Consider the following 72,089-nt stretch of genomic DNA (forward strand, 5'->3'; position numbering starts at 1 on the left):
TAGGTACTTGTGCGTGTTTGTAGGTACTTGTGCGTGTTTGTAGGTACTTGTGGGTGTTTGTAGGTACTTGTGGGTGTTTGTAGGTACTTGTGGGTACTTGAGGGTACTTGAGGGTGCTTGTAGGTACTTGAGGGTGCTTGTAGGTACTTGAGGGTGTTGGTAGGTACTTGAGGGTGTTTGTAGGTACTTGTGGGTGTTTGTAGGTACTTGTGGGTGTTTGTAGGTACTTGTGGGTACTTGAGGGTGCTTGTGGGTACTTGAGGGTGCTTGTAGGTACTTGAGGGTGCTTGTAGGTACTTGAGGGTGTTTGTAGGTGCTTGTGGGTGTTTGTAGGTACTTGTGGGTGTTTGTAGGTACTTGTGGGTGTTTGTAGGTACTTGTGGGTGTTTGTAGGTACTTGTGGGTGTTTGTAGATACTTGAGGGTGTTTGTGATACTTGTGGGTGTTTGCAGGTACTTGTGCGTGTTTGCAGGTACTTGTGCGTGTTTGTAGGTACTTGTGGGTGCTTGTAGGTACTTGTAGGTGCTTGTAGGTACTTGTAGGTATTTGTGGGTGTTTGTAGGTACTTTTGGGTGTTTGTAGGTACTTGTGCGTGTTTGTAGGTACTTGTGCGTGTTTGTAGGTACTTGTGCGTGTTTGTAGGTACTTGTAGGTACTTGTGGGTGCTTGTAGGTACTTGTGGGTGCTTGTAGGTACTTGTGGGTGATTGTAGGTACTTGTAGGTGTTTGTAGGTACTTGTGGGTACTTGAGGGTACTTGTGGGTACTTGAGGGTGCTTGAAGTTACTTGAGGGTGTTGGTAGGTACTTGTGGGTGTTTGTAGGTACTTGTGGGTGTTTGTAGGTACTTGTGGGTGTTTGTAGGTACTTGTGGGTACTTGAGGGTGCTTGTGGGTACTTGAGGGTGCTTGTAGGTACTTGAGGGTGCTTGTAGGTACTTGAGGGTGTTTGTAGGTACTTGTGGGTGTTTGTAGGTACTTGTGGGTGTTCGTAGGTACTTGTGGGTGTTTGTAGGTACTTGTGGGTGTTTGTAGGTACTTGTGCGTGTTTGCAGGTACTTGTGCGTGTTTGCAGGTACTTGTGCGTGTTTGTAGGTACTTGTGCGTGTTTGTAGGTACTTGTGCGTGTTTGTAGGTACTTGTGGGTGTTTGTAGGTACTTGTGGGTGTTTGTAGGTACTTGTGGGTACTTGAGGGTACTTGAGGGTGCTTGTAGGTACTTGAGGGTGCTTGTAGGTACTTGAGGGTGTTGGTAGGTACTTGAGGGTGTTTGTAGGTACTTGTGGGTGTTTGTAGGTACTTGTGGGTGTTTGTAGGTACTTGTGGGTACTTGAGGGTGCTTGTGGGTACTTGAGGGTGCTTGTAGGTACTTGAGGGTGCTTGTAGGTACTTGAGGGTGTTTGTAGGTGCTTGTGGGTGTTTGTAGGTACTTGTGGGTGTTTGTAGGTACTTGTGGGTGTTTGTAGGTACTTGTGGGTGTTTGTAGGTACTTGTGGGTGTTTGTAGATACTTGAGGGTGTTTGTGATACTTGTGGGTGTTTGCAGGTACTTGTGCGTGTTTGCAGGTACTTGTGCGTGTTTGTAGGTACTTGTGCCTGTTTGTAGGTACTTGTGCGTGTTTGTAGGTACTTGTGGGTGTTTGTAGGTACTTGTGGGTGTTTGTAGGTACTTGTGCGTGTTTGTAGGTACTTGTGGGTGTTTGTAGGTACTTGTGGGTGCTTGTAGGTACTTGTAGGTGCTTGTAGGTACTTGTAGGTATTTGTGGGTGTTTGTAGGTACTTTTGGGTGTTTGTAGGTACTTGTGCGTGTTTGTAGGTACTTGTGCGTGTTTGTAGGTACTTGTGCGTGTTTGTAGGTACTTGTGCGTGTTTGTAGGTACTTGTAGGTACTTGTGGGTGCTTGTAGGTACTTGTGGGTGCTTGTAGGTATTTGTGGGTGATTGTAGGTACTTGTGGGTGTTTGTAGGTACTTGTGCGTGTTTGTAGGTACTTGTAGGTACTTGTGGGTGCTTGTAGGTACTTGTGGGTGCTTGTAGGTACTTGTGGGTGATTGTAGGTACTTGTGGGTGTTTGTAGGTACTTGTGGGTACTTGAGGGTACTTGTGGGTACTTGAGGGTGCTTGAAGTTACTTGAGGGTGTTGGTAGGTACTTGAGGGTGTTTGTAGGTACTTGTGGGTGTTTGTAGGTACTTGTGGGTGTTTGTAGGTACTTGTGGGTGTTTGTAGGTACTTGTGGGTACTTGAGGGTGCTTGTGGGTACTTGAGGGTGCTTGTAGGTACTTGAGGGTGCTTGTAGGTACTTGAGGGTGTTTGTAGGTACTTGTGGGTGTTTGTAGGTACTTGTGGGTGTTCGTAGGTACTTGTGGGTGTTTGTAGGTACTTGTGGGTGTTTGTAGGTACTTGTGCGTGTTTGCAGGTACTTGTGCGTGTTTGCAGGTACTTGTGCGTGTTTGTAGGTACTTGTGCGTGTTTGTAGGTACTTGTGCGTGTTTGTAGGTACTTGTGGGTGTTTGTAGGTACTTGTGGGTGTTTGTAGGTACTTGTGGGTACTTGAGGGTACTTGAGGGTGCTTGTAGGTACTTGAGGGTGCTTGTAGGTACTTGAGGGTGTTGGTAGGTACTTGAGGGTGTTTGTAGGTACTTGTGGGTGTTTGTAGGTACTTGTGGGTGTTTGTAGGTACTTGTGGGTACTTGAGGGTGCTTGTGGGTACTTGAGGGTGCTTGTAGGTACTTGAGGGTGCTTGTAGGTACTTGAGGGTGTTTGTAGGTGCTTGTGGGTGTTTGTAGGTACTTGTGCGTGTTTGTAGGTACTTGTGCGTGTTTGTAGGTACTTGTAGGTACTTGTGGGTGCTTGTAGGTACTTGTGGGTGCTTGTAGGTACTTGTAGGTATTTGTGGGTGTTTGTAGGTACTTTTGGGTGTTTGTAGGTACTTGTGCGTGTTTGTAGGTACTTGTGCGTGTTTGTAGGTACTTGTGCGTGTTTGTAGGTACTTGTGCGTGTTTGTAGGTACTTGTAGGTACTTGTGGGTGCTTGTAGGTACTTGTGGGTGCTTGTAGGTACTTGTGGGTGATTGTAGGTACTTGTGGGTGTTTGTAGGTACTTGTGGGTACTTGAGGGTACTTGTGGGTACTTGAGGGTGCTTGAAGTTACTTGAGGGTGTTGGTAGGTACTTGAGGGTGTTTGTAGGTACTTGTGGGTGTTTGTAGGTACTTGTGGGTGTTTGTAGGTACTTGTGGGTGTTTGTAGGTACTTGTGGGTACTTGAGGGTGCTTGTGGGTACTTGAGGGTGCTTGTAGGTACTTGAGGGTGCTTGTAGGTACTTGAGGGTGTTTGTAGGTACTTGTGGCTGTTTGTAGGTACTTGTGGGTGTTCGTAGGTACTTGTGGGTGTTTGTAGGTACTTGTGGGTGTTTGTAGGTACTTGTGCGTGTTTGCAGGTACTTGTGCGTGTTTGCAGGTACTTGTGCGTGTTTGTAGGTACTTGTGCGTGTTTGTAGGTACTTGTGCGTGTTTGTAGGTACTTGTGGGTGTTTGTAGGTACTTGTGGGTGTTTGTAGGTACTTGTGGGTATTTGAGGGTACTTGAGGGTGCTTGTAGGTACTTGAGGGTGCTTGTAGGTACTTGAGGGTGTTGGTAGGTACTTGAGGGTGTTTGTAGGTACTTGTGGGTGTTTGTAGGTACTTGTGGGTGTTTGTAGGTACTTGTGGGTACTTGAGGGTGCTTGTGGGTACTTGAGGGTGCTTGTAGGTACTTGAGGGTGCTTGTAGGTACTTGAGGGTGTTTGTAGGTGCTTGTGGGTGTTTGTAGGTACTTGTGGGTGTTTGTAGGTACTTGTGGGTGTTTGTAGGTACTTGTGGGTGTTTGTAGGTACTTGTGGGTGTTTGTAGATACTTGAGGGTGTTTGTGATACTTGTGGGTGTTTGCAGGTACTTGTGCGTGTTTGCAGGTACTTGTGCGTGTTTGTAGGTACTTGTGCCTGTTTGTAGGTACTTGTGCGTGTTTGTAGGTACTTGTGGGTGTTTGTAGGTACTTGTGGGTGTTTGTAGGTACTTGTGCGTGTTTGTAGGTACTTGTGGGTGTTTGTAGGTACTTGTGGGTGCTTGTAGGTACTTGTGGGTGATTGTAGGTACTTGTGGGTGTTTGTAGGTACTTGTGGGTACTTGAGGGTACTTGTGGGTACTTGAGGGTGCTTGAAGTTACTTGAGGGTGTTGGTAGGTACTTGAGGGTGTTTGTAGGTACTTGTGGGTGTTTGTAGGTACTTGTGGGTGTTTGTAGGTACTTGTGGGTGTTTGTAGGTACTTGTGGGTACTTGAGGGTGCTTGTGGGTACTTGAGGGTGCTTGTAGGTACTTGAGGGTGCTTGTAGGTACTTGAGGGTGTTTGTAGGTACTTGTGGCTGTTTGTAGGTACTTGTGGGTGTTCGTAGGTACTTGTGGGTGTTTGTAGGTACTTGTGGGTGTTTGTAGGTACTTGTGCGTGTTTGCAGGTACTTGTGCGTGTTTGCAGGTACTTGTGCGTGTTTGTAGGTACTTGTGCGTGTTTGTAGGTACTTGTGCGTGTTTGTAGGTACTTGTGGGTGTTTGTAGGTACTTGTGGGTGTTTGTAGGTACTTGTGGGTATTTGAGGGTACTTGAGGGTGCTTGTAGGTACTTGAGGGTGCTTGTAGGTACTTGAGGGTGTTGGTAGGTACTTGAGGGTGTTTGTAGGTACTTGTGGGTGTTTGTAGGTACTTGTGGGTGTTTGTAGGTACTTGTGGGTACTTGAGGGTGCTTGTGGGTACTTGAGGGTGCTTGTAGGTACTTGAGGGTGCTTGTAGGTACTTGAGGGTGTTTGTAGGTGCTTGTGGGTGTTTGTAGGTACTTGTGGGTGTTTGTAGGTACTTGTGGGTGTTTGTAGGTACTTGTGGGTGTTTGTAGGTACTTGTGGGTGTTTGTAGATACTTGAGGGTGTTTGTGATACTTGTGGGTGTTTGCAGGTACTTGTGCGTGTTTGCAGGTACTTGTGCGTGTTTGTAGGTACTTGTGCCTGTTTGTAGGTACTTGTGCGTGTTTGTAGGTACTTGTGGGTGTTTGTAGGTACTTGTGGGTGTTTGTAGGTACTTGTGCGTGTTTGTAGGTACTTGTGGGTGTTTGTAGGTACTTGTGGGTGCTTGTAGGTACTTGTAGGTGCTTGTAGGTACTTGTAGGTATTTGTGGGTGTTTGTAGGTACTTTTGGGTGTTTGTAGGTACTTGTGCGTGTTTGTAGGTACTTGTGCGTGTTTGTAGGTACTTGTGCGTGTTTGTAGGTACTTGTAGGTACTTGTGGGTGCTTGTAGGTACTTGTGCGTGTTTGTAGGTACTTGTGCGTGTTTGTAGGTACTTGTGGGTGTTTGTAGGTACTTGTGGGTACTTGAGGGTACTTGTGGGTACTTGAGGGTGCTTGAAGTTACTTGAGGGTGTTGGTAGGTACTTGAGGGTGTTTGTAGGTACTTGTGGGTGTTTGTAGGTACTTGTGGGTGTTTGTAGGTACTTGTGGGTGTTTGTAGGTACTTGTGGGTACTTGAGGGTGCTTGTGGGTACTTGAGGGTGCTTGTAGGTACTTGAGGGTGCTTGTAGGTACTTGAGGGTGTTTGTAGGTACTTGTGGGTGTTTGTAGGTACTTGTGGGTGTTCGTAGGTACTTGTGGGTGTTTGTAGGTACTTGTGGGTGTTTGTAGGTACTTGTGCGTGTTTGCAGGTACTTGTGCGTGTTTGCAGGTACTTGTGCGTGTTTGTAGGTACTTGTGCGTGTTTGTAGGTACTTGTGCGTGTTTGTAGGTACTTGTGGGTGTTTGTAGGTACTTGTGGGTGTTTGTAGGTACTTGTGGGTACTTGAGGGTACTTGAGGGTGCTTGTAGGTACTTGAGGGTGCTTGTAGGTACTTGAGGGTGTTGGTAGGTACTTGAGGGTGTTTGTAGGTACTTGTGGGTGTTTGTAGGTACTTGTGGGTGTTTGTAGGTACTTGTGGGTACTTGAGGGTGCTTGTGGGTACTTGAGGGTGCTTGTAGGTACTTGAGGGTGCTTGTAGGTACTTGAGGGTGTTTGTAGGTGCTTGTGGGTGTTTGTAGGTACTTGTGGGTGTTTGTAGGTACTTGTGGGTGTTTGTAGGTACTTGTGGGTGTTTGTAGGTACTTGTGGGTGTTTGTAGATACTTGAGGGTGTTTGTGATACTTGTGGGTGTTTGCAGGTACTTGTGCGTGTTTGCAGGTACTTGTGCGTGTTTGTAGGTACTTGTGCCTGTTTGTAGGTACTTGTGCGTGTTTGTAGGTACTTGTGGGTGTTTGTAGGTACTTGTGGGTGTTTGTAGGTACTTGTGCGTGTTTGTAGGTACTTGTGGGTGTTTGTAGGTACTTGTGGGTGCTTGTAGGTACTTGTAGGTGCTTGTAGGTACTTGTAGGTATTTGTGGGTGTTTGTAGGTACTTTTGGGTGTTTGTAGGTACTTGTGCGTGTTTGTAGGTACTTGTGCGTGTTTGTAGGTACTTGTGCGTGTTTGTAGGTACTTGTGCGTGTTTGTAGGTACTTGTAGGTACTTGTGGGTGCTTGTAGGTACTTGTGGGTGCTTGTAGGTATTTGTGGGTGATTGTAGGTACTTGTGGGTGTTTGTAGGTACTTGTGCGTGTTTGTAGGTACTTGTAGGTACTTGTGGGTGCTTGTAGGTACTTGTGGGTGCTTGTAGGTACTTGTGGGTGATTGTAGGTACTTGTGGGTGTTTGTAGGTACTTGTGGGTACTTGAGGGTACTTGTGGGTACTTGAGGGTGCTTGAAGTTACTTGAGGGTGTTGGTAGGTACTTGAGGGTGTTTGTAGGTACTTGAGGGTGCTTGTAGGTACTTGAGGGTGCTTGTAGGTACTTGAGGGTGTTTGTAGGTACTTGTGGGTGTTTGTAGGTACTTGTGGGTGTTCGTAGGTACTTGTGGGTGTTTGTAGGTACTTGTGGGTGTTTGTAGGTACTTGTGCGTGTTTGCAGGTACTTGTGCGTGTTTGCAGGTACTTGTGCGTGTTTGTAGGTACTTGTGCGTGTTTGTAGGTACTTGTGCGTGTTTGTAGGTACTTGTGGGTGTTTGTAGGTACTTGTGGGTGTTTGTAGGTACTTGTGGGTACTTGAGGGTACTTGAGGGTGCTTGTAGGTACTTGAGGGTGCTTGTAGGTACTTGAGGGTGTTGGTAGGTACTTGAGGGTGTTTGTAGGTACTTGTGGGTGTTTGTAGGTACTTGTGGGTGTTTGTAGGTACTTGTGGGTACTTGAGGGTGCTTGTGGGTACTTGAGGGTGCTTGTAGGTACTTGAGGGTGCTTGTAGGTACTTGAGGGTGTTTGTAGGTGCTTGTGGGTGTTTGTAGGTACTTGTGGGTGTTTGTAGGTACTTGTGGGTGTTTGTAGGTACTTGTGGGTGTTTGTAGGTACTTGTGGGTGTTTGTAGATACTTGAGGGTGTTTGTGATACTTGTGGGTGTTTGCAGGTACTTGTGCGTGTTTGCAGGTACTTGTGCGTGTTTGTAGGTACTTGTGCCTGTTTGTAGGTACTTGTGCGTGTTTGTAGGTACTTGTGGGTGTTTGTAGGTACTTGTGGGTGTTTGTAGGTACTTGTGCGTGTTTGTAGGTACTTGTGGGTGTTTGTAGGTACTTGTGGGTGCTTGTAGGTACTTGTGCGTGTTTGTAGGTACTTGTAGGTACTTGTGGGTGCTTGTAGGTACTTGTGGGTGCTTGTAGGTACTTGTAGGTAGTTGTGGGTGTTTGTAGGTACTTTTGGGTGTTTGTAGGTACTTGTGCGTGTTTGTAGGTACTTGTGCGTGTTTGTAGGTACTTGTGCGTGTTTGTAGGTACTTGTGCGTGTTTGTAGGTACTTGTGCGTGTTTGTAGGTACTTGTAGGGACTTGTGGGTGCTTGAAGTTACTTGTGGGTGCTTGTAGGTACTTGTGGGTGATTGTAGGTACTTGTGGGTGTTTGTAGGTATTTGTGGGTACTTGAGGGTACTTGTGGGTACTTGAGGGTGCTTGTAGGTACTTGAGGGTGTTGGTAGGTACTTGAGGGTGTTTGTAGGTACTTGTGGGTGTTTGTAGGTACTTGTGGGTGTTTGTAGGTACTTGTGGGTGTTTGTAGGTACTTGTGGGTACTTGAGGGTGCTTGTAGGTACTTGAGGGTGCTTGTAGGTACTTGAGGGTGTTTGTAGGTACTTGAGGGTGTTTGTAGGTACTTGTGGGTGTTTGTAGGTACTTGTGGGTGTTTGTAGGTACTTGTGGGTGTTTGTAGGTACTTGTGCGTGTTTGCAGGTACTTGTGCGTGTTTGCAGGTACTTGTGCGTGTTTGTAGGTACTTGTGCGTGTTTGTAGGTACTTGTGCGTGTTTGTAGGTACTTGTGGGTGTTTGTAGGTACTTGTGGGTGTTTGTAGGTACTTGAGGGTGTTTGTGATACTTGTGGGTGTTTGCAGGTACTTGTGCGTGTTTGCAGGTACTTGTGCGTGTTTGTAGGTACTTGTGCCTGTTTGTAGGTACTTGTGCGTGTTTGTAGGTACTTGTGTGTGTTTGTAGGTACTTGTGCGTGTTTGTAGGTACTTGTGCGTGTTTGTAGGTACTTGTGCGTGTTTGTAGGTACTTTTGCGTGTTTGTAGGTACTTGTAGGTACTTGTGGGTGCTTGTAGGTACTTGTGGGTGCTTGTAGGTACTTGTGGGTGATTGTAGGTACTTGTGGGTGTTTGTAGGTACTTGTGGGTACTTGAGGGTACTTGAGGGTGCTTGTAGGTACTTGAGGGTGCTTGTAGGTACTTGAGGGTGTTGGTAGGTAATTGAGGGTGTTTGTAGGTACTTGTGGGTGTTTGTAGGTACTTGTGGGTGTTTGTAGGTACTTGTGGGTACTTGAGGGTGCTCTTGGGTACTTGAGGGTGCTTGTAGGTACTTGAGGGTGCTTGTAGGTACTTGAGGGTGTTTGTAGGTACTTGTAGGGACTTGTGGGTGCTTGTAGGTACTTGTGGGTGCTTGTAGGTACTTGTGGGTGATTGTAGGTACTTGTGGGTGTTTGTAGGTACTTGTGGGTGTTTGTAGGTACTTGTGGGTACTTGAGGGTACTTGTGGGTACTTGAGGGTGCTTGTAGGTACTTGAGGGTGTTGGTAGGTACTTGAGGGTGTTTGTAGGTACTTGTGGGTGTTTGTAGGTACTTGTGGGTGTTTGTAGGTACTTGTGGGTACTTGAGGGTGCTTGTGGGTACTTGAGGGTGCTTGTAGGTACTTGAAAGTGCTTGTAGGTACTTGAGGGTGTTTGTAGGTACTTGTGGGTGTTTGTAGGTACTTGTGGGTGTTTGTAGGTACTTGTGGGTGTTTGTAGGTACTTGTGGGTGTTTGTAGGTACTTGTGCGTGTTTGTAGGTACTTGTGCGTGTTTGTAGGTACTTGAGGGTGCTTGTAGGTACTTGAGGGTGCTTGTAGGTACTTGAGGGTGTTTGTAGGTACTTGTGGGTGTTTGTAGGTACTTGTGGGTGTTTGTAGGTACTTGAGGGTGTTTGTAGGTACTTGTGGGTGTTTGTAGGTACTTGAGGGTGTTTGTGATACTTGTGGGTGTTTGCAGGTACTTGTGCGTGTTTGCAGGTACTTGTGCGTGTTTGTAGGTACTTGTGCCTGTTTGTAGGTACTTGTGCGTGTTTGTAGGTACTTGTGGGTGTTTGTAGGTACATGTGGGTGTTTGTAGGTACTTGTGCGTGTTTGTAGGTACTTGTGCGTGTTTGTAGGTACTTGTAGGTACTTGTGGGTGCTTGTAGGTACTTGTGGGTGCTTGTAGGTACTTGTAGGTAGTTGTGGGTGTTTGTAGGTACTTTTGGGTGTTTGTAGGTACTTGTGCGTGTTTGTAGGTACTTGTGCGTGTTTGTAGGTACTTGTGCGTGTTTGTAGGTACTTGTGCGTGTTTGTAGGTACTTGTGCGTGTTTGTAGGTACTTGTAGGGACTTGTGGGTGCTTGTAGGTACTTGTGGGTGCTTGTAGGTACTTGTGGGTGATTGTAGGTACTTGTGGGTGTTTGTAGGTATTTGTGGGTACTTGAGGGTACTTGTGGGTACTTGAGGGTGCTTGTAGGTACTTGAGGGTGTTGGTAGGTACTTGAGGGTGTTTGTAGGTACTTGTGGGTGTTTGTAGGTACTTGTGGGTGTTTGTAGGTACTTGTGGGTGTTTGTGATACTTGTGGGTGTTTGCAGGTACTTGTGCGTGTTTGCAGGTACTTGAGGGTGCTTGTAGGTACTTGAGGGTGTTTGTAGGTACTTGAGGGTGTTTGTAGGTACTTGTGGGTGTTTGTAGGTACTTGTGGGTGTTTGAAGGTACTTGTGGGTGTTTGTAGGTACTTGTGCGTGTTTGCAGGTACTTGTGCGTGTTTGCAGGTACTTGTGCGTGTTTGTAGGTACTTGTGCGTGTTTGTAGGTACTTGTGCGTGTTTGTAGGTACTTGTGGGTGTTTGTAGGTACTTGTGGGTGTTTGTAGGTACTTGAGGGTGTTTGTGATACTTGTGGGTGTTTGCAGGTACTTGTGCGTGTTTGCAGGTACTTGTGCGTGTTTGTAGGTACTTGTGCCTGTTTGTAGGTACTTGTGCGTGTTTGTAGGTACTTGTGTGTGTTTGTAGGTACTTGTGCGTGTTTGTAGGTACTTGTGCGTGTTTGTAGGTACTTGTGCGTGTTTGTAGGTACTTTTGCGTGTTTGTAGGTACTTGTAGGTACTTGTGGGTGCTTGTAGGTACTTGTGGGTGCTTGTAGGTACTTGTGGGTGATTGTAGGTACTTGTGGGTGTTTGTAGGTACTTGTGGGTACTTGAGGGTACTTGAGGGTGCTTGTAGGTACTTGAGGGTGCTTGTAGGTACTTGAGGGTGTTGGTAGGTAATTGAGGGTGTTTGTAGGTACTTGTGGGTGTTTGTAGGTACTTGTGGGTGTTTGTAGGTACTTGTGGGTACTTGAGGGTGCTCTTGGGTACTTGAGGGTGCTTGTAGGTACTTGAGGGTGCTTGTAGGTACTTGAGGGTGTTTGTAGGTACTTGTAGGGACTTGTGGGTGCTTGTAGGTACTTGTGGGTGATTGTAGGTACTTGTGGGTGTTTGTAGGTACTTGTGGGTGTTTGTAGGTACTTGTGGGTACTTGAGGGTACTTGTGGGTACTTGAGGGTGCTTGTAGGTACTTGAGGGTGTTGGTAGGTACTTGAGGGTGTTTGTAGGTACTTGTGGGTGTTTGTAGGTACTTGTGGGTGTTTGTAGGTACTTGTGGGTACTTGAGGGTGCTTGTGGGTACTTGAGGGTGCTTGTAGGTACTTGAAAGTGCTTGTAGGTACTTGAGGGTGTTTGTAGGTACTTGTGGGTGTTTGTAGGTACTTGTGGGTGATTGTAGGTACTTGTGGGTGTTTGTAGGTACTTGTGGGTGTTTGTAGGTACTTGAGGGTGTTTGTGATACTTGTGGGTGTTTGCAGGTACTTGTGCGTGTTTGCAGGTACTTGTGCGTGTTTGTAGGTACTTGAGGGTGCTTGTAGGTACTTGAGGGTGTTTGTAGGTACTTGTGGGTGTTTGTAGGTACTTGTGGGTGTTTGTAGGTACTTGTGCGTGTTTGTAGGTACTTGTGCCTGTTTGTAGGTACTTGTGCGTGTTTGTAGGTACTTGTGCGTGTTTGTAGGTACTTGTGGGTGTTTGTAGGTACTTGTGCGTGTTTGTAGGTACTTGTGCGTGTTTGTAGGTACTTGTAGGTACTTGTGGGTGCTTGTAGGTACTTGTGGGTGCTTGTAGGTACTTGTGGGTGATTGTAGGTACTTGTGGGTGTTTGTAGGTACTTGTGGGTGTTTGTAGGTACTTGTGGGTACTTGAGGGTACTTGTGGGTACTTGAGGGTGCTTGTAGGTACTTGAGGGTGTTGGTAGGTACTTGAGGGTGTTTGTAGGTACTTGTGGGTGTTTGTAGGTACTTGTGGGTGTTTGTAGGTACTTGTGGGTACTTGAGGGTGCTTGTGGGTACTTGAGGGTGCTTGTAGGTACTTGAAAGTGCTTGTAGGTACTTGAGGGTGTTTGTAGGTACTTGTGGGTGTTTGTAGGTACTTGTGGGTGCTTGTAGGTACTTGTGGGTGCATATAGGTACTTGTGGGTGTTTGTAGGTACTTGTGGGTGCTTGCCCCGGGTGCTTGTGGGTACTTGCCCCGGGTGCTTGTGGGTACTTGCCCCGGGTGCTTGTGGGCACTTGCCCCGGTTGCTTGTGGGCACTTGCCCCGGGTGCTTGTGGGCACTTGCCCCGGGTGCTTGTGGGTACTTGCCCCGGGTGTTTGTGGGCACTTGCCCTGGGTGCTTGTGGGTACTTGCCCCGGGTGCTTGTGGGTACTTGCCCCGGGTGCTTGTGGGCACTTGCCCCGGGTGCTTGTGGGCACTTGCCCCGGGTGCTTGTGGGCACTTGCCCCGGGTGCTTGTGGGCACTTGCCCCGGGTGCTTGTGGGTACTTGCCCCGGGTGTTTGTGGGTACTTGCCCCGGGTGTTTGTGGGTTCTAGCCCCGGGTGTTTGTGGGTTCTTGCCCCGGGTGTTTGTGGATTCTTGCCCCGGGTGTTTGTGGGTTCTTGCCCCGGGTGTGTGTGGGTTCTTGCCCCGGGTGTTTGTGGGTTCTTGCCCAAACTTTTAATGATTTACGTTTTTTTTTGAAGTATCATTATAAATAAATGTCTGATTGAGCTAAAGTTATGGTTCCCTTTATAATTATATATGTTTCTGCTTAGTGCAGATTTTGAAAATGTAAAACTGTTTCTTAACATCCTTAATTAAAATGAAGACTGAAGGAACAGATATTAATCAAAAATGTCTTGATTAGAATCAAGTCCTAAAAAGTATCGATAAGACTGAGCTTATCACTTGACTGAAGGATCAGATATTAGTTTTTCTTTTTAATTGAAACTTAAAGGCATGCTTAAGAAAAAACAACGTTCCATTACCGTTTTCCGTTGAAATAACTTATTTTCCAAGTAATCAATTTCAAAAATTTACTTATCTCGGGTTTTCAGGCACAATTCCATTCCCCCAAAACATTTTATCATTACATTAATTACTTTTTAGAGATAACGTGTCAAAATAAGCTTTAAAACAATAAAAACCTGAATGAGCGGTCTGTTTAGCCATGACCAAAACGTTCAAATCAGCGTTGCTAATGTTAGAAAGTGGATTTTCCAACTTCCATTTTAAAAATTTGCCGCATTTCCCACACCCCCTCTTTTACAGTCATATTTATCTGGACTATTTTATCATACTAAGTTTAATATGGAATATCACTCCGCATGGTTTTGACAATATGTACAAATGCTCTAGAGCTTTAAAATTCTCAAAATATGCTTTCTTTTTTTTCAGTGCCAAACTTAAAATCACCGAACTTATTTCAAAATGTCGCTTGAAATTATTAAACCGGATAAAATTTTCGAAAATGCACTAATTTTAACTGTGCAGTTAAAATTAGTGCATTTTCGAAAATTTTGCACTGTTAACCCTTGAACAGGAAAATTCCGACATTTGATTGATCTCGGAAAAATATTACTTTTTCCCCACAGAGCCTAAAACCAAACCTAAATTTCCCACGATGTGGGAACTTACCCACACATTGGCAACACTGCTTTAAAAACTTACAACAAGCACCCTTTCGAGACATGTTCTGAACAAATTAGTGCTTAACACGCTAATAGTACGACCACGGAGAATTTATGTAAACTGTAGTTGAAATATATTCATGTGCGACCTGCGGCACTGAATGGTCTCTAACCATTGTTTGAAACTAGAGAGAAAAATAGTGAGCAGCATTAATCATGTCCTGAGCTATGAGAATGAACAGTATGACTGTTGACTGAAGTACACTAGACATTACATCATTTTGCATAACCACGAGTGAAAATCTAACTGTCCCCACTTAATTTTCCGCCATTGTTTTAAAACTTATCCACTGCGAAGCGTGCCGGGCACAAATGGGGGAACCTTTTAAAACTCAATGTCATACACGTACTCTCTCAAAAGTAATTAATGTAATGATAAAATGTTTTGGGGGAATGGAATTGTGCCCGAAAACTCGAAATAAGTAAATTTTTGAAATTGATTACTTGTAAAATAAGTTATTTCAACGGAAAACGGTAATGGAACGTTGTTTTTTCTTAAGCATGCCTTTAAGTTTCAATTAAAAAGAAAAATTAATATCTGATCCTTCAGTAAAGTGATAAGCTCAGTCTTATCGATACTTTTTAGGACTTGATTCTAATCAAGACATTTTCGATTAATATTATCATGATACTATAGTTTATGATAACTTTACAAACAATGATGTAGTTTAGTTAAGTTTAAAACTAACCAATTGAGGAAGTTACTATAGGGTTGGTACTGGTAATTGTGAACACTTTTTGCAAATCTTTGAATAACTTCCGTGGAGCTAACGTTAGACACCAGAAACTTTCAGGACATGAAATATGATTCTTTAGACAAAATTCTCTATGTTTTCAGCTTTTTAACTCTCTTAAATTTGGCACAATATCCTATTTCCCAATCCCCGTAGAGGACCCCAAATGTGAACAATCGCTGGTAAATGTAAACACCCTGACACTAAATACTGAAGGAGGTAGTGACTGAACACTGGACCCAAATGTGAACAACAATGATAATCAAATGGGAGGAATAAAAAAGGCCCTAGGAAAGGACAGGGTTGCCACAGTACCTGGAAATCCTGGAAAATCTGGAAAAGTCAGGGAATTTAAAAATGGGCCGAAAAGGTCAGGGAAAAGTCAGGGAATTTGATTTTAGTGGGTAAAACTTCTGGGAATAAGTCTTTATTGAAAGAGTAATGAAAGTTTCTCCTCATGCTCTCTCAACACAGAAAACTCTAGATTAATCCTTTAAAATGTCTAGAATAGCTGGTTAAATATATCTCTCTCTCCTTGCTTTGCCCCCCGTCTTCTGAATGAGAGTAAAGTATGAATACTTTCTTTTCGATCGGCTTAACGGTCACGCATGCGCGTTATCATTAAGTTGGCGACAAAGCGGGGTAGCGTCTGCTTGCAGTGCTGCTGGGATAGAAGTCCTGCCTATGGTGCCACAGTTCAAATGGCACCATAGTAACCTATGTTTATGTAGTTTTATTGTAATTATTGTGTACTTAATGTATTTATAATAGACAACACGTTTTCCCCTAATCCATTTAGCTTTTTTATTCACTTTATTAGTCACCATGATTGCAATAGGCGATTTTAAAAATGACGTTTCACAGGTGCGCGCGCAGAAATTAGGGAGGGGAAAAATGCCTTCCATCTCTGCTTTTTCCCCCGGCTACATATTTTGTATAGGGGACTTTTTGAAAAGGCCTATTTGCAAGAAGACAGCAACACACAGAAAGCAGAGCAGACTACGTTATTTAAAAAGGCAAGGACTAAATTAGATAGCCAGTAGTTTATCCAATATGCAAAGCTAGATTCTTACTCCTAGTCGAGAGTATGAAGAGATTTTTATTTAACCAGCTATTGTTTTTGTAAAGTAAATGCTCTCTTAGACTGTTATTTATAGTTAAAATGTTTCTTATTTGTTTTGGTGCAAAAAATACATGGGAAAACTTAATGTAGAGAGTTTATTTAATTATAAGCACTTAAAACGTGCTGTAAACATTCGCACTTTCGGCCTAAAAGGTCAGGGAAAACCTGGAAAAGTCAGGGAATTTGGTTCTGAAAATTCCGTGGCAACCCTGAAGGAGCTACCATTACGTAGGGCCTAAATTCATGCACCTAGATTAAAGTTTACGCAGATGTGATATGTGATAATAGGATAATAGGATAATATAGTTAAAACAATACCCGAGTCAAAATGTTCAATAATTTGTTGAGAAGTCCTATTTATTTCGATACCTCGCATAACAGCTGTCTCGTTTTCTCGCTTTCCCGCCCAATAAGTAGTGGTAGCTACCGCCCTCTTACCGCTAAATTGATAAACTTACTAATGGCGCGAAATTTGAGTCTTTTTGGGTCAATGATGTATTTTAAAGTTAATATTATCGGAACGTAGATTCCTTACACCACTTTTACTTTTTATTTTTTAGTAAAATAGCTTAAAAAGGATTCAAATTAACCTTGAAACATTTGCAATTTTTACTTGGTTTTTTCCAGCTCTATTTATAAAATCGAATTCCGAATCGAAACCACAGATATTAATATCAATTTTATAGTGAAAAACGTGATCTATCTAACGATTAAAGGTTTGTTATCGTGGGATTATTTTAACTCTTGCTAAAGCTTATATCTACAAATAGAGCCCTTTTAAAAGGAATTTAAGCCGCCCAAAAATTAGCTACACAATTTTAAAGAAAAAATAGAATCGTTCACATTTACCAGTACCAACCCTAGTTTAATAAATATTATTCTGTAATTTAATTAAGATAAAGTTCTGTAGGTTAAGTTTAAAATGAACCTAATGAGTAAGTTACTGTAGTTTATTACTAGACTGATTTTATTCATAATAGGAATGCTATTTTATATACAATGAAAAAACCCCGAAATTCTAAATTAGCTGGGGTCATCTTATAATGTATATAGTAATACTAATTCTTGTCACTAGAAGGCGGTAAAAAGTAATATGACTGGGTCATCTTGTTCTAGTATATATCGTGCCAAGTGCTCATCGTAGAACATAATGTCTAGATAGATGCAAACCGCGTAGGTCTTTCCACGTATGCACAGCATTTTATCGATTATCAGGAATATCCTCTTGAGAAAAACGTTTAAGCAGTATTGTGTTTTTCCTGTAGTTTTGTCCTAGCACTCTGACTTCCGGGCTTACAAGAACTTTCATTTGAGGCAAAACCAGAATTTCTATGGCGGCAAAGAGGAGTGAGAGAGAGAGAGATAAACGCGCTTTATAAAATCCGCCGAAAAATGGGACAATAGGGGGGCAGTAAAAACAATTTTCGGTACGTTTAGTTTTAGGATGCACATCCTTTGCGCATGGGGTGATTGACCTCCTCGCCTTATCTCTGTCATCCCCTATGCCAACTGTCCGCGCGAAAACTGCGCTCAGGTGCCGTGGTGTACCGTAGATTTACCCCCGTTTTCACCACGCATGGATCCCGCCTGCCTATACTGATCCTCTCTCCCTCTTTCTCTCCTCTTTGATGGCGCCAGTTGCACTCGAAATCGTGAACCCTTATTGGGTAATTGTACAACCAATAGTGATTGAGGGCAAACTTTAAAATTAAAGGAGTGTCATGTGACCGGAAATTTCCCAGGTTAGTTTTAGCGTCGCAGCGTACTTGTTTGAGCTACATTGTATTTAGCACTGTCAAGGACAAGAGATTTCACTCCCCATTATAAATTCTCTCTGATAGCCTGTTTCGAAAATCCCAGGCGTAGCTTACCATGGGATTTTTTTGGCTCTCTGGTGTCAACAGGCGAAAGCATGAAGAATTACAGTAATCAAAGACGAAGTTGAACTTCTAGGGCTCATTTAAAATTATTTGAAAGTTTCTTCAAATAAAACTCCACAAACTAAGCCGAATGGGTTGCAATAAGAACTTAAACTTCTTTGGCTAGAAGAAGACCCATATTTCCAAAGTGTCCTTGGAGCTGACAGAGGAACAACTTCTCGGAGAGTTTCATAGGCTGATGGTGATTTCGCTCTCAGATATAGACACCATTTGATAACGGCAGGATGTCACATTTTGGGCTTTCGCTGTTTTTTCTTCATTTGTTGTTCTTAAGTTCTCTTTTGAGCAAAATTAATCATCGTCAATTGACTCACTGAACAAAATATTTGGTTTGTCTGAAAGGGAATGCTTCAGAGTTTTTATAACTCTCTTCAACTGTTGTATTTGCTGGTTTTGCATTCTATTCTAACGGTTTTTACCTCTCCGAGTGACGTATGTCACGGAGAGGTTCTAATTTCGACGTGTCTGTGTGTCTGTCTGTCTGTGTGTCTGTCTGTCCGTTGTTACACCCACGTGACCGCGTTCGCAGTTTCCAAATCGGAGCAAACGTGTATTCAATTTCCAGACCGCATTTACAGTCCCGGAAATTGTATTCCACTTACAGGCTATTACTCCATTGCCTGTCTAACAACTCTGTTCATTTGTCCACCCCACATGTACACCAGTCTGAACTTACTGACTTCTAAACACCACCATCTTCTAGTCTTTCGCCCATTCCACTTGGACACCAGTCTGTACTTGCTGGCTTCTAAACACCACCATCTTCTACTCTTTGTCCATTCCACATGGACACCAGTCTGTACACCTGGCTTCTAACACCACCATCTTCTGGTCTTTGTTTTTGTCCATCCACATGGACACCAGTCTGTACACCTGGCTTCTAACACCACCATCTTCTGGTCTTTGTTTTTGTCCATCCCACATGGACAGTAGTCTATACACCTGGCTTCTAACACCACCATCTTCTGGTCTTTGTTTTTGTCCATCCCACATGGACACCAGTCTGTACACCTGGCTTCTACTCCATCATCATCCTTAATGTTAAGACATACGCGGCGATCGGCTAGGGTTACGAGAAACGTCTAGCCTTCCAATGGAGGGGTCTTCCTCCAAGGTTCACGCAATTGCGATGTTCTTATCTACAGCTGCGATTCGAATCCTTTATATACTACCTATTTGAGCAAGGCGAAGCAACAGGAGGATGCTTCATTTCAAACGTCAATAATAGTCAAGTCTCTCAAGGTTGTTTAATTATTCTTTTTTAAAACGATGTAACGCTCAATAAGGCGAACAACTAACGAAGAAAATACTAAATATTAATTATATTTATTTTAATATTTAAGATAATCTTGTTTCTCAATTCAAAATTAATACGGAAAAGTTAAAAAGCAGTCTATTTTTTTGTCTTTGTGTGTCTGTCCGTTTTCACACTAGTGCGCCGCGTTAACAGTTCGCTTTGTTTTGATGTGTTAATATTCACTTTTTCCATAATATAAAGTGAATATGTGGAAATCTTTTTCGTAATTACGATGCATTTAGTACTTTTGTAGCTTTAATCCTCTGTTTCATTTTGATATCCCAAGAATATTTTTTTATATTACTATTTGAAATGGATGTTTATATATTACTTAAGCTATACTACATCTGTTTATATCATAATTCTTTCGTTATTGATAACGAGAAGAACGCTACTATGTCGGCCTAATGGACTTTTATTTGTCAATAGGCCTAGTGAACTAAAAAGTAAACGCTTGGGTTTGGTTTTCGTTTCTGTAATGCAGAGAAATTAACGGTTCAGAGTGAGCCGAAAGTTAAATACACTTTTAAATAATCAGGCTTAGATTTTATAATTGAATAGAGCATCATGGTGAAAATCTAGGCCGCGTTCAGCAGAGCTCAGCGCTGTTAGAAGTGTCATGTTTACACTGCAACCCTGTTGTGAATCTGGTTTTGAACATAGAGGGTATACAGTTGAGGAGCAGAAAATTTGGGCCTCTACAAACACGTAAAAGTAATATCCCTCCAAAGTTTTATCTCTTTATTTCCCGTTTTTCCCCATCGGATGATTTTAATGTGTACAAGTATATCCTTATTGGATGTAAAATGTCGTCTGATTTACAGTACATTCGCTATGCTTTGTATACCTCTTTAATATTTCATAAAATGAACTTCAGTATTTGTTCTTAAAAAAAGAAAAATTTCCATATCTGATTAAATAAGTTTGTAAGTAGGCCTCCTCTTGACTCGGAGAGGTAATATTTTGGTTTTCCCAACTTGTTTACTTTCAAAGCGGCTACTTAATCATTCCTAGGCATACTCTGAAAATGCCTGGTACTTTTTAAAACTTTTAACTTCAATCTTTTTTCCTTTGCAAGTTGACATTTTGCAAAAGTTTTGCAATTTATACATCTGGAATCCATATTATTCTTAATGAAACCGTTACATTTCTTACATTAGCTCTGATTATCGTTATCTTATCAATATGACGAAACGCGGTACGGATCTCCTCGGAGTGCGTATTGCGTTAATGTTTATTTTACCGTTTTTTTCCCTCAAAGGCTCAGTTAATTCTCTTGCGTGTGAACGTGCTATTCCGGCGTTTCGCATTTCAGCTACATCGTTGATGTCGTTACTTTCAATGGCCATCACTTTGTTAAAAGTAAACCTTTGACTATTAAGCCTCTATGCAGAAGTTAACTTTTGTCTCCATTATTTTGATTTTATCGGGTGATATTGAGGTGAATCCGGGACCTAATCTTAAGAGTCGTTGAAAAGTCTGCCTCAAGTCTTTTCGTAAGCCTCAGAAACGTTTTCGCTGCAGTGTGTGTGATCTCGACTTTCACGTCAAGTGTGTTTATTCGAATGTTTTAAAAATTTCTTCATCTTGAGGACTCTGGCTTCGTGTGTTTAAATTGTGGTTTACCTAATTTGAATGACTCTTTTTTCACTGAATTTACCTCTAGCGATAAAGATAAGAGGTCTCTCAATATTAACGCTGACAGAAGTACAAAGAGTTCAAGATTGCTGATATCTTTCCATGTGGCGAATGTATGAAGTTTAAAAAATAAATTTCTTGACTTATCGGTTTTTGTGGAACGGAACTTACCCGATGTTATTGGACTTACTGAGACATAGCTTAGTGCAGATATTTCTAGTACTGAGTTCTTTACTGAAGATTATGTGGTGTTTCGTAATGATCGTGAAACTAGGGGTGGTGGAGTTCTTTTGGCTATTAGCCAAAATCACTCGCCTGTCGAGACTGTCATTGATAATGAACTATATAAGACTGCCACTGTCAAACGTCTCGAAGTCGTTTTTTCGTCCGCTAAATGCGACTCAAGATCAATTCTCTTTGGTTGCGTTTATGTCCCCCATCCGGTTACCCAAGACAACATATTGAGTTTATGTTCTGTACTCAGTGAGATAACAGATATTATTAACAGTCATGATATCTTTGTCTTGTTCGGTGACTTCAACATGGCATGCCTTGGTGTTAATAGACCTGTCCCTGATAGTCTTCCCTCGTTGGAGTTTTATGAATGCGTATCCAATCTCGGTTTAACCCAAGTAGTCTCTGATAGCACTAGACTTGGTAATACTCTTGACTTGGTTTATATTAACGATCGTCGCTTCATTAAGGAAGTTAAAACAATCGATAATCTTCCTGGTTGTGATCATGATGCGGTGACTGGTCTAATCGCTTGTGAACGTGCAACGCCAAGAAGCTCTTCTACGGAAGTTCTAAAGTTGAGTCGCACTGATGTGATGGGCTTGAATGGCCCCGTGGCATTTAGCGTTTAGCGGGGACATTAATGAAACATGGGACTATTGGTTACAACTGTTTTGGTCTTGTTTTAAGGACAGTGTTCCTTCAAGGACGGTATATTCAAAGAGATTTCGGCAGCCATGGATTTCCGGTGATATGGTTCACCTTGCTAATGTGAAAAGAAATTTATACAAACCTTTTAAATCTAAGCCAACTGAGGCTAACAGAGCTAAATACAGACGGTCCTGTAATTTGATAAAAGCTATTCCAGATTCCCGTCATGCTCTCACGAAAGTCGAAAGCATCTATGCTATGGCCATAAAATGTAATTAAAATACTTGAGAAACAATTAAACGTATCAGAAAATAAAATCTTAAAGGTTCTTACTTTAATGGCGGCAACTGTCAGCGTCTGATTTTCACACATTTTCGCCTTAACAATTGTACAGGCTAGTGATATATTTTTACTATGAAGCGCAATAAGAAAGAGCGCAGGATTTATTTAAAACTCCAACATTTTTCATTTCAGTTATTTACAATAATATATTGAGCTTTTGACGTTTAGCAACACAGGATGCTATAATTTTTTTTGCATTTCTGACACTAAAAATTGAGTGTCACATGATGGATTTGGATGGAGAGGGAGTTCAATACGTACACGTGTCAGGTTTGTTGTAACCCTAAATGGATTTATCCGTAACATTTGTTAATTTAATGCCACATATATGACATAAATCTATTTTTTTTTTAATTTTGGAGCACTTATGCCGCGTTGTTATAAAAGCGAAGCCATTTTTCCATTGGTGGTCACAAAATAGCAACGTCATTCGCGTCTGCGCACAACACGTCTTACATTTTCCGATCAGAATATTCAGTAAATGAACCGTCAATAGCGGACTTAACTTCATCAGAGTGTATGCAGAGAAATCTTAAGCAGGCGCCACCTTACAATCCTTTGGAGAAGTAAGGCGCTTGAGCAGATCCATCCCGCTGCTAAAATGTAAAATAATAATTTGAGATCGTCCATTTTGATGTAATTTGTTTCGTCACTCCTTTTAATTTCCGTTTCATTTTTATTCGTCGATAAAAATCCTGAATCGTCGGATTCCCATTTTTGTATCAATCCTGAACACGATAAAATACTTAACCTAAAAAAAAGGTTAGTTCAAGTAAAGGCAAAGAAAGTGAAAGTGCAATAAGATCACACCATTTATCGATTTCATCTTTGCACGGTAACGATTTATGAAAAGCGGCGGCAATTTGATCGACGAATAGATTCTCATTGGCAAAGTGAAAGGCTTCGGGTGGCAATCCCATGTCCAAGATGGTGGATTCCAGAGTGTCTTTCGGCATAATAAAACCGTACGATTTTTGTAAAACTAAATTTAACCCTTCCTTTGGCGTTTTTGGTAACTTGAAATCGCCTTTTTCAGACGAATTAGCGAATAAGTTAAAATAGTCGATGTCGGAAGTCTAAATTTAAAGGGTGATTTGAATTGATAACATACAAATTTTCCTGCACTCTGCTATATCATACCATAATACTGTAATGGAGAGCGCTGCCTTCTACCGAACTGACAACGTAACCTTGTGATTTGATTAATTGAGCCATTTGTTCGAAGGTGTCAATTGGTAAAGTGACGGGAGACAAACTCGTAGTCGAAGTCAAGTAAAACCCGTAGAAAGATTCCAAAGTTCCGAAAAATAAAATAGTGCTAATGAGAAGGATTAAACTCGTTGATTGCCATTGATCTTCGGTACTTTGAATTCCTTATTTTAAACAGAATGTCAGAGAAAAATTTCTTTTGTTAATCGAACGGGTGTTAAAAATAAGGAATATTTTAAACAGGAATTACGCGTTCATCTACAATAATAAAAAAGATACAAGTGATGAAGCAAGGAGGATTTACAACAGACTTGTCCTGGAAAGAGGGATGTTAAAGAACGAGGCAGATACCCCATACAGTGACGCGCATGCCGTTGGTTAAGCCATGCGTCACGTGTTTGTTGTTGGAAACGAGGGTTATTTAAAATTATAAACAAACTCATGAGGTTAGAGCAAGGAGGCATGAACGCATGCGCCAGATCGTACACTCTCTTGCCGTGGGGGTGGGGGTAGCGGTAACCATGGTAACCGGGGAACGGCACAGAACCGTTTTAGAAACGGGGTGCTACGTGCCTTTTGTCTGACTCAGAGTCTCCTCTCTTATACATTCTCCTTGGATAAAGTAAACCGATAAGAGTTTGCACAGTGGCACTAGACGATAATTTGAATTTTCTACCATAACACGCCAATTGCTTTTAAAATAGGCCTAACACGCAATAAAAAGTAATTGATCGAATCATTTACGCTCTTTCGAATTAAAAGAGAAACTTCTAATGAAGACTATTCTTTTTCGAATAACTTGTTACTCATGATTGATATTCTAACCTTGACGTATTGTTTTTTTCACAATAATCCAGAAAACGTTATTTTCCTTGGACGACCAAGTTGCAAATTTGATTAGCAAAATTATCGTCGCCAAGAATGAAAAACTTAATATCCAAACCTGCCAGAAAGAAAAATTTATTTATAATAAGAATTGATCCTTAACTTAATGGGATAATACTTCAGTTTTCAAAGGTTCAAATAGAAAGAACGTATTGGTCACTCTGTTAACGCTGGCTGCTTTAGTAACAAACGTCACTACATCTTGGAAATACGGATATGAAAAATCAACAAATGGTTTGCGATCCAGCGATAAAGTTAATGTTGAAAGTGCCATTCTAGATTCCTGTGAAAGTACCAATGATTAAAGCGTTAAAATCTAAGTTAAAAATTAAATCGAAGGAAAATGAAACTTCCCAAATCGTTAAAATATCTCAAGCCATTAGCAAGTCACTATAATATAGAACTGTAACAGCTTTACATTAATCATGGTGGTGGAATTAGAAATTTAGAGGAAGGATGTACGAAAGATAAGGCAAGATAAACTATCGAAATATCTGGCATTATTAGCTTACCCACGAGTCGAAAAAAGATACTTATCTCGTTATTGCAATAATCCAACATACGTTTTGGGGGATTAAACCGATTAATTAACCAGTTCCTGTTTGTTTACCTCCATTTAACTAAAAATATATTGTACCTTTCGTGCAACCATTCCCACAAGTCCAGTGCAATGATTGGCCCTTAGATTACACACTCCCCACTGGCCATCTTCAGGAGTTACAATTTCAAATCTACATCGAATACACAATATATGAACAATAACGCAATAAATATTATATAAACAGGGGAATTTCAGGTGCAAAACAAAACTGAATATGTTGAATGAAAAAGGTCGAAAGGCTTTATGGGTAAAATATCCTAAACGCCAGGAAAGTGCAATTTCAAAATTCCACGTAAAAGCAATTTGGATACTTGAAAAATAGGATTTTGGACAAAATTTGCAAGATATTGAAGCCACGTCCGCGAATTTCGCGATTCCCGTCTTTCTCGGTCCGAAATCGGAAGGCTATGTGCTGTTGCCATGAAATGGATTTAAAACACATTATTAAACAAGGGAACTTTAGAAAAATTAACCTAAATTTAAGGTGCTTACGTCATTGGCGGCTACGGTAAGCGTCTGATTTTCACACATTGTTTCTCTACGAAATTCATCTCAATTGTAAAGGCTCCTTGTAGTTTTCATAGCCTTACTCAATACCGTACACCGTCTTGTTAAATATTAATTTCCTTAATACATATTTTGTAGGAACGAGTTTCTGACATATGCCTTAGGTTTTTCGTGTCACGCCATTTAACAACACGAATGGTGCGATTAAAGGAAAATTTCAGGTAACAAACATTACACCCTTCTATGTATAAAAAGAAAAATTTTAATAAAAAGATCTCTTATTACAAAAGAATTAGTATTTGAGTCGTCTTAAAAATAATCAAGGACTACTGCGCCATCCGCCATTGGATCAGTGGCCTCTGCTAAATCGAAACACTTACCCCTACGGGATTGGTTTAATTCTTACAGGCTGAGAGAAGGGTAGGTTCGGTTTAGCAGACGCCACTGAACCAATGACGGATGGTGCAGCAGTCCTTGATTATTTTTAAGACTAATTAAATGCTATTTATTTTGTACTAAGAGATAATTTATTTTGTTTTAATATTTTTCCTTTTATATTTAGAAAAGGCCGTCCTTTTAAGATATAATGTTAGGCTACCTGAAATTATTACTTAACTTCCAGTGGCACTAACTCAGTACTTATAAAAAATTTATAATGCAAATTGTTTAAGTAAAATCTAGTCGATTGCGAAAAACAGAACACAGTTACTGAAAAAGCTATAACTTACTTACATATAAATTAGAAACTATCACGCATTTTGAAAACAGTTGGCGAAATTTCTCGCAATGATCCATAACATGGGCAACGTCTTATTTCTATTTTCAGGTGAGTACAAATGTAGAGAAACACTGAGAGAAATATGCAATTGCGTTACTAGGCCTATATATTCAAAAATATAGTCAACACTCTCCGCCCCTAACTTTAATGGCAAAAATAATTGTGTTTGTGAGAAACAAAATAAGCACGGCGTTCTAAAACCATCAAACACGCTTAAGCCTTTGCGCCTTTAATGTCGAAGGTTATTTTCTAACGCCTTACCAAAATTTCTCATAATTATATCAAACCAAGCGATTAACATAATTGACATTGTGAGCACTTTGCAGAAAATATAATTTTCCAAACCCCAAGTTGCCCCAAGAAATCACAAGGAAAATGAGATATGCGATACACCCAGGGATGTGAGGCGTGTCTAAATAGAGTGAGTGAGGCGTGTCTAAATAGAGTGAGTGAGATGTAGCTATAGGTCAGGTGGAGAACGAGGACTATAGCTCAAGGAGAATCCTGAATGGTGGGTTAGAAATGTCGCCCATGCGCAGAGAGAAAAAATAAGAAAAGTAGGGGTGGGGGGGGGGGTTTGTAAGACATTTTTTCTCTGCTGATTTGGCGCCCGAACGAAATGCCTGGTAGAAGGTAACAGATGAGAGTCCATAATACATGAGTATTTATACATATTATTATTAGTGAGTAGGGGGGCTCGCGCCCTTGCACCGATGCCAAAAGGCATATTGTGCACCCAACTATTCAGGCCTTGAATAGACCCGTGGCCACAGCATAGCGAAGAATTCGCTCCACCGTAATAGAGGAGACCCGCGAGGGTTCCAAAGTGTGTGAATCAAAATATTCTAGTCTAAGCGAGGCGAAGCAGTCGCACTCGCAAAGTACGTGAGCGGATGTTTCTTCCTTCTCCTGACACGACCTACAGAGAGGTCGTCGGCAAAACCCATCAGATGGAGGTGCCTATTAAGCCGACAGTGCCCGGTCAGAAGACCGGTGGCCAGCCTAATATCCCATCTGCTGAGCGAAATTAGGTCTCTAGCACGAGACTTGCAGGGACCATTGACTAACAGTTTTGTCTGTCTCTGGCCCTCCATGATATGCCAGAGCTGGTTTTGTATGACAGTCAACCAGTCATGCAGACACCGTTTTACGTGCCTGTAGGGGATGGGGACGGCCGGCTCCGGCCCCAAGAGCTTGCCCTCCGCACCCCTTTTCGAAAATCTATCGGCTTGCTCATTGCCATGATATCCGCTATGCCCTGGCACCCAGTACAACAGAACCCTGTTGCAGGATGCCAGTCGCGCTAGCAGATCAAGGCAGCTGCGCACCAGTTGAGAGATAATCTGACACTGGTTCAGCGCGTTCAGGGCGGCCTGATTGTCAGAATAAATTCTCACAGTCCGTCCGGTATACCCTTTGTTAATACAGTAATCTGCGCAATAACAGATCGCGGCAATTTTCGCCTGGAACACACTAGCGAAGGTGCCCAAGCAGGCAGAAAAGCCGACCCTTGTGGTTTGGCAGTAATAGCCGGCGCCAGCGCCGGAATCAGTCTTGGAACCATCGGTGAACCAAATAGTTTCACCCCCAGTGCCAAGAGGCAGCAGGTTAGTCCACTCTGCTCGACTGGGGAAGTGGATGCTGAATGGCTTAGTGAAATCAAAACTGGTAACGGTTTTGTCAGAGCACATCGTTAGCGACGGCTCAAGTGCGGCGTACTCCCGAAAGAGCTTCGTATGGCTGTAATCCCAAAGTCTTGGAACCCAGCAGCCACTAATATTGAGCCTTTAGCCTGTAGGCCCCCATGACAGTCTCCTCCTCAAGGAAGAGATGAAGAGGAAGCATGTCAAGGAGCACCTCCAGGGAAGCAGTTGGGGTCGATCTCATGGCCCCCGTAACACCAATGCAGGCAAGCCTTTGAAGCTTGCGCAGGGCAGCCTGCACCGTCTTAAGCCGGACCCTTGTCCACCAGACAAGTGCCCCGTAAGATAGTATGGGTCTGATGATCCCAGTATAGAGCCAGTGTACAGCCTTGGGGTTGAGGCCCCAAGTCTGGCCGACAGAGCTCCTGGTCCTCCAGAAGAGCATCTTGGCCTTCTTATTACACCGAACAAGATGCGGCTTCCACGTGAGTCTGCAATCAAAGGTCACCCCCAGGTATTTCACCTCGGAGGACTTTGTCAGGACCTGGCCAAAGAAAGAGATATCATTGAACAGATCCTTAGTATAGCCGTTTCCAATTTGGCTAGCAACGAGCTATGGTGGAAAGGGCCAGAATGGCTCAGCTTAAAGGAATAATTTCACCCCAAGAAGATTACGACTAGAAAAGTATTGGATAACCAAGCTCAAAAAGAACTTAGAAACTCTTTCAAAGCCGTTTCGCAAGGTTTTTGCGTCATAGAGCCAACGAGTGAACCTCCATTAGACTTAAAGAGATTCAGAAACCAATATCTAGTATCTGTCTACAGAATAACCGCTTATCTATTTCGGTTTATAGACAATTGCCGAAAGCCTAAATTAGAAAGAAAAACTGAAGAGATTTCAGCAGAAGAAATTTTTCGCGCCGAGAAATTCTGCATCAAAAGAGCTCAATCTGATAGCTACCCTGAAGAAGTAGCTAGCCTGGAAAATGGTCAAGAAGTTTCCAAGAAGTTGAAACTTATCTCGCTTCAGCCTTTTCTGAAGGATGGCTTACTATGTGTAGGCGGACGCATCACGTCAACTTATTTCTCGTACAGAGAACGCCACCCTTGGATCTTAGCGCCACAACATCCGCTCTCAGAACTAATCGCGTACAATCAACATGAACGGTTGATGCATTCAGGAGTAAATGACACACTTGTCGAAGTAAGGGAACAATTCTGGATCCCTAGCGGACGCCAACTAATAAAACGCGTCATTGACCACTGTTACCACTGCAAATGGGCACGTGCCCGTAGAACAACCGCGGAAATGGCACCCTTACCTCCATTTCGAACCACTCCAACACCTCCCTTTGAAAGTTGTGGACTGGACTTCGCTGGTCCTCTATACGATCAAAACGGACAAAAGTGCTATATAGCCTTGTTCACCTGCGCCGTTACTAGGGCCATTCACTTGGAGCTTGTACCAGACATGTCAACCGACGCTTTTCTGCTCGCTTTTCGCCGATTTATTGCTAGACGTGGAATAGTAAAAGCCATATACTCGGATAATGCCATGTCATTCAAACGAGCCGACGCCGACCTCAAAGCTTTATTTGAAAACGTCAGAAGCCCTGTAGTTCGCAAGCACTTCGGCGAACTCAAAATTTCATGGCATTATATAGTCGAAAGAGCGGCCTGGTGGGGAGGCTTTTGGGAGCGGCTGGTCCGTTCCGTTAAGACTTGTCTACGAAGCGTCATGGGACAAGCCCGTCTGTCCACAGACGAGATAAATACTATTCTCGCTGAATCCGAAGCCGTGATCAACTCGAGGCCAGTAACCTACATTTACCAAGACGCTGGAGAGCCAGCACCCTTGACGCCCTCTCACTTCTTGGTAGGTGGTCGCCTCACAGCTCTACCATCGAGGACATTCCCTGAAAATGATCCCTCCATACCCACCACTCGCAAACAATTGACCAAACGCTTCAAGTTGCGACAAAGACTAATGGATAATTTTTGGTCTCGTTGGAAGAAGGACTACCTTCTTGAACTCCGCTCAGCCCACCACAGGGTAGCTAACGACCCAACTAAAGAACTGAAAGAAGGTGACGTGGTACTCATCGAAGAGCCAAAACAGCCTCGTCTGTGTTGGAAAATGGCAGTGGTAGAGGAAGCCTATCGTGGTCGCGACGGCATAGTTAGGTCTTGTCTTCTTAGATTATCGGATGGTACTAAACTTAAACGACCAGTCCCCCTTCTATTCAATCTAGAACTTAACTAAACCTCTTGAACCATTATGGTTCAAGGGGGGAGCTTTGTGTTAAATGATTTTTTGCGTTTGTATGATTTTTTGTAAAATAATGTAATAATAACTATATGTATCTAAATAAGTAACCAATGTAACCTCTAAACCTAATTAATTTAAATGTATTTCTGTAATTTTTTTTAAACTTTAAAGTGTAACTGCATTCAAAATTTGTATTCCCTTATCTATATAGATCTTTTTTTTTACCTCTTTCAATACCAAGCAAAACGCCCCTCGGTACTTTCCCATCTTCTTGGAGGGTCCCATGGCTCATCGGTTAGTAGTGGAAAGTTTCTAAAAACACTTCGTGAAGCCTCTCTTTAGTCCATTTCATGACCATATAAGGTAAAATTTTGGAGGCACAAGAAGCTACTGACCAATGAGAAATGGGCACCCCTTTTTTCTCGCGAAATTAGACCCAAACCTTTAGATCTTTTTCAGTCGGGATTTAAAGGCGATTCACCCTAGTTATCCCATTTGAGCACCCTCGACACCAAGCTTCCCATCAGAGATCCCTCCGAGCCAGAATACACGCCCTAGGTCTAGCAGCAGTATGGTCATAAAATAGTGACCCCGCCGCGTCAAGACCGAGGATTTTGCCATGGCAAATCCACGGTTCTTGTATGAGGGCCAGATCAAGACCCACTATAGCAAACCTCCTGCAGAGTACCGCAGAGGCCGCCTTACTATGGTGCAGAATTGATTTGAATTGCACGTAGCGTCCCCATGGTCCTTAAGAGAGGGGTTCAGAAGGGACCTAGCTACACCTCATCGGTCCCGAGAGGGCTTGTGGCACCTCCCCCCCGACAGGAGAGCTCCCAATCCCAAGATCCTCCCCCTCATCAGGACCACTAGAACGCACATCGGCTGGATCCCGAAGGGTCCCATCCGATTCTTCCAGTAGGGTGGACTCATCCATGGAAGAACAAGCTTCCGAATGATCCACCCCCTCTCCCTCTGTGCCTAGAGCGACACCAGCGAGCTCCACAGCGAGATCCCCCATCTCGCTAGTCCCACCCCCTGCCGTAGACTCGGCTGCAGTGGTTTTGGTGGTTTCCGTGTTCTGAAGGAGTTTGAAGGAACCCTTGTCCACTCCAGTAAAGCCCACGAAACCAGCATTCTTAATGGCTTCCAGTGAGGAGCCATCAATGAGAAGTACCCAGTACCGTACGGCCCTGTCCACGTACGTCCGGATGCATTTCCAACGTTCAGTGGCAAAACCTGCATTAAGGGCCTTTAGGCGCCGAAACAGCACCGCCGGCTCTTTGGTAATCTGGTCCTTGGTGCAAAACATTACCTTAAACGGCTTAGGGAGTTCGCTAGCTCTCATTACTGAGAGCACCACATCCCCCACCACCGAGTAGGCTAAGATTTAATTCAACCATTCCCCAGTGAACGAATCCTCACAGGAGTATACCAGGGCCCCGGCCGTCAGGCTAAAATTCGCAAGGCGCGGTAGACGGCTCCCCGAAGGTATCCCATCTAGCGCCCCTAGAATCGCCTTCTGGATTGGGCCCACGTCTTCCTGCGTGATGACCGCCTTCGGATAGCCTTTTTTAACAATGGCCATCTTTTTTGCGCTGGCGGCGTCACTATAGGACTTAGCCTTTTTTGCCGCCGCCTGCGAGGTGCTGGGCGAGGGAGTCGAGTCCTCCGTTCTACGCCTCTTCAATTGGGTGCCACGTGCCACCGCACCCCCAGCGGGGGTGGAGGCCGTTTCAGACCCCGATTTGGCCTTTTCCCGAGCAATCTGTCGTTTACGGCGACGACTCTCGGTACGTTTCGAAGCCTTACCAGTCACACGCACCGATAAATCGTCACGAGTATCGCTGCACCGTAGGTGTTGTAGTTTTAGAGTTGTTTTTTAATGTGTTATCCATGAGAATCCCACGAGTAAGGGGGCAAGTAAACGGTCACCACCCGGTAGTCCCCCACCCGGGTGGAAGGCTAGATACAACGGGGTGTCGCCTGGTGGCCCGAGGGGATCGTTAGCGATACCGTAGTTTTACTTCCCCAGTACCATGCAGCCCTCGGCACGATGCCTCAACACCTTGGCTTGAGAAGGACGCGTATCCGCTTAGCCCACACAACGTAGTGGTTACCAGCTCTCACCACCGAGGAGGTGTGATACTTCGCATTGATGAGGACCCAAGCTAGCGTGTGTAAAGTTAAGAACGCGAGCGGGAAGCCAAAGCAATTGGGGAAGAGAAAACACTCCATCTAGCTTGCGTCCCCAACTTCGAGAGATAATTTATTTTGTTTTAATATTTTTCCTTTTATATTTAGAAAAAGGCCGTCCTTTTAAGATATAATGTTAGGCTACCTGAAATTATTACTTAACTTCCAGTGGCACTAACTCAGTACTTATAAAAAATTTATAATGCAAATTGTTTAAGTAAAATCTAGTCGATTGCGAAAAACGACACAGTTACTGAAAAAGCTATAACTTACTTACATATAAATTAGAAACTATCACGCATTTTGAAAACAGTTGGCGAAATTTCTCGCAATTATCCATAACATTGGCAACGTCATATTTCTATTTTCAGGTGAGTACAAATATAGAGAAACACTGAGAGAAATATGCAATTGCGTTACTAGGCCTATATATTCAAAAATATAGTCAACACTCTCCGCCCCTAACTTTAATGGCAAAAATAATTGTGTTTGTGAGAAACAAAATAAGCACGGCGTTCTAAAACCACCAAACACGCTTAAGCCTTTGCGCCTTTAATGTCGAAGGTTATTTTCTAACGCCTTACCAAAATTTCTCATAATTATATCAAACCAAGCGATCAACATAATTGACATTATGAGCACTTTGCAGAAAATATAATTTTCCAAACCTCAAGTTGCCCCAAGAAATCACAAGGAAAAGGAGATATGCGATACACCCAGGGATGTGAGGCGTGTCTAAATAGAGTGAGTTAGATGTAGCTATAGGTCAGGTGGAGAACGAGGACTATAGCTCAGGGAGAATCCTGAATGGTGGGTTAGAAATGTCGCCCATGCGCAGAGAGAAAAAATAAGAAAAGTAGGGGTGGGGGGGTTTTGTAAGACATTTTTTCTCTGCTGATTTGGCGCCCGAACGAAATGCCTGGTAGAAGGTAACAGATGAGAGTCCATAATACATAAGTATTTATACATACACGGTGTGAGCACGTAATTCAGTAGGCTGTGATTTACATTACACATTTTCGTATAACCAGGGTCTCCGCCTAGAGGATTAGTGCCATTTAATCTTTATTGAATCTGGCTTTACAAGATGAAAATCGAAAATTGCAAATATTTCATGTGTGATTATTTACGTATTATGTTCTTGAAACACATTCTACTGACGTGAAAAAGTGTCACATATGTTAGCGTAATAAATAGAATATAGTGGTCGAGGCTTCGCAAATGGCGACAACTATTGCAATCGAAATGCCGCTTAAGTAGACGATGAAGGCCCGTAACAGAAAGACCACTGACAAGGGCGAAAAATCTTCAATCTGCGATGACTCAGGCAGCATATAGGCTGCAGTTTTCACAGAGTATATCCGTTCGTTAGGTATGGCTTGTCGTGTCTCCACAAATCGCAAACACCTCTACAAATACGAGGCGTTAACTGCTGTCATAAATGATAACAACTCAATATTTGGGGTTTATATTATCTTACAAATAGTCAAGTTTGTTAAGAATGCTTCTTGGCAGCCTCTTGATGAAAATGTAGTGTACAGCAATTGCTTCGTAATTGGTTTTCCCGATGTAATACTTATTATTATATTTTTTGAGTTTATGTCGCAATAAATACAGAAAGAATGGTGAACTGTCCCTCTCGTAAAAAAAATGCACCTGCTCCACTGAAAAACAAGTCTTGGTGGAAAACATTTAAACCCCTAAATCTTTTCAAGTATCGACCATCCGATTGGATACGCTTCTGAAGACGAGAATACTCCGGATTTTTAAATTTCTGTAAAAATAGTTTTCACAAACATTACCAACGTTATTTCTATTTTTGAATGGAACCTAGATCTACGTATACACAAAGTTTGAGCGTCTTAGTTTTTTTACTTCGATCAACACACTGTTAAAAAAAATGGAACTGTTTGACACCTTTAGAGGTGTTTCCTAATGCATCCCCAGTAGCACCTCTATTGGTGTTTAAAAGCACCATTCGAGAGGATGTCAATACGCACCTTTCAAAACGGTGCGAAATAATACCTTCTCTGAAGGTGCTTTCTAAATCCTGTTAGGTGTTTTAATCACTTAGAATAAAGGTGTATATTAATACCAGAAAAAGTGTTAATAAACCCTTTAAAAAAAGGTCTTTTTGAGACAAATTTGGTGTTTTTAAATTCCATTGACGTTGGTGCTTTTTAATTCCTGTTAGGTTTAAAACATCACCCTTAATAGAGGTTTATAATTATACCAGAAAGGTGTCTATAGACTCTTAATTTCTTAAAACGTGTTTTTTGAAATAATTGTTTTTCAAAACACATGAGTTACCATAGATTAGTCTTTCAAAATAGCTACTCAAATCCAGTGGATTAAGGGTAAACGTTTTTTCTGCTGTAAGCCTTATTAAACCGTGTAAGAATTGATACGCGTGCGAAGTGGTTACGTTTAACCTTTACTATTGAAGGACCTGATTTAAATCATTCAAAAGTGTATTTAATTTTTCGGCTCACTGTGAACCGTCAAGACCTCCTCAAAGACACACGAATTCATGGAACCAAACCGAACAACGCTTACCAAAATCTTTAGAAGTAGCATTCAATGTAACTAGGAAAGTATAATTTCACGTTTACACTGTATATAAATGTAGTAAAGCTGAATTAAAAAGTAAACACCGAATTTGAAATATTAATATAGAAGATGTTCTTGGAATATTGAAATGAAACAGAGCTTTTTAGCTACAAAACTACAAAAAGAATCGTAATGCCGAAACATGCTAAATGCTTTCATTTAATATTCTACAATAAGAAATGTTATGGTTTTGTAAGAGATAATTTTATTTTACTCGCTTCATATTAACTTTGATATGCGTATAGTGTTTCGATTCAGATGCAATCTTCATTACTCGTTCTGTATAAACTTTCACTTGTGTCGTTCCGAAGAAAGAAGATTATCTTAAGTGATTAAATAAATATAAATGATATTAATTTTTTTAATCGTCGGTATTTTACCTTAATTCTAGTTAAGTGGTTTAAAGAAGCGTTATTCTTAAAATGATTTTAAATATAGCTATTGTTGACGTTTGACTTCTAGCGTAAACCGTTTTCACAAATTTTGGAAATTTAGGCTATATAAGGCGATTGATTGACAAATGGTAGGAATAAGCGCTATTGCGTGAACCTTTGGTCGAAGCCCTGCCATTGGGAGGCTAGTCGTTTCTCGTAACTTAAGCCGATCGCGCGTACATCTTAATCCCAACGATGATAATGGAGTAGAAGCCAATGTTTCAGATTGGCGTGTATGTGTTATACACAGAAGACTATATGATGGCGTTGTCAGAAGACAATAAGTACAGATTAGCGTGTGGTATATACCATTAGAAAAACAAGTGTCGCGATAGAGTAATGAAGTAGAATTTTTACCTCTCTCCAAGTGACTGGACGTGTCTGTGTGTCTGTCTGTCGCCGCGTTCGCAGTTGGCAAATCGAAGCAAACGTGTTCGTAATTTCCGGAACGCGTTCGCAGTATAAAGAAATTCGGAAAATGTTACTTCGTTGCTATATCCATCTTATTTAACGTCAATCATTAACTATCCGTTACACCTTCATCTGCTGTCTAACAACCAATTGTTTCACCCAATGCTAACCGGTATTTAATGGTTTCTAATAACAACACCATGCACTAGTCTTTCGTGTACACCACATACGCCACACGTCCACACGTGAGACATGAGAAACGTCTAGCCTCCTAATGGCAGAGCTTCCACCAAAGATTCACGCAATTGCGCATTTCTTATCTCTTAGTGTGAATCAATCACCTTATATACCCAAAATTTACAAAAGTTCTGATATAGGTGTTTCCTAGAAATATAACTTTATAGATAGCTATGTTTAAAATTATTTTGGGAATTAAATTTCTTAAACCGACCGAACTATAATTAATGTAAAATACTGACAATTAAAATAATTCATATTACTTATATTTATTTAATTATTTATGATAAACTTCTTTCTTTGGAATGACAAAAAAGAGAGTTTATATAGAACGAGTAATGAAGATTGCATCTGAATCGAAACGCTACACGCATATCAAAGTTAATATAAAGCGAGAAGGATGAAAAGATATCTTACAAAACGATAATAGTTTCTTTCTGCAGAATATTAAATGGAAATATTTTAAATATTTTTCGGCATTACGATTCTTTTAGTAGTTGTGTAGCTATAAAGTTCTGTTTCATCTCAGACACACAGATACGTCCAGTGTAATACCTCTCCGTGACGTCATCGTCACTCGGAGAGATAAAAACCTGTGTCAAGGGGAAATTAAAGTATTTTTTATGAATTACTCTAATTCCAAGAAATTCCAGCATATTGAACTCTTCGAGAATTATTTTCCAATGATTGAAAAATCATAATAAGTATGAATTCCTTCAAATATTTGGTATAAGGTAGTCCGAAGCAATTTTTAAAATCTTTGGGATATTTTTAGAATGCTTCACTATGCAGGTAGAATTAATAGGTGATTTCCCTCTAAGGTCATATCAAAAACCTTTCACTTAAAAAAAAACACCATATCAGCTAAAAAGTGTTAAGTCAAGCCCAAAGGTGTTTATTCGCACCATTCAAACAGATTTATATTAAAAACACTATTTCCGTTTGTAAAAAAATTGATAAGGGTCAATTAACATCTAAAGGTGTTTATACGTACCAGTGAATCACCATTTCCTTAAAAAATGCCTTAAAAGAGTCAACTAGCTCCTTTTTACGGAGAAAACACCATCTCAGTTAAAAAACACTCTAAAAAGAGTATATAAACACCTCGAGGTATTTCCGAACACCCATGAAACACCTTTTTTTCTAACAGTGCAGTATCCGATTATAAACTTAAACGTTTAACGGAAAATGACTACCCTAGTTAATTATCAAGTGGTTTACTATCGGTAATTGATATTTTAAAAATCAAATTAGCCCAAATTTTGAGTGCATCACTATTACAGTTGCAAATTGGTTATTGGCAGTTATTTCTGCCTTTGTATTACTCCTTTTATTATTATAAAATAAAATTTTGAAGTTGTCAACATTATTGGTGTTAATCGAGGCTGTCCTAGGACATCATAGATACTGTTGATTTTTTGAGCCTTGGATATTAATAGCTCGCCGCTCAATAATCCCGAATAACATTTGAAGAAAAACATTGCGCCAAGTAACCAGCCCAACAATATAATTCTCGCCGCAGTTCCATCACCGACATCATCAGAATCTGAATCGGAATTAGAAAACTTGTTTACACTTGGACAAGAACGAAAGTGCTAAAACGTTTTCCAATCTGGAAATTCTTGCGCGCAACTTAAACAAATGCAAATGAACTTAACAGTTTTCGAGGAGACCCGAGACGTATTTCCAAACATTATCATAGATGAGGCGGCGTAGAGAATTCATCTTAGTTGATTTGATATATTTGAGAAATGACTTTGCTAGCGCCATTAAGATCAAACAGGAAATCATCGTCAACCATATTTTTCCGTTGAAGCCTTTTACCGCCAGACGACTTTCAGCCTGATTTCCTTTATCTTTGACACACGTTAACATAAAAAGGACACTGTATAAATTATATATTTTAACTCGTGTTGAACAAAAATCTGCTAGATGAATTATTCATACCCTAAGTATTATTGCGGACTGCCATATATCGAACTCATCTGTAAAAGTTATTATGTTATATTTAATCATGTCGTTACGTGCCTTGTCAATGCCCACTAATTTAAACCTGCGTATTGGGAGAAATCGATATTCATTACGATTTTCAGCGAACCGTCTTTCCCGCGAAGCTTATGTTTGTCATTTTGAAGACAGAATATAGTGGAAAGTAATTTAGAAAGCTTAGCTTATTATTAATAGGTTATGAGAAATTGTTGAAACAATGTTTAATCCTGATTAATAATTATCTCAAAAAATTATAGCTTTGATATAAAAACTGGACGTACGTTACGTTTCGCAAGTTACCAAGAATGAAATGAAATCGGAAAGTGGTCAATACCGGATGCAGCACAGACACATCTCCTTTCGTCATAAAAGGGGCAGTGAAATTGTCAAGCTGAGTAAAATATATATATATATATATATATATATATATATATATATATATATATATATATATATATATATATTGAAATAACGCCAATTCACCTCTTGGTCTGAGAAGAGTTTTAAGGTCTTACAGACATGACCGAGAATCTCAGATTCATGATTTTATCTTCGGTTTCGATTTCTTTCCAAAGCGTGTTGCATTACCTCAAGGTTCCCAGTAGTTATGGTGAAATTCTGGTTTATTTCCCTAACTCCTTGAAAATTGTGCTACATATTTCAAACGCGAATTAGTAGATCCACAAAATATTTTAACTTAAGATATTTTAAGTAACATCAAACGCTCTAATCTATAAGTTCGTGGAACAACGCTAATGGGATTAATATGAGTCGATTCAAATGTTTGCGATTAAAGCTCACTCTTTCAGAAAACCATTTAAATTAATGTTTCTCCGTTTGGGCTGCTTGTTCTAGAGTCATTAAACAACGTCAATAATAAATAAACTGCTAGTGCGATTAAACTTCAACACAATGATGCCCCAGTTTGAACCTTTTAAAGTATATTAGAAAAGAGCCCAACCCTTTCAGAATTTCCGTCGGCGAATGACGGATGTTTGCCCTTAGCTTGTTTTCGCTTTTAAAATTAAATTTATAATAAAATAAAATAGCTAATACAGTTTTAACTCCATGATACACTAGCAAAGTAATTCTGAACTAAGAAAAACCAAAGGAGATGAAGCACGTACGAAGCGTAGAACCCGAGTTACACAGAAAAAAGCTTGTTACGAAATTAAACTTAATCTCTGAACACCTTCATGCAACACTCTCCTATACATGTTCAAAAATGAGAACATGTTCAAATAAAAATGTGTTCTTTTTTCTAATGTATTCAAACCATTTTATGTTCCGGTTTTGAACGTGTTTTTAGTTAAGTGTTCAGCCTCTCAACATGTTAATTACACAGAAAATGTGTTCGGAAGCTGAACACAATCCCTGAACACCTTCATGCGACGCTCTCCTATACATGTTCAAAAAAGAGCACATGTTCGACTTAAAATGTGTTTATTTTCCAATTTGTTCAAGACGACTTTGTTTCGGTTTTGAAGGTATTTTAAGTGTTCAGCATATGAACATGTTAAGTACCTCTCTCATTCTACAGTCCAAGAGGGATATGTACGGGAATTTTTCACTGGTCGTTAATAATTAATAGGTATTACTGTACTGAGTTATAAGTTATATTAATAGTAAAAGGATAATTAAGTATTGAAATATATTTATCACGTAATGGTTACTTAAAACTTACCCACAAAAAGGATTAAAGGATTACACCTTTAATCTTCTGATGGGCCAAGGCTTAAAAAACCTGCCCAAACTTACGGGCTGTTACTTTCGGGATCGGTTTTCTTATTAGCAATTTAGCAGCAGTAAAGGTTGCAGACTAATTTTAGGGAATATTGAAATTTCCCAAACATAAGTTAAAGGAATTGCAAAAACCTTCGTGGGAGAGTTCGTCTCATGGTCGGCGTTTTGCCAAGAAACGTTTTCAAGGCATTTGTTAATTAAATTCACATTCCAAATACATATTATTTATAAATATGCTTACCAGGTTTTTAGTCTAAATGATACATTCATATTCATTGCAGAAGCGTCGCTAGGGTTTGAAATTTGGGGGTGAGGAATCTGTACAAATTTTTTATATATTGCTACAGAACTTTAGGGGGCTACGAGCGATTTTTGGTAGGGTTTACTGATCATTTTGAGAGGTCTAAGTTTGAAACTTGGGGGGCGACTATAAAATCCCCCATCCAAAAAAGGCCTAGCGATGCCACTGGTTCATTGATTTTGATTAATTACGTTTCGCCCCCCCAAACTCCGACTGAGCGATAATTAGAAATACCCAATCAATGAGCCTCATTTTGCTCTACAAGAATTAAGAGCAATTTTAATTTGCTCCATACTTTATCAAGTGCAAATTAATTTTTAATTGGCGGGGCCGAAATAACGTTTCGCCCCCCAAAATCCGACTGAGCGATAATGTGAAATATCTAATCAATGAGCCTCTTTTTGCTCTACAAGAATTAAGAGCAATTTTAATTTGCTCCATACTTTATCAAGTGCAAATTAACTTTTAATTGGCGGGGCCGAAATTACGTTTCGCCCCCCAAACTCCGACTGAGTTTTTTTTATCATATTTCGCTCATTTTCCTCTTGACCCTCTCTTTAAAGGTAGAATGAAATAATCATAGCACCATTTTATAAATTGTTTTGTTTTTACACTAACACAAAAATCATGAAATGGCAAGTCTTATTTAAATTGAGGGTTTCATGGACAACTTAGTGTTGTTTAAATTATTTGTCTATTTAAAATAAAATATGTTTAGTTAAAATCGGTTCAAAACTCTCAGAGGTATAATTATTTTAAATAGGCCTAATTAAAAACATTGGTTCATCCATGAACCGATTATAATTTCTTAACTTGCATCAATTATTATATTTTCCGCATCTACGCACTATGAAATAGCATAAGTGTGATACTTTGGAATTTAAATATGAACTAAACTTACAATATATTTGTATAATCATTTCATTCTCTCATTAAGTGAAAATTATAGTTTTACAACAAAATAAAATAATAAAAACTACAGCTAGGAACAGATCAACAGGCTGACAACAGAGCTACTTCTGAAGTAAAATCGTACCCCGAAGAAATACAGGTGTGAACAAGATGGCCCCGGCCAGATTACACTTTTCGCGCCCTCTGGTGACTAGAATTAGTATTACTATATTCATTGACCCGACAAATTTAAAATTTTCAGGTTTTTTTCCATTGTTTATAAAATAGCATTCCGATTATGAATAAAACCAATCTAGTAAGAATTTGGTTTACAGTTTAATTAAATAAGTAATAAACTGTAGTGTTCAAGTCTTGGCGGATTAATTAGGCGAGATATACTAATCAGTATCCAAGATTTATTCTACCATATGATTATGGTCATTCGTTACATTGGGTGGCAAGGATGCCCCTTGAGTGCGGATAAAGAAGTGAGGAATGTTCTCTCCTATATCTCATGCTTAGAAAATGGGGGTTACAATCAATCGATATCTGAGGATGGGGCGCCATCTAGGATGTGTTTGGAATAGGCGGGAATTACGAATATAGCAATACTCTCCCGTGAGATTAAAACCCAGTGACTGTATGAGTCTTAAGATAATGTGAGGGTTTAACAATAAAATTCGAAGATCATTGGCAACTTGTAATATTGCGCTATGCATTTGTAACAGTTTGGTTGAGCTTAATGAGGTAGATTGTAATTCAGATTTAACTTCGTTTAACTCACTATTTTATACTGTCCTTTATGAGGTTATTGTTATTGTGGTGAAAAGTTTGTTTAAAGTCATTATTTATACTGTCCTTTATAAGGTTATTGTTATTATGGTGAAAAGTTTGTTTAAACTTATTATTTATACTGTCCTTCATGAGGTTATTGTTATTATGGTGAAAACTAAAGTTTAAGTAAAATTCAAATGTTGTAGTCCCCATATATTTGAGAATAATTGCTCGCAATTAACTTTTAAGTCGCGTTCAAGTGAATCAGCGCAATCTCAAATGTATATGTTCCAACTTCCCCAGTAGCACAAGCCTTCCGCATAACAGTCGGTTAAAGGTCGAATAGTCGGTTTATGGTCCAGTCGGCTGTACTATGCTTATTCCGACACTTTTCCGACTCATGAAGCCGACTACTTCTTTTAGTTGGCAATGCCGACATCTATCTGACAGTTGGAACTGAGATGGTTTAAGTAGGCTTGCCTACCGTCTAGAAATTTCCAACACATTTTTTGCCAATTGATTACCAACTCCCTCGCGCTAGTCGGTATTGTGACGTTTAAGAAGAGTAAATTTAAAAGCAAAGTTATTCTTAGGCCGTTTAGTAACCGACATTTATCCGACAGTTGGAACTGTGGTGGTTTGAAGTAGGCTTGCCTACCGTCTAGAAATTTCCAACACATTTTTTGCCAATTGATTGTTGGTGGGCCTTCTTTTTCCGTGGGACGGTTTTTTTGACTTTTACTATTCCGCATATGCCTCCAAAATTTTTTTGTTATATATTTAACTTATAATATATTTCGACTCACAAGCAGAAGTTGATAATACTATATTTTTGGCAACACTAGAAACATAACGTTACAAAAAACTGCAAAGCAAGAAAACACATCTGATTTTCTAGTTTGAATTTTCCCTCCTGTAATTTCTCGGGTCAGGTGACACGCCTCTGTTCTGTTGGCGTAACTAAGGGAACGCCATGCACGTCATTATCGAAGTGGGCGCTGCTATTGCGAAAGAAAGTCAGCCTTTCCAGTATCTCTGACGCGGCTAGGTCGTTAGAATGTATAAGCGATATTTTTGTGGTTGAAAATAATTAGTTCTAGGCTTGCTAACTTTTAATTTCATCGCTAAGGTTCTTTGTCACACTATATAAACTAGAAACGTCTTCGTTTGTCACGTAAGGTTTGAATTTTGTTATTGAATTATCAATTTATCTACTTTTTAGAGCCAGTTTTATGCATAAGCCTTTGCTTTTTACCTAGCTTCTCATGATCTCATCTGCTGGGAACCACACCCCTATAAAGTGAAACCAAAACTTAAACGTTTTCGTATACCTTCAGTTTCTTTGATTTAATATAAAAGAAGCAAGTGTTTTGGGGCGCTTGGAGTTCAAAAACCTTAATAAGTATCTTAAAGATTTTTGGTTGTAAAAATAATACTGAATTCCAAAATAGATCTCAATTTGTTTTAGTTACAGAATTTTTATGCGGTTTCAAACATTTTAAGAGAAAAATGTGTCAAGTAATACCCTTTAGAATTGTATGTTTTTCTTTTTTCTTAAAAAAATCTGAAAGTGTATATTTTTCATTAAGATTTTTGTAATTTAATAGATAGTAATTGGCCAAATCGAAGATATTAACAATGAATATTAATAAATGCTTTAATTGATGTAAATATTATACACGCCCTGAAAAATTTAACTTTTTGTTAAAACCAATTAGCTAGGCAGCTAATATTTTCATTCGACTAGTCGTGTCATATAGAATACATTGTTTAATATTTGAAATTAATATAATTGATGCTCAACCTGTATGTTACTTGAAATATTCAAAGTACAAATTCTAAAGCGATTTTCATTGAAAATGTAATAAAGAAATTTCAATACTAGGTATCAGTATCCTTTACTATAAGCGAATGAAGCCTCGAGTTAAGGCTTGATCGTCTCAAAACCGTCGGACCACTTGCTGACAAGCGGTTAAGTCGACTCTCAAACGTGTTGGATGAGAGTCGTATTTCATTCGTGTCGTGTAAACCAGTGGGCCGTCGTCCCACCGGGCGGACATTTCGATTCTCAAACCCTTACTATACCTGCCCTTTACCGACGATTTACCGTTCCTATACTAAAAAGCCGTGAAATCGTCGGATTGAGCGCGGCTTTAGGTAGGCATAATGACGCCGACATATAGTCGGCCAACAGTCGTTTTATAGTCGCCTCATAACAGTCGGAAAACCGGCGGGCCGTCGTCCCTCTAGGCGGACATTTCGACTCTCAAACCCTTACTCTAACAGCCCTTTACCGACGATTTACCGTTCCTATACTAAAAAGCCGTGAAATCGTCGGATTGTGCGCGGCTTTAGGTAGGCATAATGACGACGACATATAGTCGGCCAACAGTCGTTTTATAGTAGCCTCAAAACAATAGGAAAACCGGCGGGCCGTCGTCCCTCCAGGCGGACATTTCGACTTTCAAACCATTACTCTCCCGACTTATAAGTGACTTTTTACCAACTCGTCGGTAACACACAAAGCCGACCATGTAGGCCCTACGTCGGCAGTGCTACTAGGGTTAGATTGAATTCCATTCAAAATTAAGTTAAATGAAACCGTTTTGGTAAAATAGTGTCTCGTATGCACCCAGATTATGTAAAATTCAAAATTTGTAGGCACCATATATTTGAGAATATTTACTCGCAATCAACTTTAAGTCGCGTTTAAATTAATCAGCGTAATCTCAAATGTATATGTACCAACTCAGATTGAATTCCATCCAAAATTAAGTTAAATGAAAGCGTTTTGGAAAAATTGTGTCTCGTATGCACCCAGGTTATGTAAAATTCAAAATTTATAGGCACCCAGATTATGTAAAATTGAAAAATTGTAGGCACAATATATTTGAGAATAATTTAATGTTTTTAGAATATTTTATAAATTATTTCCTGAAATTTCGGCCTCTTTTCGATCCCCTTCCTCCCTGTGGACCAAAATATTTTACCATTATACATTATGTGTTAAACAATGACCATAATTATATCTTACACCCCATAATGAGACGACTATACTAATTTCATTGAAAAAACCTTATGCCAGGTAAATCATGAATGAAAAGCGTCCATAAATTATAAGACATCCCATATCCCAACAATTTCTTAAATCTTCTCCAATTAGCTTTACGGAGCATAAAGCCCATGAAATTACTAAAAAAATTAAAACTAGTACTTACGAATTGCTTTGTCACCTCTTCGAGGTAGTTCAAAGTTTCCTGGAACTGCGCTCCAAATAAATACTCCTCGTACGTCCAGTTCTCAATTGACTGCAGTGCTTTTATGATTTTTTCCACGAGCCGTGGCCACATCTTTTCTATTGCGTTTTTCCGCTTCAAATCTTGCAAGTTCCGCACGCGTTTTTCTATTTGTTGCGGCTCTATATTCCTAGTCTCCAATCTTTGGAACATCTACGTTAAGAAAATAAAATTATAAGTGGGTTGGGCTTCGTTCATAATACGATATCCATAATTAAATTGCCTCATTTTTTAATAAATTTAAACTCCGAATCCCGATCTCCTCCGCTTTAAACAGAGCCCTTTCTGCAATAAAACCTTATGGGTTTAATAAGACCGCTACTAAATTATCTATTTTCAAAGCGTTCATCGTTAAAATTTTGAGTCTGCGATAAATTGACTTCTCAATCTTGACACGGCCAAAACCATAGGCTACTCGCCCATTCGACCGAAACCCATTCGACAGAATCCCATTCGACCGAAATAGAGCCGAATTTGGCGGTAAATTATTGCAGTAATTTGGTCTAAAAAGCCTCTATAGTTATGTTTTGGAAAAGGCATATTATTTGAGAAGTCAATGAAGCTAAACATCAATATTTTGGAAAAGGCCTAACATTGTTAAATGATTTATAAAATATTACGTAACTAACTTAACCCTACTTAACCTAAAAAAACCAAAATAAAATACCCCAGCTATAACATCCAATTTGTACCTCAACCTAACAATGCTATATTTCTCGTTGTGAAATCCTTAATACTGCTGGATTATAAATTCACCTTCTACATTCAGCACCTGCAAGGAAAGTAAGTTCGATTTTTATCGATTATTCAGAATTATACTTATAATTCGATTTTAGTAAACTCACCTTCCTGATGGAGATTCGAACGAAGATTTTCTGCGTGACGATCCGATGCTTTACCACTAGACCACGGTGGGACGCAGACCACTTCGAAATCAAATAAACTAATATACTAGCTTGGAACTTTCGGTTGAAGGGAATTCTTTCCAATGGTATTCGATTGAATGCGAACATATCCACCCCTCTATGCATTGTAAAGGCGTTAGATAAGTGGCAATAAGTCGCAAGATGACTTGGTCCAATTAGCTAGCTAGCTGAACTTTAAAAATATATATATATATTCCCTTTTAATAGAAAACCGCCATTGGGCTAGATTTTAAAATACTGGCAAGAAATTTTCTTACGAATGGGATTCTTTCCAATGGTATTCGGTTGAATGGGTAGACTCCAACCAAACAGATTGTGGCGGGCTGGCGGCGGAGCGCGAATCCCTCGAAATTTGTAGTTAACGTTCCCACGCTCTAGGGTGCCCTCAAGCGGACCTAAAATGAAGCTCTTACCAAGGAGCACCATATGAGGAGACGTAGCTGTATTTTAAGCCACTTATAAGGAAACTTTCACTCTTTACCCAACAAACTTACTTCATGGGAAACTTCAGTATTTTTTTCTTCGTCTTTTAACAACCAATTCCTATGCCGTGTTATGTAAGGAGATCTAGGTGCGATGAAGGCTATTATTATTGATAGCTTTGAAGGGAATCCTTGATAGCTTTGCATCTGTAAAGTTGAAGTCTTTCAGCACATACTTAATCTTTAAAGCTCGCTCAAGTTCATAGTGGCCCTCGTTCGTTTTCCCGATTTGTATTCCAGACTTAAAAATTACTATGTCGGTGTGCAGAGAGTGCGATAACGGCCTCGAAAATCCAAAGGAAATAATCCTCTGCGTAAATTGCAAAGAATATTTTCATGTAGCGTGTACTAATATTAAAAATGAAGAGAATTTACGAAAGCTGGGATCACGAAAAACAACCTGGAGATGTGAATACTGTAAAACGAAAGACTCCTCGAAGCGTGATTATAAAGAGGAGACCACCAACTCGGAACGTAGGACTGGATCAGAACCGCTCGGAGATATACAACTACTACTGCAAAAAGTAAGCGATATTCAACTCAACATGAAAAAGTTAGACGAGATAGACAAGATTGGATCAAAAATAACAGATATTGAAGCCAAACTAAATAAAATAGACATTATTGAAGCGTCCGTACAATTTTGTTCGGACAAGATAGATGACTTCAATCAAGTACTAGGCTCTCTTGCTACCGATGTCGGAAACTTTAAAATGGAAAACACTAACCTTAAGCTCGAGTTCAAAACCTTAGAATCTAGACTTTTAGAGCAGGAAAGTAAAATAAATGAACTAAGACAGGATAACCTTGCAACAAACCTAGAGATTACTGGCATCGATCGTACGAATAATGAACATTTATCAGAAGTTCTAAAAGCTGTTGCTAGAGAATTGGGAATTACATACAATGGACAGGAGATTATAAATTTTTATAGGCTGCCTATAACAAGCAAAAATACATCAATTATTCGAGTAGAATTCAATACAAAAAATATTAGAGATGAGTGGATTAAAAAAGGCAAGATAAAAAACAACCTAAAAGCGAGTGATGTTAACCCTTCGTTAAAAAGTACAAGAGTTTACATAAACGAACAATTGACCCCTTTTAATAAAAAAATACTCTATGATACTAAACAACTAGCAAAAAATAAAAATTACAAATATGTATGGGTGGCGGATGGGAAAGTGTTTTTAAGGATAGACGATAACATGAAGGCAATTAAAGTTAGATCAATTGATGATCTTAAAACAATTTAAAATAAATATAAAATAGAATAGTGTTACAGTTGTATCTAATATGTTTGAATTTAATGAAGATCTAATAACAAATAACATTTATACCCAATATATAATTAACGATTTCCACACAACCAAATCTACAGAAATAAACTCTCTAAAAATTTTTCATGTTAATATTAGAAGCATTAGAAAACACTTCGATGAATTCCTTATCTTTTTACAATCCTTCGAAAGCTGTTTAGATATAATTTTACTAACCGAAACCTTTGAAATTATAAATAAGGATATGTATTTGATCGATGGATACAATCTCACTTATACTGAAAATTACCATAATAAGAATGATGGACTGATAATGTACATAAAGAAGGATTTAGTTTTTTGGGAAAAGGACATCAGCTTCACTGGAGCATCTTCAAAATGTGTTGATGTGCAAATAAATGATGGAGTGATCAATCGAATTATAGGATGCTATAGATCACCGAATAATTCGATAACTGACTTTATACAAGACGTGGACTCTAAATTCTCAAATTCAAATTTGGTAAAGGACAATACTATTTGGATTGGAGACTTTAACATTAACATCCTAAACTCTGGAGACTCCATGGTATCTGAATATCTTACATTATTACACGAAAATGGTTTATATTCTTGTATCAATCTACCGACAAGAGTAACTGTGACGTCAAAAACTTGTCTAGACCATATTTTCATTAAAACGAAAGAAAATAATAGAATTAACTCCTATGTCTTACAGACTGCGATCACGGACCACTATGCTACATTTCTAGCTTTACCAAACCTTCGTGGTACAAGACAATCTAATATTGACCCTAAGAAACAGTTCGATTACATTGATAATAAGTTATTAGAATCGATGGTAAAATTAGAATCTTGGGCTGCGGTTTTAAATACAAATGATTGTAATCTAGCCTGCAATAACTTTATAAGTACGCTACAAAGCTTTATAACTTCGGCAACAAAATCCACTATTGTTAATAATAACCACAAAAATTTAAAAATTAAGCCTTGGATAACTTCTGCTTTGATAGTATCAATTAGGAAACGGGACCAACTTGCAAAGAGGCTTAGAAATGAACCCTTTAATACTAAACTGAAAGACTTGGTTAAAACTTACAGGAATAAGTTAAACTCGTTAACCAGAACATTGAAATATAATTACTTCAAAACAAAAATACAAGTGAGTAATGAAACGAAATCAGTTTGGAAAACAATAAACGATGTTACAAGGAAAATTAAAGTACATAACCCAATTGATGCTATCAAACACAAAGGCGAAACATTGGAAGTTAAAAAGAACTCTAAAAGAGTAGCTAATGTATTTAATACCTATTTTGCAAACGTCGGACCTCAACTAGCTAAAAATATAAAACAAAATAAGATAATGTCAAGTATTAGGTCTAGCTCTATAGCACATAGCCTATTTTTTAGCCCAGTAACGACAGTAGATGTTTTAAACGGTATTGAATCCCTTAAAAATCTAACTTCATGCGGCCATGACCAGATTGGCATTAATACAATAAAGTTCCTTAAAAACTACATTTCCGAACCTCTAACCCACATTATAAATTTATCACTGACCAACGGTGTTTTTCCTGATGCTATGAAACACGCTATAATTATACCTATTTATAAAACAGGAGAAAAAACTAATGTTGAAAACTATAGACCAATATCATTACTAAGTAATATTTCTAAAATAATCGAAAAAATTGTTAAAAAACAAATGGTCAAATTTTTGGAAAAGGAAAATTACTTCTCTCCTAATCAATTTGGTTTTCGACCTGGCTACAGTACAAATGATGCGATTCTAAGAGTAACTGAACTATTATATAATTCTTTAGATAAAGGTAAAAAAGCAATTGCAATATTTCTAGACCTAAAAAAAGCATTTGATACGGTCTCACATAAGATACTAATAACTAAATTAGAAAAGGCGGGTGTCAGGGGTGTTCCCCTTAATTGGTTTAAGAGTTACCTTAAAGATCGTAAAACCTTAACGAAAATACACAACACATTGAGTGACCCTGAACTAGTTTTGTTCGGAGTACCCCAAGGAACGGTCTTGGGACCATTATTATTTTTAATCTACATTAATGATATTTGTAATCTTGATATAAATGGAGAAGTCACTGTTTTTGCTGATGATACAACTTTAATATTTGAGGGTAGCTCGTGGGATGAAACTTTTACAAAGGCGCAGAACGGTCTAAATCAGCAAACTAAATGACAGTTTTTAACGTTAAATATACTGAAAACCAACTATTTATGTTTTTCGTCTAGAGCAATAGATATAAATAATTTAGAGTTATTTATACACGATAATGATCACTGTACAAATTGCGGACGCACTTGCAAAAAATTACAAAGAATGGAAAAAATCAAGTTTTTAGGAGTTACTATCGATCAACATCTACAATGGAAACATCATACAAATAATATAGTTTAGAAACTGCGTCTTTGTTTACCAAAATTCTACGAGCTACGAAATTTTCTGACAATAAGGTGGTTAAAAATTGCCTATCTTTCCTTAGTACAGTCGTTACTTGTATACGGTATCATAGGTTGGGGAGGAACTTTTTATAAATATATTGATCCATTGGAAAAAATACAAAGGCACTTAATCAGAATTTGTTTAAAAAAACCTCGTTTAGAATCTAGATTTGTACTTTATAACGAATTTAAAGTCTTCTCTGTACGGCAATTATATGCAAAAACCATATTAATTAATACTTTTAAAGTGAAAAACACCTTACTCCCACAGAATGTAACATATAATACACGATTTATAGCAAATAGAAATTTAGAGAGTACCGCAGTATTGAAAACTATCGGCCAAAAACATTCATCTTATTTAGGTCCTAAACTGTATAATAAACTCGACAAAGCAACTAAGGAATGTAAAACTATCAATTTATTTAAAAACAGGATAAACTCCTGGCTAATAGCTAAAGGTTTTAATGAAATTAATAATTACATAGACAACTAAATATGCAATAAAATTTATCAATTAATGTAATTAATAAAACTAATGAATCTACCAAAATTAACTAATATGACAACGAGTATAGACAAATGTATATATGTAACCACCTTTTGACAATCAATGTAAATTCCCAGCCACGCTCAAGCAGTATTGCTTATGTGGCACTCAGGGACGACTATTTATTATAAAAAAAAAAAATTGGAAAATACAACAACAGGCAAATGACTGTAAAGACAAAAACACTCCATTAATGGAAGATTCAGCTACTTAATAAATCACACGTAAAGCCAGCGATATTCCTGTAGCTGGAACTTCTCAAAGGTGTGTTAAACATTTAACAATAATTAAAATCCTAAATATATTATTTCAGTAATTTGTGAAAAAATAAAACATTATAAAATTTTCTAAACATTGGAAGACGCTGTTAGAAGATATTTGACAAGAAAATCAACGACTGTGAGTAAATTACTATAGGAATTGAAGAGAATGCGGAATTAGTGAAGACCTATTAGTCGCTTCAATTGCTTAAAATGAATATTGAAGTGATTAAACGTGGAAAAAAATACGAAGAGAACTCATTTCTCCATATAGGCCTTCAATTTTTTTTATTACTATTGAATTGAAAATATTTATTGCGATAAATTACAAAAAAGTTCAACACTTCTTTCTTTTTCTGTCAGCAGTTCCCAACAACATTCCAAGGGACAAATCACTAGTCTTGAGTGTGGCATCTAATCAATTCACAAAACTATAACTAGATTTATTCAGGACAGAGACCCTGGGTGCATTTCATTCACGGGATTATACAGGGTGTTTCTGAAAAGTCCATCACAAATTAAGGGGCGTGTTTATGGGACCAAACTGAGCGGAAAGTACCAAAGAACATGGGGTGTACAACATTTTGTTACGGAGATATGGCCTTCCAAACATTCGCCCCTAAAACAAGGAAATATCCAAAAATGAGGAGTAACACTTAAGACCGACTAACCAGCTTGTTTAAAATTACTAGACAATTTCAATAGCCTTTAATCGAACAATTGATTTCTACCTTTACTAATCAGAAGCGTATAAATGAGTAGAAGTATGCCTACGGTGGTAATGTAAAATTAATCCCAAGTGACATGATGTTTCAAGATCTTCCCAGCACCAAGTAAAATGGTTCTGATTGAAGGGACTTTTATTAGCACAGCGTAAACAACGTTATTTTCAGGAATTAGTCCAAATGTCCACGGGCGGCATTACAAAAACGAGGCAGTCTTTCGAATGATACTTGGACATGTTGGAAGATCCCTGGCTTGTTCCTGTTATCTCAAACCGTAAAAAGCTACGCAAATCTTCATCATCACGGACAACACTCTTGTACGTTAGGTATGACCTTGAGAAAACCTAAAAGGACATCTCGAATGTATTTGAAAAACCCATCTCCAATTAAGGGGCGTGTTGTTTGTTTCCAACAGAGTAAACTCGCCCAGAGAACAATTACAATGCAGAGCCACGTTTCGGCGTTAATGGCCCACAAAGGTGGTCCCAAACAAAAGAACAAACTTTAATTTGTTTCGTTCAGTAAGTGTTTCATGTGTCATAGATAAAACGCCATGATTAATGCACAAAGAAAATGTTATTGACAAGTTTTCGGACCGCGATGCTGAAATGTGGTGGTGCACCATCGTGCATGAACCACATTCTGTTTATTAAACCTAAGGGTACGTCTTCGAGTAGTTCTGGTAAATCGTCCCGTAAGAACTACAAGTAAGCCACACCGTTTAACCTGGGCTCTAGGAAATATGGCCCAATTAAATTGTCACCCACAATACTACACCACACGTTTAAGCTGAATTGTACTTTGTGAATTCTAACGCAAGTTGCGTGTGGTTTTTTCTTAATCAGCAAACCAATTGGCGGCTGCTTGTTTTTGGATCGTCCTCGAAAATAGTGAGAACTTCGCCTATTCTTAAAAAACAGAGCACTATGTTTTTTAAGAAAGGAATAAAAGAGGTTTCACGTACATGTGTTTGTTTTATTAAACTCATAATTCAACGAAGTCTGTTACAATGCCTTTCTTCACAAATGCCGAATATGCGGATATGCACCTAATGTATGGACTAGCCGAGGGGAATGCCGCTGCAGCTGTACGCTTGTATCAGGAAAGATTTCCGCAGAGGCGACTACCAAATCGACTGACGTTCGAGGCTGTGGACAGACGTTTGAGGCAAGATGGACGAATCCAACCGGCTGGACCTCAACCTAGAGCGAGAGCCATCCCAGAGGCCGTAGAAGACGAAGTTCTCACCATTTTCGAGGACGAGCCTGAATCAAGTACCCGCCAAGTTGGTCGCCGATTAGGCGTAAACCACACGCTCGTGTGGAAAATCCTCAGAAGCCACCGGTTTCATCCTTTCCATGTTCAAAAAGTTCAAGGTTTGAATCCAGCGGACTACCCACGACGCACGGCGTTTTGTCAGTGGTTTCTGGCTAAAGTAAACGATATCGATTTCCCACGGGATTTGTTGGTTACTGACGAAGCTAACTTTTCACGGGATGGTATTATTAACTTACATAATAAACATCAATGGTCCCAGCTAAACCCCCACGCAACTTGCGTTAGAAGTCACCAAGTACAATTCAGTTTAAACGTGTGGTGTGGTATTGTGGGTGACAATTTAATTGGGCCACATTTCCTAGAGCCCAGGTTAAACGGTGTGGCTTACTTGCAGTTCTTACGGGACGATTTACCGGAACTACTCGAAGACGTACCCTTAGGTTTGGTAAACAGAATGTGGTTCATGCACGATGGTGCACCACCACATTTCAGCATCGCGGTCCGAAATTATCTTAACGCGACCTTCCCTTTGCGGTGGTTAGGTCGAGGTGGACCTGTGGAGTGGCCTGCTCGATCACCCGATCTGAACCCTTGTGATTTCTTTCTTTGGGGCCACCTGAAAGACTTAGTTTATCAGACTGAAGTGCCCGATGTTGAAGAGCTACGTCGACGAATAATTCACGGCTGTCAAACAATTCGCGAAACTCCAGGCATTTTTCAACGTGTAAGGGAATCATTTGTAAGACGTGCTAATGTGTGCCTTAACGCGGGTGGTGAACACTTTGAACAATTTTTGTAACTAGTTGCAATTAAATGTTAAAACTTGTCAATAAATTCATTTTCTTCGTGCATTAATCATGGCGTTTTATCTATGACACATGAAACACTTACTGAACGAAACAAATTAAAGTTTGTTCTTGTTTTTGGGACCACCTTTGTGGGCCATTAACGCCGAAACGTGGCTCTGCATTGTAATTGTTCTCTGGGCGAGTTTACTCTGTTGGAAACAAACAACACGCCCCTTAATTGGAGATGGGTTTTTCAAATACATTCGAGATGTCCTTTTAGGTTTTCTCAAGGTCATACCTAACGTACAAGAGTGTTGTCCGTGATGATGAAGATTTGCGTAGCTTTTTACGGTTTGAGATAACAGGAACAAGCCAGGGATCTTCCAACATGTCCAAGTATCATTCGAAAGACTGCCTCGTTTTTGTAATGCCGCCCGTGGACATTTGGACTAATTCCTGAAAATAACGTTGTTTACGCTGTGCTAATAAAAGTCCCTTCAATCAGAACCATTTTACTTGGTGCTGGGAAGATCTTGAAACATCATGTCACTTGGGATTAATTTTACATTACCACCGTAGGCATACTTCTACTCATTTATACGCTTCTGATTAGTAAAGGTAGAAATCAATTGTTCGATTAAAGGCTATTGAAATTGTCTAGTAATTTTAAACAAGCTGGTTAGTCGGTCTTAAGTGTTACTCCTCATTTTTGGATATTTCCTTGTTTTAGGGGCGAATGTTTGGAAGGCCATATCTCCGTAACAAAATGTTGTACACCCCATGTTCTTTGGTACTTTCCGCTCAGTTTGGTCCCATAAACACGCCCCTTAATTTGTGATGGACTTTTCAGAAACACCCTGTATATTTATATAATACCATTAATGAAACTTCATTATAATGAAAAAAGTGAATTTCTCCTCCAAAGATTCACTATTTCACTCCTTTTTGACAAGGGTTCCAGGTCATGTATGGTACCATTCTTTACCTTTAGAATATTTTAGGACAATTTTACCTACGTTCGTGGACATTTAACGTTTTGCCTGTACTGGTTGATAGCATTATTAGCAGAGCTGGGAATTTTCGAAAAATATTTTTAGTTTCACCAAGCTTGGCAATACAAATTTATCCCCTCAAATGCCCAAATGTGTCAAAACAGTCAATTATCTCATCATAAATTTTCACAATACTTAATCATAGCTGCCATTTAACATTACCACCCTCCTTAGCTACTATATTTTGCCCACATTTTTTCTAAACTCTGAAGAGAGAAGAAGCAAAATTTATTCTTAGCACTTAAGCAGTTTTCTATTTTATATTCTGACTAAAATTTGAAGAGAGAAGAAGAAAAATTTATTTCTTGACACTAGAGCAGTTTTTATCTTATCTTGTGACTATTATCAAATAGACGAAGAATCCTGCTATTTTATCTTGTGACAATAATCAAATAGTCGATGAATTCCTGGATTTTATCTTCTGACTAAAATCAAATAGTCAAAGAATTCTGCGAATTATTTATACAAAAAAATGGATAAATTCGTTAATAAAACCAAACGAAAAACGCCAAAAAAAGAGATTGCAGCATCTGCTAGCGAAGACACTACGGTAATGGTGTCGGTTACTAGAAAAATTGAAACTAAAGCCACCACAAGTACTGATGCCATCCCTTCAACCTCGTTCTCCACTGCTGCCGTCCCTTCAACTTCGTTCTCCACTGCTGCCGTCCCTTCAACTTCGCTCTAACCTGCGGTCATCTCTTTGAATTGAAATTGCCTTCGTTTGTGGCAGAAAAACACAACATGGGAAATTGCAAACCGTGTGAAAATCAATTAAGGGTTATATAACCCATGCATGCAAAAAATTATAATATGGCTTAACTAGCAATAGAAAAACACCCAGAATTTGTGAGCGCAATTAGGGTTCAAGTCGAGCAGACTCCTGCGGAACAAAACTCCAGAATCGCCAAATTGAAATTAGCTTAGTTTATGACAGAACACAATCTATCTTTCAACGTTTTAGAGCACCTGCCACAATTAATCAGAAGCGCGTTCCCAGACTCTGAGATCGTGCGCGATGTTAAACCACTAAATTGATTAGTTTGATTGCGGAAGATTGTGCGGAAATTTCACAAAGAAAGCTTGGACGCATCCCATATTCCATCATTATAGAAGAAACTACCGACGTTTCAACGTCAAATGTCTAGCAGTCATGGTTAGATCTTTTGACGTTGAAATTAATTGCGTCCGCAATTCATTCATGGGTCTAGTGGAAGTTCCGCGTGCGGACGAAAAAACCCTAGTTACTAAATTAGTGGAACTTTTAGAACGCTTGGGGCTTTTACTAGAAAACATGATTGGATTTGTGGCCGATAATCCGTCTGTAATTATGGGAAGTTTAAAAGGGGTGAAGGCACTTTTGAAAAATCACTGCCCTAATTTTTTTTATGAGGTGCGTCTGCAATTATTTTCATCTGTGTGCTTTCGCCGCCTCCGAGACATTACCAAAATCGATTGAAGATCTCGCTAGAACTATATACGTTTATTTCAGCCATAGCGCGAAACAAATATGAATGTCTTAAATTGGAACCACATAAAATCCTTAGACCATGCCCAACAAGGTGGCTCTCTTTGGAAGCAGTTGTGAAATGAATTCTTGAGCAATGGGATTCTTTGGCTCTTTTTTTACTTTATGTGAAGAGAAAAATCAATAGATTAAACCAATTCTAGACGCACTGCATAATCCAGTCTATAAAACTATGGAGTATAATTTAGGGCTGGTAAACAAGATGAATTTAATTTTCCAATGTGAATGTCCGAGAATAACACAACTCCACATAGAAATCAAAGCACATTATTCTGTTATTTTAAAAACATTTAGAGCTTGGCTTTATCCAAAAAAACATCGCTTCAGGGTATAGACCCAAGCGCTTCTGCTGGGCGAAAATAACTTGAAGCGATGCATTTTGGAGCAAAAGCCGACCTAATAATGGCGCAAAAATCAATTTCTCCAAGAGAATGATTTTCGTACAAAGGCTCTTGATTTTTGTGTTGTGAAATAAAAAGGAGATTCCCAATGGACGATCCAATTCTTTCAAAATTATCGTGACTTGAACCAAAAAAAAGCTTTATCTCGCGAGGTGGAAAGCATCTCTCTCTTAGCGAATTTTTTCCCCAACCATTGGACCAACTCGAAGAATTAAACTCCGAATGGAGATTAATTCCAGAATACGAATCATTGAAGGATTAAGCAAATTCGGATTTCGATTTGGAGAAATTTTGGTTAGTGGTTGGCAAGATGCGTAATTCGTTAGAAGAGAACATCTATCCAATAATCAACCGTTTTGTGAGAGCCATGATTTCATTGCCCCACAAGTGCGGCTGTTGAAAGAGTTTTTTCGCATTACAACAAAATTAAATCATCACAGTGCAGTTTACTGCCTACGAAAACTTGCAACGAACTTTTTTGACCAAAGAATTGATTAAAGATTCAAAAGAATGCTACCGCTGGCAACCATCTAGGGATTTAGTGAGGAAAAAAAATCTTTTAGTTTTTTGATGCTTTAGCTAAATTTTTTTTTTCTAACTTGATGTTCGTTCCGCTAACATTTAACTCGCAGAGATCGTCAAAATTTATGTATTTCGTTTGCAAACTTGCAGGGGCACTAGCCAATCTAACCTACTTTTCATGCGTTTTTCATTTCCTACTTTTTACCAGAAAGCAGCAAACGAAAAACTGAACTGTTTCTGCCACAAATGGAGCCTAACTGCTTTCAATTTTTAGCTTGTTTTATAAATTACAACAAACCAAATATTTTAGATAGAACTATTTCTGCATAATTTATGTGGCATATTTATTATCGAATATGAAATTTTAAATATAAGTTGCCTCATTTTGTAAATAGTTGTAATTAACTTCTTGATGATGCACGGTGACTATTTAATTTTTCAACTTTAAAAGGTGGAATATTCATGTGAAAGAGCTGTCTAACTTTTATAGTTAGTGTAATTTTAAATTGTCTCATTTTGTAAATAAATGTAAATTAATTTCGTGATAATGTTGCACCGTGCTTTTTTATTTATATATTTTTTTCACCTTTAAAAGGTCCATTATTTGTTCAAAGAAGCACCCAAATTAAACCCATGGTCACAGGAAATTTATAAAACTTCTCAATTGACTTCCCACTCTGACTCTCACTATTCTCAATTGCTCATGTCTATTAAAACTGAAATATAATAATATAATAATATAATATAATAATAATATAATATAATAATATAATAAACTGAAATATAATAAGGTTTGGGTGAGTGGGGTTAGTCAAACCTCATTTAATTTCACAACAGTCTATATTTGCCACTGTTGGCACTTGGCAGATGACTTTGGTGTACCCCAGAGTTCTAGTTTAAGTAGATAGTTTTTAGTTTAAGCAGAATGTTTTTAATTTAAGCATATCGTTTTTAGTTTAAGCAGATCGTTTTTATTTTATGCAGATCGTTTTTAGTTTAAGCAGATCGTTTTTAGTTTAAGCAGATCGTTTTTAGTTTAAGCAGAATGTTTTTAGTTTAAGTAGATTGTTTTAGTTTAAGCAGATTGTTATTATTTTAAGTAGTAATTTTTATAGTTGTTTATATCAAAGTTTTGATAATATTAATTTTGTATGTAAAATATAAAACACTACTTTCTCAAGTTTCTGAAATTATTGGAGCATGATATCAAAGACATGTCAACATTACCAAACTTTTATTGAAATTGACAATTTTGAGTCCTCTTAACAAGCGTCGATTTGGCAGAATAACAGGGGGGGTCTTATTGGGAACTCGCGACGGTGAATAAAAGGGGGGGGGGGTCTTATTGGGAACTCGCGACGGTGAATAAAAGGGGGGGTCTTAATGGGAACTCGCGACGGAGAATAAAAGGGGGGTCTTAATGGGAACTCGCGACGGAGAATAAAAGGGGGGGGTCTTAATGGGAACTCGCGACAGAGAATAAAAACCTATAACTTGCTTTGGGACTTAACTATGCAAATAGTCTATAATATCTAGCGTCGATTTTGACAGAATAACGGGAAACTTTGGGAGCTCAGACAGAGACAATAGCTATAATCTGTTTTTACACCAAACTACATTTTTAAAGGAATAGCAAGCTCTAACTCTAATTGTGTTAGGAATATTTTTTTAACTTCTAACTACAAAAGTGCCTTCACTTTTTCTCGTACCCTACAAACTTATAAAGATCGTTTTTGTTTGAAAGTATCATTGCTTTAAAAATTCAAATGCTTTGATTAGAATCAAGGCCTAAAAAGTATCGATAAGACTGAGTTTATCACTTGACTGAAGGATCAGATATTAATTTTTCTTTTTGATTGAAACTTAAAGGCATGCTTAAGAAAAAACAACGTTCCATTACCGTTTTCCGTTGAAATATCTTATTTTACTGGTAATAAATTTCAAAAATTTACTTATCTCGGCTTTTCGACCACAATTCCATTCCCCGAAAACATTTTATCATTACATTAATTACTTTTGAGAGAGTATGTGTATGGCTTGAATTTTAAAAGGTTTTTAAAGACGTAACATCCCCATTCGTGCCAGGCACGCTTCGCAGTAGAATATTTTAATTATTCTAAATTCAATAGGGACTCTTTCCCATTTAGTAATTACTTTGTAGTTATGCTAAACAGGGCCAAGTTTTTTGGGCTTCGTCTGCGGTTTACATGTAATATATTTCCTGTTACTAATGTCTAAAAGGAGGTCTTTTAAAAATTAGTAATACCTATTGTAATAATACTATGTTAAATGATTTTATGATAACTTTGCATATTAACCAGCAATTAAATAAGATAATAAATTGTATGCTTCGCCTCTAGCAAATAAACGATTCTTAAACAAATAGTAATTTTTATCCAATTGGGAAAATATTTTATTATCTTAAATTATTTTTTTATTTCATTTTTCTTTAAAATAAACTCGAAATACTGTCACCGTCCACCAATCCATCCTCTAGGGACGGTCTAGTGTCCTACGTTGGTTGTTGGAATCTTGGTCTCTTTTGACCCCTAGACCGTCTTAGGGGTGGCGGCTGAGTTGGTGGTGGTGCCATTGATGGTCGGTGACTGCGATTTCCTGAGGTTGGGGAGGTGCAACAGGAACTCCGGATGTGGACGATGTTGTTACATCCATCGATTCCACGAAAAGGTTTAGAAACTTCTCCCCCCGCGCTCGGTTCTCAGTGGAGGTTCTCGGGTCCCATAGCTGCACCTAACAGCACGCACACCCACTTATTTATTCCATTTTCATTCTCTTTATTTATAAACAAAAGTTTCTTATTTTACTCACCTCCATCACCCCACCGCATTTGCAGAATTTTTCCTTCAGTTTCCTTACAATCTGGAAGTATGGGAGATATACCTCCACGACACCCTTTCCCTCACTGTGACATATCAGTGAGAATTGTGCTTTGACATTCAAGATCAAGTCAGCATTGATTAATCAAAAATGTCTTGATTAGAATCAAGACCTAAAAAGTATCGATAAGACTGAGGGTATCACTTGTCTGAAGGATCAGATATTAATTTTTCTTTTTAATTGAAACTTAAATGCATGCTTAAGAAAAAACAACGTTCCATTACCGTTTTCCGTTGAAATAAATTATTTTACTGGTAATCAATTTCAAAAATTTACTTATCTCGGCTTTTCGACCACAATTCCATTCCCCGAAAACATTTTATCATTACATTAATTACTTTTGGGAGAGTACGTGTATGAATTTGCGTTTTAAAAGGTTCCTAAAGACGTTACATCCCCATTCGTGACCGGCACTCTTCGCAGTGGAACATTTTAATTATTCTAAAACCAATGGCGCCAAATTCAATAGGGACAGTAACATTTTTAGTCGCGGTTTTGCAAAATGATGTAATATCGGGTGTACTTTAGTGAACCGTCGTATTGTTCTTTCTCATAGTTCAGGGCATGATCAGTGTTACTGACCAATTTCTCTCTCTAGTTTCTAACAATGGTTAGAGAGTATTTGATATGGCACGGCACAACGTTATATACATTTGTAAATTCTAAGTAGCACAAAAGGAAAAAGAATCCATTTTTTTATATTTTGGTTTGAAATAAATAAACTCATCATAGTAGTTATAACGAACAGAAAGTCAAGAGAATGGCACCGGTATTGAGCAGCAAAAAGAGAGGAAAGTTTGCTTCAAGGTAGCAGAGGGACATGGTAGTGAAAATAGTAATCTAGAATTTTGTTCGTTCAAACCTTAATATATCATGAAAAATTCAAGTGAGGAGGCGGCACTACCTAGAAAGATCTATTTTGGAAGATAACAGCGAAAAAATTATGTTCTACACACACTGGGACTATGGGAGAGTTTCTGGGCCGCAGGTCGCACATGATGAAATTTCAACTCCAGTTTACATCAATTCTCCCTGGTCGTACTAGTAGCAGGTTAAGCTATAGTTTTCTCAGGTCCTGTTAGTCTCGAAAGGGTTATATAGTCCTTGTAACTTTTAAAAGGTTGTTGTCATGGCTAAACAGACCGCTATTACAGCTTTTTATTGTTTTATAGGTTTTTTTGACACGTTATCTCCCAAAAGTAATTAATGTAATGATAAAATGTTTTCGGGGAATGGAATTGTGGTCGAAAAGCCGAGATAAGTAAATTTTTGAAATTGATTACCAGTAAAATAATTTATTTCAACGGAAAACGGTAATGGAACGTTGTTTTTTCTTAAGCATGCATTTAAGTTTCAATTAAAAAGAAAAATTAATATCTGATCCTTCAGACAAGTGATACCCTCAGTCTTATCGATACTTTTTAGGTCTTGATTCTAATCAAGACATTTTTGATTAATATCTGCTCCTTCAGTCTTCATTTTAATTAAGAATGTTAAGAAACTATTTTACATTTTCAAAATCTGCACTAAGCAGAAACATATATAAGGGGGACCATAACTTTAGCTCAATCAGACATTTATTTATAATGATACTTCAAAAAAAAAACGTAAATCAATAAAAGTTTGTATTCTTATTGAAATTAACATAATACAATTTTTACCAATCATTTATTGAAACGCGAGGCGCCCCCCTAAAAATTCCAGAAATAGGACCAAATTGACAATTTTACAAAATTTTTAAAAATGCTGATTTATGTCCGTTTAACATTTAGCTCAAAATTGTCATAAGCCCAATATGAAATTCGGATATCCTTAAAACTTCATAAAGACGATCCGAGATTGTCAATTTCAAACTTTTTTGCAGCATAAACTAACGTCTGTTTAATATTAAGCTTAAAACCTTAAACAAAATATAGTCAGGGCTACCCCAAAAGTTCACAGAGATGATCCAAGATTGTTAATACGCCTAAAAAGTTCCATCTTCAAAATATGTAGCCGGGGAAAAGAGAGCGTGATCGAGTGGGCTATGCTAGTGGTTGGAAGTCGCGGGGGTTGGGACAGGGATAAGGGAGTTGAGATGCATTGGAAATGATGATGGGCGACCTCTCGCACGCCCCTACCCTTCGGTAGGCATTGCTAAGTGCTGCCACGGAGCACCATTTTATTTGTATGAGAACTCTATTTTGAAGATAGAGGGAGCGCCCTTTACAATTTCGTCCAGTACGACCTTACCTAACCGCTGAGAGCGCTGAGAGGACTATGTTGCCGTAGGTGGGCGTACACAGGCAACGCTATAGGTATGGGGGTTTCTACTCCATTCCTCTCTCCTTCAAGGTTGGGACTCCAGGCGTAGCCAACTCCATCACGCACTCGAAAACGCAAAGCAACTCGCGCCAGCGTGGGAAATAAGGCGGTGGCACAGGGCAAATGGCCTGTTTAAAAATTGCCTGGTCCAGTTCAAAAATTAAATCGGAGGGGGGGGTCAGTGGTCCACGAGACTACTAAGTAAGTTCAAGGGTAATCAGACTCCACACATTATAATTCTAATATTTTATTTATCCATTTCTTTTGTTTAGCAGACGACGTGCTCTGGTCAATGGTCACGGACCAGTTATTTATTCCAAGTCAGAAAAGTCGCTGGCCTAATGTCCAGTTTAAAAAATGCTAATTTGGTCACGGACCAGAAAACTCACGTAAACGCGACGCGAATGACGAAAACTACGTATTTTCCGACTGAGGAGAGGCGAAATAGCCCGGCCTCCTTTTACGCCCCCCTTGCATTTTGAAAGTGGGACTGGGACTTTGGCGCACGAATACTTAGGCATCTTATACCTTCTCCCTAGTAAACTAGATATCGCTTCTTTTATAAAACTTTATATAACTAAAACCATGAGTTTATAACATATGTTCCATAACAAGCTACATAAAACTTTTGGAAAACAAATTTCCCTGAAATTTCCAAGCTTTTCCGCATATACTTCCCTGAGTTTTCCAGGTTTTTCCCATATATGGAGTATCCTATGGAGCAAATGTTAACGAAAAAGGGAATTGGCAAATAGGACTATTACATATTCAAAGGATATCCCCGTATCTCTAATATAACCAGAGTTACGAGCTTCCAAAATTTAGTGTAATGTTAATCCAATGGAGGAGGCAAAGTACCTACAAGCACCCGGGGCAAGTACCTAAAAGCACCCGGGGTAAGCACCCAGGAGCACCCGGGGAAAGTACCTGCAAGCACCCAGAGGCATCCGTGGCAAGTACCCACAAGTACCTACAAGCACCCACAAGTACCTACAAGCACCCACAAGTACCTACAAGCACCCGGGGTAAGCACCCAGGAGCACCCGGGGCAAGCACCCAGAGGCATCCGTGGCAAGTACCCAGAGGCAAGTGCCCACAAGTACCTTCAAGCACCCTTAAGTACCCGGGGCAAGTACCCACAAGTACATTCAAGCACCCACAAGTACCCACAAGCACCCACAAGTACATTCAAGCACCCACAAGTACCCACAAGCACCCACAAGTACCCACAAGCACCCACAAGTACCTACAAGCTCCTACAAGTACCTAAAAGCTCCTACAAGTACCTAAAAGCTCCTACAAGTACCTAAAAGCTCCTACAAGTACCTACAAGTACCTAAAAGCTCCTACAAGTACCTACAAGCACCCACAAGTACCTACAAGCGCCCACAAGTACCTATAAGCGCCCACAAGTACCTACAAGCGCCCACAAGTACCCACAAGTACCTACAAGTACCCACAAGTACCTACAAGTACCCACAAGTACCTACAAGTACCCACAAGTACTCACAAGTACCTACATGTACCTACATGTACCTACAAGTACCTATAAGAACCCACAAGTACCTACAAGAACCCACAAGTACCTACAAGAACCCACAAGTACCTACAAGAAATCACAAGTACCTACAAGAAATCACAAGTACCTACAAGAAATCACAAGTACCCACAAGTACCCACAAGCACCCACAAGTACCTACAAGCACCCACAAGCACCCACAAGAACCTACAAGTACCCACAAGTACCAACAAGTACCCACAAGTACCTACAAGTACACACAAGTACCTACAAGTACCCACAAGTACTCACAAGTACCCGGGGCAGGTACCTGCAAGCACCCGGGGTAAGCACCCAGGAGCACCCGGGGAAAGTACCTGCAAGCACCCAGAGGCATCCGTGGCAAGTACCCACAAGTACCTACAAGCACCCACAAGTACCTACAAGCACCCGGGGTAAGCATCCAGGAGCACCCGGGGCAAGCACCCAGAGGCATCCGTGGCAAGTACCCAGAGGCATCCGTGGCAAGTACCCACAAGTACCCGGGGCAAGTGCCCACAAGTACCTTCAAGCACCCTTAAGTACCCAGGGCAAGTACCCACAAGTACATTCAAGCACCCACAAGTACCCACAAGCACCCACAAGTACCTACAAGCTCCTACAAGTACCTACAAGCTCCTACAAGTACCTAAAAGCTCCCACAAGTACCTACAAGCACCCACAAGTACCTACAAGCACCCACAAGTACCCACAAGCACCCACAAGTACCTACAAGCTCCTACAAGTACCTAAAAGCTCCTACAAGTACCTACAAGCTCCTACAAGTACCTAAAAGCTCCTACAAGTACCCACAAGCACCCACAAGTACCTACAAGCACCCACAAGTACCTACAAGCACCCACAAGTACCTATAAGCGCCCACAAGTACCTATAAGCGCCCACAAGTACCTACAAGCGCCCACAAGTACCCACAAGTACCTACAAGTACCCACAAGTACCTACAAGTACCCACAAGTACCCACAAGTACCTACAAGTACCCACAAGTACTCACAAGTACCTACAAGAACCCACAAGTACCTACAAGAACCCACAAGTACCCACAAGCACCCACAAGTACCTACAAGCACCCACAAGCACCCACAAGCACCCACAAGTACCTACAAGTACCCACAAGTACCAACAAGTACCTACAAGTACCTACAAGTACCAACACGTACCTACAAGTACCCACAAGTACTCACAAGTACCTACAAGTACCCACAAGTACCTACAAGTACCCACAAGTACCTACAAGTACCCACAAGTACCTACAATTACCTACAAGAACCCACAAGTACCTACAAGTACCCACAAGTACCTACAAGTACCCACAAGTACCCACAAGCACCCACAAGTACCCACAAGCACCCACAAGCACCTACAAGTACCCACAAGTACCCACAAGTACCCACAAGTACCTACAAGTACCCATAAGTACCTACAAGCACCCACAAGTACCCACAAGCACCCACAAGTACCCACAAGCACCCATAAGTACCCACAAGCACCCATAAATACCCACAAGCACCCATAAGTACCCACAAGCACCTACAAGCACCTACAAGTACCCACAAGCACCTACAAGCACGTACAAGTACCCACAAGTACCTAAAAGTACCCACAAGTACCCACAAGTACCTACATGTACCTACATGTACCTACAAGTACCTATAAGAACCCACAAGTACCTACAAGAACCCACAAGTACCTACAAGAAATCACAAGTACCTACAAGAAATCACAAGTACCCACAAGTACCCACAAGCACCCACAAGTACCTACAAGCACCCACAAGCACCCACAAGAACCTACAAGTACCCACAAGTACCAACAAGTACCCACAAGTACCTACAAGTACACACAAGTACCTACAAGTACCCACAAGTACTCACAAGTACCCGGGGCAGGTACCTGCAAGCACCCGGGGTAAGCACCCAGGAGCACCCGGGGAAAGTACCTGCAAGCACCCAGAGGCATCCGTGGCAAGTACCCACAAGTACCTACAAGCACCCACAAGTACCTACAAGCACCCGGGGTAAGCATCCAGGAGCACCCGGGGCAAGCACCCAGAGGCATCCGTGGCAAGTACCCAGAGGCATCCGTGGCAAGTACCCACAAGTACCCGGGGCAAGTGCCCACAAGTACCTTCAAGCACCCTTAAGTACCCAGGGCAAGTACCCACAAGTACATTCAAGCACCCACAAGTACCTACAAGCTCCTACAAGTACCTAAAAGCTCCCACAAGTACCTACAAGCACCCACAAGTACCTACAAGCACCCACAAGTACCCACAAGCACCCACAAGTACCTACAAGCTCCTACAAGTACCTAAAAGCTCCTACAAGTACCTAAAAGCTCCTACAAGTACCTACAAGCTCCTACAAGTACCTACAAGGTCCTACAAGTACCTAAAAGCTCCTACAAGTACCCACAAGCACCCACAAGTACCTACAAGCACCCACAAGTACCTACAAGCGCCCACAAGTACCTACAAGCGCCCACAAGTACCTATAAGCGCCCACAAGTACCTACAAGCGCCCACAAGTACCCACAAGTACCTACAAGTACCCACAAGTACCTACAAGTACCCACAAGTACCCACAAGTACTCACAAGTACCCACAAGTACCTACAAGTACCCACAAGTACTCACAAGTACCTACAAGAACCCACAAGTACCTACAAGTACCCACAAGTACCCACAAGCACCCACAAGTACCTACAAGCACCCACAAGCACCCACAAGTACCTACAAGTACCCACAAGTACCTACAAGTACCTACAAGTACCAACACGTACCTACAAGTACCCACAAGTACTCACAAGTACCTACAAGTACCCACAAGTACCTACAAGTACCCACAAGTACCCACAAGTACCCACAAGTACCCACAAGTACCTACAAGTACCCACAAGTACCTACAAGTACCTACAAGAACCCACAAGTACCTACAAGTACCCACAAGTACCTACAAGTACCCACAAGTACCCACAAGCACCCACAAGTACCCACAAGCACCCACAAGCACCCACAAGTACCCACAAGTACCCACAAGTACCCACAAGTACCCACAAGTACCTACAAGTACCCATAAGTACCTACAAGCACCCACAAGTACCCACAAGCACCCACAAGTACCCACAAGCACCCATAAGTACCCACAAGCACCCATAAATACCCACAAGCACCCATAAGTACCCACAAGCACCTACAAGCACCTACAAGTACCCACAAGCACCTACAAGCACGTACAAGTACCCACAAGTACCTAAAAGTACCCACAAGTACCCACAAGTACCTACAAGTACCTAAAAGTACCCACAAGTACCTACAAGTACCCACAAGTACCTACAAGTACTCACAAGTACCTACAAGTACCCACAAGTACCTACAAGTACCCACAAGAACACACAAGTACCTACAAGAACACACAAGTACCTACAAGCACCCACAAGCACCTACAAGCACCCACAAGTACCTACAAGCACCCAAAAGTACCCACAAGAACACACAAGTACCTACAATCACCCACAAGAACCCACAAGTACCCACAAGAACCCACAAGAACCCGGGCAAAGCACCTACAAGAGCTCAAACGCCTTGTTTTTCTTGCTTAATATCCCTCAAACGGCGCGAATCACAACAAAAACGCCGTAAGTCCAACATAAAAAATTATTGCTAAAATGCTTGTCTCTAACAGAGGTAAAACGCCGTAATTCCAATACCCAAAACAACGTAAGTCAAAGTATGTGTTAATAATGATAAAAATCAATACTTAAACTTAATTGATCTTAATGAACCTAAGAAAAGGCACATCTATGGACTGTTATCTTTCATTTAAGATGGTTCCCAAACGTAACGAATGAATAGTTTTCTTTATACACGATCGCAATTAAGGTCATTTTTCAAAAAAATCCCATGTTATCTCTATGGAACAATATAGTATCTTTCACCAAATGTCTTAATAATTTTATGGATTCTAAAACCACCCTTAACAACTTTTTTCATTATAGAATTAACTATTAGTTGGATCTCTTTGAAATTTTAACCACAAAAGTAGGGCCCAAATTTTAGTTCACTGGCAAAATATCAAAGCGGCAAACACAATACGAAAAAAGTTACAGCCAATCAAAGAACCCTCCTTTAGCATTAGAGGGAGTATCAAGTCTTATCTAAGAGAGCGACCGCTCTCCTAGAATAGTGATAGATATTAAAGAATTGTCATTCTTCGGATTAATTTTTAAAAGTTTCAGACAACTCGGCTTTATACTGAAGCACCAGCCTTGATCTTGCATCTTCATCCAGTCGGGTGACGCAAAATCAACTAAGAGCCAAAATGGTCTTAGATCCCCAGAAACAGATGGATTATTTAATAATCCTGCGATTGCTTTATCATTTGTTGATGTGATTATCTTCATGAGAAAGTCAGAGTTCAATTAGGCCTATTTATGCAAAATATTAACAAGGAACAGACGCGCCATTTCTAAGGATGAAACAATATACAAACAGAAATATCTCTGCCTGACTTGTCTTCAAAGGAAAAGGATGGTAATATTTTATCAGCAGCTACAGTACAGATTCAACATTTGAGGGCTTCACCTGAGACATAATTGCACTATTAACTATTAAATTCAATGCGAGTACTATCCTTACTACACACAGAAATCGAATCCACTTCACAATCATTAAAAGTCAAAGTTCCATCCATTCCACTTACATTGATTGCCTAAATAATTAGAAAGTTAGTTAATGTTTCGCAACTTGTGAGTGCTCACCATATTTTCTGACCAGATATTGGATCGTAAGAAAGAGGATATAAAACCAGAAACCTTAGCACCAGAGCATCAGTACTTCAATTTACTACTGGACGAAATGAAAACCAAAGAAGATCTAATATGTAAAACAAACACGGGAGATATTGTGGGTCATACCCACTTGAATGAAGCCCGAAACAAAATTAATAGTCTGACAGCAGAATCTCACAAAGATAAAAAAGTTGCAAATCATATTTTGATGTTGATGTTTCGAGGAGCAACAACATGTATTAAGTACCCATTTGCACACTTTGCGACCAACAGTCTTACCGCTGATGATCTTAATTCCATTGTTTGGGAGGCAATCGAGAAGCTTGAATCTTTGGGATTTAAAATTTTGTCTGTTATTGGGGATGGTGCTGCTACAAATCGCAAGGTTTTTACTATGAACACAACTGAAGATTCACCACATTTTTCATAAACTCATACAGTCTTGACGAACAAAGACCCCTGTACTTCGTTGTTGACCCCCCACATCTTTTAAAAACTGCGAGAAATGGCTTATATTCTAGTGAAAAAACGTGCAAAGTGAGACTAATGTATAAGAATGGACAAAATATAGTTTGGAAAGCTGTCAGGGTATATATGAAACAGAAAGATCGAAACCAGGAAACCTTATAAGAGCACACAAACTTACAAATGACCACATATATCCAAATTCGTATAGTAAAATGAAAGTATGGTTTGCAGCTCAAGTATTGAGTAAAACAACTGCAAATGCAATCCTTGCAGAATTTGGCGAACAATATTTGGAGACAGTGAAGTTTTTAGAACTCTTTAATACTTGCTTTGACATATTGAACACTTCAAATTTCACAGAAAGTTATTATAAAAGGAAACCCAATAAAATACCACTCCGTAGTATTATAGATAGGCAAATGGCTGTAAGTTACTACCAAAAAAAGGAACATATTACATATTAATGTTTTCGTTTCTCTATGTCGAAGGGTTACAAAATGAATTCCTGGTGTATTTTCATGATTGGGAAATTTATGTCGAAAACCGTCCTGGAAAATTTGAACCAGAAACCTTATATGGTTTAAGGCAAAGCAGTAAGTACCAATAATTGATGATACTATATCGTAAATTAACGCTGTTTTCCTTATTTGATAGCCCAAGCCATGATTGGAATTATTAATTTTCTGCTAAAGAAGGGGGTGAAATACAGGGTGTTTCTGATAAGTCTGCCATAAATCAAGGGGCGTGTTCTTTGGGTCAAACTGAGTGGAAAGTGTCAAAGAACATGGGGTGTACAAGAATTTGCAACGAAGATATGGCCCCCCAAACATTGGCCCCTAAAACAAGAAAATATTCGAAAATGTAGACTAAAACAAATTCAGCCTTATCAACTTGTTTAGAAAATGAGACAATTTCAATAGTTTCCCTCTAACATCGTTATTGAACTTTCACCTGGCAGAAGTGTATTAAATGAGTAGAAGTATGCCTACTCTAGTAAAGTAAATTCAAAGTATCATGGTACCTTTCGGTTGGTATTACTTTTATTCTTAACAAGTTAACATGGACGTTACAGGTATTGTTCAAAATGTCCACCAACGGCGTTAAGACAAACATGAACCCGTCTTTCGAAAGATTCTTGGACATGTTGGAAGATTCCTGGCATGTTCCTGATTGTTTGACAACCTTCAATAATTCGTCTTCGCAAGTCTTCCTCATCACGGACTTCATTCTTGTACACGATGTCTTTGAGATGACCCCAAAGATAGAAATCGCACGGATTTAAATCCGGAGATCTGGCTGGCCACGCAACTGGTCCTCCACGCCCAATCCACCTCAAATTAAACGTAGCATTAAGATGTTCTCTAACTGCACGGCTGAAATGTGGGGGTGCCCCGTCGTGCATAAACCACATGTCACGAAGTAATGCTAACGGTATGTCCTCGAGTAGTTCAGGTAAAGTGTCTCTTAAGAACGTGAGATATGCTTCACCATTTAGTCTGGGTGGAAGAAAATGCGGACCTAGTAAATGATTACCGACAATGCCGCACCATACGTTTAAAGAAAATTGCTGTTGGTGACTTCTAACACTAGTTGCGTGTGGGTTTAATTGGCGCCATTCGTGGTGGTTGTGATAGTTCTCAAACGTAAACAATAAACGGTGGTTTGCTAAAAAGTCTTTGGGGTCATCTCAAAGATTTTTTTGACATCGTGTACAAGAATGAAGTCCGTGAATAAAAAACAATGCTGACAATCATGACGCAAACGTAAAAACTAAACGGTGGTTTGCTATAAAGTAACGCGATGTTGTTGATAACGTCACAGTATCACTTCGAACGAACGTGTGGTAGTACAGTATGGCGTATACCAATGCAGAATATGCAGACATGCATCTCATGTATGGACTGGCGCAGGGCAATTCAGTGGAAGCACAGCGGCGATACCAGGAACAATTTCCGCAACGACGCATACCAAATCGTCGTACGTTCGAGGCTGTTGACAGGCGCTTGAGGGACATCGGACAAGTACAACCCAACAACGTTCGAGAGCGAGACATTCCAGAAGACATGGAGGAAATCGAGGAAGACGTCCTTGCCATGTTCGATGAGGACCCCTCGACAAGTACCAGACAAGTTGGACGACAATTACATGTTAATCACGTTTTGGTCTGGCGAATTCTCCGCGGACATCAGTTTCACCCGTATCATATTCAAAAGGTGCAAGCTCTTAACCCGGCAGATTATCCAAGACGCATCGACTTTTGCGAGTGGTTTTTGGCCAGAGTAGAGGACAATCAATTTCCACGGGTCCTTTTAGTAACCGACGAGGCACATTTTTCCCGGGATGGAATTCTGAACTATCACAACCACCACGAATGGCGCCAATTAAACCCACACGCAACTAGTGTTAGAAGTCACCAACAGCAATTTTCTTTAAACGTATGGTGCGGCATTGTCGGTAATCATTTACTAGGTCCGCATTTTCTTCCACCCAGACTAAATGGTGAAGCATATCTCACGTTCTTAAGAGACACTTTACCTGAACTACTCGAGGACATACCGTTAGCATTACTTCGTGACATGTGGTTTATGCACGACGGGGCACCCCCACATTTCAGCCGTGCAGTTAGAGAACATCTTAATGCTACGTTTAATTTGAGGTGGATTGGGCGTGGAGGACCAGTTGCGTGGCCAGCCAGATCTCCGGATTTAAATCCGTGCGATTTCTATCTTTGGGGTCATCTCAAAGACATCGTGTACAAGAATGAAGTCCGTGATGAGGAAGACTTGCGAAGACGAATTATTGAAGGTTGTCAAACAATCAGGAACATGCCAGGAATCTTCCAACATGTCCAAGAATCTTTCGAAAGACGGGTTCATGTTTGTCTTAACGCCGTTGGTGGACATTTTGAACAATACCTGTAACGTCCATGTTAACTTGTTAAGAATAAAAGTAATACCAACCGAAAGGTACCATGATACTTTGAATTTACTTTACTAGAGTAGGCATACTTCTACTCATTTAATACACTTCTGCCAGGTGAAAGTTCAATAACGATGTTAGAGGGAAACTATTGAAATTGTCTCATTATTTCTAAACAAGTTGATAAGGCTGAATTTGTTTTAGTCTACATATTCGAATATTTTCTTGTTTTAGGGGCCAATGTTTGGGGGGCCATATCTTCGTTGCAAATTCTTGTACACCCCATGTTCTTTGACACTTTCCCCTCAGTTTGACCCAAAGAACACGCCCCTTGATTTATGGCAGACTTATCAGAAACACCCTGTATGTACTCAAAGAAAATTTCAACCAAGACCCTCTTGAAATTGAGTTTTCCAGACATAGACAAGCTTGTGGTTCAAACCAAAACCCGACAATATACACATTTGGAAATAACTGCGAATCTCTTTACTTGCTAAAAAAAACATGAATTTGCCAGTGCGAGTGGAAACACG

At 39.9% G+C, this 72,089-nt stretch overlaps 3 protein-coding genes across 3 annotated transcripts; 2 read left to right on the plus strand and 1 right to left on the minus strand.

Annotated features, from left to right (window-relative positions):
• Positions 1-21,275: 21,275 nt before the first annotated feature.
• On the minus strand, positions 21,276-24,809 carry LOC149631012 (putative glutamate receptor). The gene is made up of 9 exons (XM_089851210.1): positions 24,771-24,809; positions 24,590-24,690; positions 24,315-24,408; positions 23,796-23,960; positions 23,618-23,735; positions 22,724-22,956; positions 22,394-22,659; positions 22,136-22,334; positions 21,276-21,356 (listed from the first exon to the last, which is right to left on the minus strand). The coding sequence occupies exons 1-9, from the start codon at positions 24,807-24,809 to the stop codon at positions 21,276-21,278; spliced, it is 1,296 nt and encodes a 431-aa protein (XP_089707336.1).
• A 171-nt stretch (positions 24,810-24,980) lies between these two features.
• On the plus strand, positions 24,981-32,743 carry LOC149631013 (uncharacterized). Its single transcript, XM_089851211.1, has 6 exons — positions 24,981-25,006; positions 25,110-25,205; positions 25,805-25,874; positions 27,874-29,385; positions 31,092-31,329; positions 32,703-32,743. The coding sequence occupies exons 1-6, from the start codon at positions 24,981-24,983 to the stop codon at positions 32,741-32,743; spliced, it is 1,983 nt and encodes a 660-aa protein (XP_089707337.1).
• A 14,546-nt stretch (positions 32,744-47,289) lies between these two features.
• LOC149631014 (uncharacterized) lies at positions 47,290-49,257 on the plus strand. Its single transcript, XM_089851212.1, has one exon. The coding sequence runs from the start codon at positions 47,290-47,292 to the stop codon at positions 49,255-49,257; it is 1,968 nt and encodes a 655-aa protein (XP_089707338.1).
• The last annotated feature ends 22,832 nt before the right edge of the window (positions 49,258-72,089 follow it).

This window comes from Phalangium opilio, unplaced genomic scaffold, assembly GCF_054372755.1.
Source record: "Phalangium opilio isolate 3A_F unplaced genomic scaffold, DU_Popi_V2 ptg000101l_1, whole genome shotgun sequence".
NCBI classification, from domain to species: Eukaryota; Metazoa; Arthropoda; class Arachnida; order Opiliones; family Phalangiidae; genus Phalangium; species Phalangium opilio.

What these genes read in the sequence shown, in the direction of transcription:
- LOC149631012 (XM_089851210.1), bottom strand. Translation starts at nt 24,809, where the DNA reads ATGTGTGAAAATCAGACGCTTACCGTAGCCGCCAATGAC. An exon ending in TGGGAATGGTTGCACGAAAG is followed by an intron (nt 23,961 to 24,314) that starts GTACAATATATT and finishes GTACTTTCACAG; the next exon opens with GAATCTAGAATGGCACTTTC. An exon ending in TTGAACCTTTGAAAACTGAA is followed by an intron (nt 23,736 to 23,795) that starts GTATTATCCCAT and finishes TCTTTCTGGCAG; the next exon opens with GTTTGGATATTAAGTTTTTC.
- LOC149631013 (XM_089851211.1), top strand. Translation starts at nt 24,981, where the DNA reads ATGGTGCGATTAAAGGAAAATTTCAG. An exon ending in CGATTAACATAATTGACATT is followed by an intron (nt 25,875 to 27,873) that starts GTGAGCACTTTG and finishes TTTCACCCCAAG; the next exon opens with AAGATTACGACTAGAAAAGT. An exon ending in GTCACGAGTATCGCTGCACC is followed by an intron (nt 31,330 to 32,702) that starts GTAGGTGTTGTA and finishes TCGTATAACCAG; the next exon opens with GGTCTCCGCCTAGAGGATTA.
- LOC149631014 (XM_089851212.1), top strand. Translation starts at nt 47,290, where the DNA reads ATGTATTTGATCGATGGATACAATCTCACTTATACTGAAAATTACCAT.